Raw genomic sequence first — 72,089 nt, forward strand, 5'->3', positions numbered from 1 at the left:
ATCTGTTTTTCCACCCCTTTACCTTAAGTTTGTGTGAGTCCTTATGTGTTAAGTGAATCGAAGGCAGCAGATAGTTGGTAGGTGAATTCTTACCCATTTTGCAGTTCTGTATTTTAGAAGTGGAGAATTTAGGCCATTTACATTCAATGTTAGTATTGAGATGTGAGGTAACCTTCCATGTTGCCTGTGCAACTTGATTTTTTGTCTTTTGGTTTTATTTTTTAAATCATATTTTTTTATAGGTTCTGTGAGATCTATGCTTTAAAGAGATTCTGTTTTGATGTGTTTCAGGATTTGTTTCAAGACCTCCTTTTAGCAGTTCTTTTAGTGGTGGCTTGGTAATGGCGAATTGTCTCAGCGTTTGTTTGTCTGAAAAAGACTGTATCATCTCTTCATATATGAAGCCTAGTTTCACAGGATACAAAATTCCTGGCTGATAATTGTTTTGTTTGAGGAGGCTGAAGATAGGGCCATAATCCCTTCTAGCTTGTAGGGTCTCTGCTGAGAAATCTCTGTTAATCTGATAGGTTTCCCTTTATAGGTTACCTGGTCCTCTTGCCTCACAGCTCTTAAGATTTTTTCCTTCTTCTTAACTTTAGATAACCTGATGACAATGTGCCTAGGTGATGATCTTTTTGTTATGAATTTCCCAGGAGTTCTTTGTGCTTCTTATATTTGGAAGTCTAAGTCTTTAGCAAGGCCAGGGTAGTTTTCCTTGATTACTCCCCTAAATATGTTTTCCAAACGTTTAGATTTTTCTTCATCCTCAGGAATGCCTATTATTCTTAGGTTTGGTTGTTTAACATAATCCCAGACTTCTTGGATACTTTTTTTGGTATTTTCTTACACTTTTTTCTTTGTCTTTATTGGATTTGGTTAATTCAAAGACCTTGTCTTTGAGCTCTGAATTTCTTTCTTCTACTTGTTCAAATCTATTGCTGAGACTTACCAGAACATTTTGCATTTCTTTAAGTGTTTTCATTGTTTTCTGAAGTTTTGATTGTTTTTTGTTTGTGCTAACTACTTCATTGAATATTTCTCCCTTACTTTTTGTATCATTTTCTTGATTTCCTTACTTTATGCTTCACCTTTCTCTGGTGCCTCTCTGATTAGCTTAATAACTAACTTTCTGAATTCTTTTTCAGGAAAATCAGAGATTTTGTATTGGTTTGGATCCATTGCTGGTGAGCTGGTGTGATTTTTGGGAGGTGTTAAAAAGCCTTGTTTTGTCATACTATCAGAGTTGGTTTTCTGCTTCCTTCTCATTTGGGTAGGCTCTGTCAGAGAGAAGGTCTAGGGCTGAAGACTGTTGTTCAGATTTCTTTTGTCCTATGGGGTGTTTCCTTGATGTGGTCCTCCCACACTTTTTCTATAGATGTGGCTTCTTAAGAACTGAGCTGTAGTGATTATTATCTCTCTTCTGGATCTAGCCACCCAACAAGTCTACCAGGCTCTGGGCTGCTACTGGTGGTTGTCTGCACAGAATCTTGTGATGGCAACCATCTCTGATTCTCTCAGCCATGGATACCAGCACCTGTTCCAGTGGAGGTGGCAGGGGGGTGAAATGGACTCTGTGAGAGTCTTAACCTTGGTGGTTTAATGCAGTATTTTTGTGCTGGTTGGCCTCCTGCCAGCAGCTGGTGCTTTCCAGAGAACATCAGCTGTGGTAGTATGGAGAGGAACAGGCTGTAGGTGGGGTCCTAGAACTCCCAAGAGTATATGCCCTTTGTCTTCAGTTGCCAGGGTGGGTAGTGAAGGACCACTGGGTGGGGGCAGGGCTATGTATATCTGAGCTCCGACTCTCCTTGGGTGGGTCTTGCTGCAGCTGCTGTGTGGAATGAGGATGAGGTTCCCAGATCAATGGAATTATGATCCTAGGAGGATTGTGGCTGTCTCTACTGTCTCATGCAGGTTGTCAGGGAAGTGTGGAAAAGCCAGCAGTCACAGGCCTCACCCTGCTCCCACATAGTCCAAAGGGTCCGACTCACTCCCACTGTGCCTCCTTCCAACAGCACTGAGTCTGTTTCCTGCCAATGGGCATGCATGGCTGAGAACTTACCCCAGGCTACCCACCTCCCAGCTGTGAAAGCAAATACAGCTTTCCTTCTTCCCCCAGTCTGCACACCGGATTCACACCCTCCCCCGAGTTCTGGCCAGGAGGCTTCTTGATCAGTTCAAATTGTTACAAACTTCCGCTGGAGATTTCCTTCTCCCTGTGGCCTTTTTCCCAGTGCCTCTGGCCACCCCTCCTGAAGGATCCCTGTGAGGCCAGGCAGGAATGGCCTGCTTGGGGATCCAGCGAGCTCACAGAGCCTTTCCCACTGCTTCCTCTACCTTTGTTTTTCGTTTGGCTCTCCAAATTGACTCAGCTCCAGGTAAGGTCAGAATCTTCTCCCATAATCTAGACCTTTAGTTTCCCCAGTAGGGGTGTGTGTTCAGGGGTGGACAGTCCCCCTTTCCCATTTTGACAGTTTGGGCACTCACAGTATTTGGGGTGTCTCCTGGGTTCTATAGGAGCTATCTCCTTCCTTCAGAGGGTCCGTGGGTCTTCTCCTAAGCTAGCCTCTTTCTTTCCCACCATCTGCTCTTCAACAAACCATATATCTTAGTTGAACTTTTTCTGACTTAGTTACATAAACTGCTTTCTCAAGGTGAGTGGCTAAGACTGTCTCTCTGGGGAAACTTGTTTTTATAATATAATATTTTTATTGATATAAATCTGTGTCAGAAACTTTAAAAAAATTTTATGAAATTGATAAATGCCAAATTTGAAATATTGACTACTTCTGGAAGGTGGAGAGTGAGTTATACAATTAAGGAGAACTACATATGTGACCTCAAATGTATCTCATATGATTTTTTTATTTTGAAAAATTCAGAAAAAGAATGTGCAAATGATATCAAATGGTAACATTTGACAAAAAAGGCTGCTCATTATACTCTATTATCTTTTTGTATATGTCTGAAATATTTTATTAAAAATGAATTATCAATTTATTGAGATAGCAGTAGTTAGCAGTTGAGACAGGTCTGATTCAGTTTCAACTCCCCAACATGCTAGCTATGACACATGTTACTTGATCAAGTCATTTTACAAGTATGTCCCTCAGTTTCCTTTGAATGGGTCAGTGAAAACACCTGCCTCATTGAGTTGTGGTGAGGACAAAAAAGAATGAATTAGCATATTTAAAACACTTAAAAACTTTTATTGGCAATTGCAATAATTTATTTTGTGTCAACTTGACTAGGCTATGGTGCCCAGTTGTTTGGCAAAACAGTAATCTAGATGTTGCTGTGAAGATATGTGGGGAAGCAATTAACCTCTACAATCAGTAGACTTTAGGTAAAGCAGATTATCTTTCATGATGGGATGGGTCTCATTTAATCGAAGACCTTAGGAGCAAAGAATGAGGTTTTCCAAAGAAGGAATTCTGACTTAAGTTTGTGTCATAGAAATCTCGCCTAAGTTCCTGGCCATCTGGCCTGCCTTGTAGATTTCAGATTCATGAGTCTCCACAATTGTGTGAGCCAATTTCTTAAAATAAATCTCTCTCTCTCTTTATATGTCATCAATATATTTATATTTATGTATGTATTCTACTGGTTCTGTTTTTCTGTAAAGCCTTGACTAATAGAGCAGCTTAGTAAGCCAGACGTTCTCTGTCCTCTTTTAGGTCCTCTTTTAGGTCTATATTAGCACAGTATATGAGACTACATAATGTTTGGGGCATAATTCAACCTGCATGTATTCTTTTTTGAGTTTTTTGGATAAGACCCTTACATACTAGTTTTACAAAATTGTCTGTGGTTTGAAATTAAATATTCTCTAAAAAACATACAGGTTATGTTTTTCTGTATACTAGGAGGTTGAAATGTACTTTTGAACTACTGTGGCTCAGATAAAGTAAAAAGTAATAAAGTATTTAAGAAGTAATGGTAGTTTAATTAATATGCCCGACATAAAACGCATCCTGGACAAAACTGCTAAAATTTATGGAAAGATATAAAGATATACCATGTGGCCACTAGAGGGCACACCACATCTGCCACATTTTTCTTTAAGACCAAGGACTTTTGCCTATAGACCAAAGTAGTTATGGTTCAGTCTAAGAAGAAAGAAAATGAAGCTCCATTTATATTTCAATCATTATAATAGAAATATGTAAAATTACATGTTAATACATCATTAATTCTTTACATCAATTGAAATATACATAAAAACAACTTAAAATCGGTTCATTCACTTAAAAGTCATTTTTTAAACCCATTTTCAATATTTAGGTATTATATGCCAAGACCAAAATTTTGGTTTTTATTTTTTTAGTTGCACACAATACCAAAATTTAAAATGTGGGAATGCATTTGACTGAGTCAATGAATAATAAATAAAATTAGGTTTTAAGTTTATTAAAGATAAGAATCATACTTTATTTTTGAATCCCACTATATTTGCTGTCACATTTTAAGAGTGTGGATGTATTTTGTTACAAAATTCAAACATTTATACTGAACTAACATTAGGTACTTTGCAAAGGTTTATAATGCAATTCCATAGGCATCACTTTACTAGACATACAATGGGGTGATAATATCAGTCAAATCATATTCTCTAGGAATTCAGGGCCAGGTGATACACTTGCGTGTCACAATAAGACACTCAAGGAAATGATTTTATCTTTTTGTTAGTTGTCGGGGAACTCACTTGGGATCTTCTATTGATGAACCCTCAGATTCACCTCTTCTTTCAAGCAGTGGGCATGTTGGCTCCATGTTCTTTCTTTCTCAAACCCCTAGGAATTCAATTTAGTTCCCTTTTTACATGGTAATTACTATACCACCATCTTAATTGGCATCTCTTACTCTGTTTCTGTTTTTGAATCCCCTTCTATAAAGCTACCAGATCAATTATTTACTGACACATAATATTTATACATATTTATGGGGTTCCTGTGATATTTTGTTACGTGCATAAATAGTGTAATAATTAAGTCAGGGTATTTAGGATATACATCGTCTCAAGTATGTATCATTTCTATGTGCTGGGAACGTTTTCAGTCCTCTGCTCTGGCTATTTTGAAATATAAAACATATTGTTGTTAAACATGGTCACTCTATTATCAAACATTAAAACTTATTCCTTCTATCTAACTGGATATTTGTATGCACTAACCAGTCTCTCTTCATACCTCACCTGCCACCCATACACCCTTCCCACCCTTCCCAACTTCTAGTATCTATCATTCCACTCTCTACCTCCATGAGATAAACTTTTTTAACTCCCCCATATGAGTGAGAACATGCAATATTTGACTTTCTGTGCCTGGCTTATTCCAGTTAACATATGACTTCTAGTTCCACCCATGTTTCTGCAAATGACATGACTTCAACCTTTTTTTGTGGCCAAATACTATAGTATTCCATTATATGTATATATCACATTTAATTTATTCATCCATTGATGAAAGTTTAGGTTGATTCCATGCTTCTGAAATTGTCATCAGTGCTACAATAAACATAAGGATGTAGATATCCCTTCGATATACTGATTTCCTTTCTTTAGGATAAATATGTAGTAGTGGGATTGCTGGATCATATAGTAGTTATGGGTTTTTTTTTTGAGGAATATTCATACTGTTTTTCATAGTGACTGTACTAATTTATATTCCCACCAACAGCATGTAAGAGTTCTCTTTTCTCTTCATTTTCACCAGCATCTCTCTTTGATTGTTTTTAACAATAGCCATTCTAACTGGGATAAAAAAAAATCTTATCGTGATTTGATTTACATTCTTCTGATGATTAGCGATGTTGACCATTTTTTCACATACTTTTTGGCCATTTGTATGCCTACTTTTGAGAAGTGTCTATTCATATTCTTTACCCAGTTTTTAATGGGATTATTTGTGGTTTTTTTTTCCTGTTGAGTCACTCGAGTTCCTTGTGTATTCTGGTTATTAGTCCACTGTCAGATGAATACTTTGCAAATATTTTCTCCCATTCAGCAGGTTGTCTCCTCACTCTGTTGATCGTTTCCTTTGCTGTACAGAAGTCTTTTAGTTTCATATAGTCCCATTTGCCTATTTTTGTTCTTGTTGGCTATACTTTATAGGTCTTAGCTGTAAAATCCTTGCCTAGAACAGTATCCTGAAGTGTTTCCCCTATTTTTCTTTAGCAGTTTCATAGCTTCAGGTTGTATGTTTACATTTTTAATCCATTTTGTATTGATTTTTCTTACATGTGGTGAGAGGTATGAGCCGTTTTAGTCTCCTGCATATGAATATCAAATTTTCCAATTACCATTTGTTGAAAAGGGTGTCCTTTTCTCAATGTATGTTAATGGCACCTTTGTCAAAAATCAGTTGATTATGAATACATAGATTTATTTCTGAGTTCTCTATTCTGTTTCATTGGTCTATGTGCCTGTTTTTACACAAGTATTATGCTATTTTGGTTACTAAAGCCTTGTAATATAAAGTCAGGTAGTGTGATGCCTCCAGGTTTATTTTTTTGCTTAGGATTGCTTTGGCTATTTGGGCTCTCTTTTGGTTTCATAAAAGTTTTAGAATTGTTTATTCTATTTTTGTGAAAAATGGCATTGGTATTTTGATAGGGATTGCATTGAATCTTTAGATTGCTTTAGCATTTTAACAATATTAATTATTCTAATCTATAAACATAGAATTTTTTTTCCATTTCTTTGTGTCCCCTTTAATTTCTTTCATAAATATTTTCTAGTTTTCCTTGTAGAGATCTTTCACTTCCTGGATTCCTAGGTACTTCCTGGTAATTCCTACGTATTTTTGGTTTTTAGGTAAATGGGATTTAGGTATTTTAGGTAAATGGGATTACCTTCCTGATTTTTTTCTCAGTTAGTGCATTATTGTTGTATGGGAATCCTATCGATTTTTCATACATCAATTTTGTACCATGCAACTTTAATACATTTATTTATCAGCTCTCAGAGTTGGAGTCTTTAGGTTTTTTAATTACAAGATTACGCCATCATCAAAGAGGGTGATATGGGTTGGCTGTGTACCTACCCACATCTCAATTTGAATTTTAGCTCTGATAATTCCCTCATGTTGAAGGAGGAACCCAATGGGAGATAATTGAATCATGTGGTAGTTTCCCCATACTATTCTCATTATTGTGAATAAGTCTCACAAGATCTGATGGTTTTATAAGGGATTTCCCCTTTTGCTTGACTCTCCTCTCTTGCCTGCCACCATGTAAGATGTGCCTTTGCCTTCCACCATGATTATGAGGCCTCCCCAGCTATGTGGAACTGTGAGTCTATTAAACCTCATTTCTTTATAAATTACCCAGTCTCACGTATGTGTTTATCAGCAGCATGAAAACAGATGAATACAGTAAATTGTACATTGAACTTGAGGGAGATGATTTAGGGTATCTGGCGGAAGAAATTTCTAAGCAGCAAAGCATTCAAGAGGTGACTTTGGATGCTGTTAAAAGCATTCAGTTTTAAAAGGGAAACAGCATAAAAGTTTGGAAAATTTGCAGCCTGATGATGTGATAGAAAAGAAAAACCTGTTTTCTGAGGAGAAATTCAAGTGGACTGTAGAAATTTGCATAAGTAATGAGGAACCAAATGTTAGTCAGCAAGACAATGAGGAAAATGTCACCAGGGCATGTCAGAGACCTTTGCAGCAATCCCTCCCATCACAGGCCTAGATACCTAGCAGGAAAAAATGGCTTTGTGGCTCAGGCCCAGCATCCCTGTACTTTGTCCAGCCTAGGGACTTGGTGCTCTGCGTCCTAACCACTCAAGCTGTGGTTAAAATGGGCCAAGGTACACAGCTCAGGCCATGGCTACAGAGGGTGCAAGTCCCAAGTCTTGGCAGCTTCAACATGGTGTTGAACCTGTGAGTGCACAGAAGTTAAGAACTGAGGTTTAGGAACCTCTGCCTATATTTCAGAGGAGGTATGGAAATGCCTGGGTGTCCAGGCAGAAGTTTGCTGCAGTGGTGAAGCCCTCATAGAGAAGGTCTGCTAGAGCAGTGCAGAAGGGAAATGTGTTGTGGAAGCCCCCACACAGAGTCCCCACTGGGGCACTGCACAGTGGAGCTGTGAGAAGAGGGCCATCATCCTCCAGACCTTAGAAAGGTAGATCCACTGACAGTTTACACCATGAACCAGGAAAAGCCAGACACTCAATGCCAACTGTGAAACAGCCAGGAAGGGGCTGCATCCTGCAAAGCCATAGGGGTGGAGCTGCCCAAGATCATGGGAACCCACTTCTTGCATCAGTGTGACCTGGATGTCATCAGTGAAAGGAGGTAATTTTGGAGCTTTAATATTTGACTGCTCCACTGGATTTCGGACTTGCATGGGGCCTGTAGCCCCTCTGTTTTGGCCAATTTCTCACATTTGTAATGGGTGTATTTATCCAATGCTTGTACACCCTTGTATCTAGGAAGTAATTCACTTGCTTTTTATTTTACAGGCTCATGGGCAAAAGGGACTTGCCTTTTCTTAGAAGAGACTTTGGACTGTGGACTTTTGGGTTAATGATGAAGTGAGTTAAGACTTCGGGGGACTGTTGGGAGGGCATAATGGGGTTTGAAATGTGAGGACAAGATTTGGGAGGAGCCAGAAGTGGAATGATATGGTTTTGCTCTGCCCCACCCAAATCTCATCTTGAATTTTAGTTTCCATAATTCCCACATGTTGTGGAAGGGAGATGGTGGGAGATAATTGAATCATGGGGGCAGTTTCCCCTATACTGTTCTTGTGATAGTGAATAAATCTTACAAGATCTGATGATTTTATAAGGAGATTCCCCTTTCAGTTGGCTCTCATTCTTTCTTGTCTGCTGGCATGTAAGACATGCCTTTCACCTTCTGCCATGATTGTGAGGCCTCCTAAGCCACATGGAACTGTGAGTCCATTAATCTTCTTTTCTTTATAAATTACACAGTCTCAGGTATCTCAGGTATCTTTTTATCAGCTGCATGAAAACACACTAATAGAGAGGGACAGTTTGACTTTTTTGTTTCCAATTTGGATGGCTTTTTGTCTTTCTTTTGGCTAACTCCTCTGGCTAGGACTTCCAGAACTATGTTGAATAGAAGCAGTAAAAGTGGGCATTCTTGTCTTGTTCCAGTTCTTACAGGAAAGGCCTTCAGTTTTTCTCCATTCAGTATGATTTAAGGTGTGGGTTTGTCATATATGGTCTTTGTTCTATTGAGGCCATATATAAACATTATTACGTCCATTTGAGACATAACAGATATTGAAAATTTTTATCCCTCCAGGATAAAAATGCTTAACCAACTAGGCATGGAAGGACATAATAAAGGGGGCCTTTTTATGTTGAGCATTTTTATCCTGAAGAGATGTTAAATTTTATCAAAGCCTTTTCAGTGTCTATTGAGATGATCATACTCTTTACTCTTCATTCTGTTAATGATATATATATATATATATTTTTTTTATATATTTATATCACTCTGTTATATATATATATAACATATATATATATGAGATTGATTTAATTGATTTGCCTGTGTTGAACCACCCTGGCATCCCTGGGATAAATCTTACCTGATCATGGTATGTTATCTTTTTGATTCACTATTGGATTCAGTTTGCTGCTATTTTGTTGATGGTTTTCACATCAAATTTCATCAGAAATATTGGCCTGTAGTTTTTTTGTTGTTATTGTCGTTACATTCTTGTCTCTTTTGGTGTAAGGGTAACAATGGCATTGTAGAATAAGTTAGAGAGAATTTCTTCCTTTTCAATTGTTTTGGATAGTTTGAAAAGAACATATAAATGGCCAACAGGCATACGAAAAATGGTCAACATCACTAATCATCAGGAAAATGCAAATCAAATCACAATGAGATATCTTATCCCAGTTAGAAGTAGAGGTGGATCACGAGCTCATGAGTTTGAGACCAGCCTGGGCAACATAGCAAGACTCAGATTCTACAAAAAAATTAAAAAATAAGCCAGATGTGGTCATGCACACCAGTAGTCCCAGCTGCTTGGGTGGCTGAGGAAAGAGAATTGTTATAGATGCCTTTATAGTGAGATGAGTTTCTTGAATGCAGCATATAGTTGGGTGCTTTTAAAAAATTTATTCAACCAGTCTATATCACTTAAGTATAAAGCTTAATTGTTAACTGTTAAGCAAAGTGGAAGTAGGACTTGGTGATTTTAGAAATTTCAGTCTCTTCAGGTTACAAAGGATGCTACAATTAGGAGATTTGCTGTCAGAAAAGATACTTTCAAGAGACAGCCAAAGATACACTGTATTAGGTAAGGATTCACGTTAGGGATTCAAAAGAAAAGAGTTCTGATGTGTTGATTGGGATCATATTCTATGGGAGTTTACGTATCAGACAGAAGACTTTCACGTTAATGTGTTATCTAAAATTACTAGGGATGTATTGGCTTGAGAGTAGCATAATGAAATCATTACTTATGCAAAATGGATTTGGAATGGGCTGCAAGTCATTCTTTGTTGTCATAATAAAAAGATAACTTCCACATCAATAGTAACTTTAAACTTTCTAGTTTTATATATATTTTAATTTTTAGGTTCTCTAGAGCAGGCACACTCTTATCTTTCATTTTCAGTGTTTCCCATAAAGCCAACTGTGATAAAGCACAGTTATTGTTGGTTGAATGTATAAATCTACAAAATGGCATCCAGGTTAAACCTCTTTTAATTTTTTACTGTTCTGTCATATTTAGGTCAATGTAGTAGAGTGGGAAGCATACACAATTTACTCAGATCAGACAGGAGTCATAGGTCTGAGTTTCATCTACTAGCTGTGGAACATTGGGAAATTTTTTAACCTTTTCTGAATCTGAAAAAAAGATAGTACAATTGCAATGATAATATTGCAAAGAACTTGGAAAAGAAAAATAATAAGAAAAATTGTACCCCCAAACCTGTATTATATTCCTGTTGTTACTGTAACAAATTTCGATGAACTAAGTGGTTTAAAACAACACAAATTAGTTATCTTATGGTTCTGCGGGTCATAAATCTAAAATGGATTTCACTGGATCAAAACCAAAGTGTTGGCAGGACTGCATTGCTTTCTGGAGACTAAAAAGATGAGTTTTCTTGCCCTTTGCATTTTATAGAGGCTATCCATATTCCTTGACTAGTGATCCCCTTCTATTTTCAAAGCCAGCATTAACCAGTTAGGTCTTTCTCACATTGCATTACTCTAACACTAACTTTTCTACCTCCCTTTTTAGCATATAAATTATACTTGTAATTGCATTACTAGATTATTTTAGACAATCTAGGACAATCTCATTATTTGTAAGGTTAGCTGATTAGCAACCTTAATTTTATCTGTCACTTTAATTCTTTCTTGCTATGTAACAATCTATTCACAGTTTCTGGAGATTAAGACATGAACATTTTTTGGGTAATGGCATTATTCTGCCTATAACAGTCTACTTTTTGGCTTCAAATATTCACATCTGTCTAACATTCCAGGTACATTCATCCCATTTTAACATTCCAAAAGTCTTAATTAATTATAGCATCAAAACAAAGTTTAATAGCTCATCAAAATATCATCAACTCCAAAGTCCCAAATCTCCTTATCTAAATCAGGTGTGGGTAAGGCTTTTGATATAATCCATCCAGAGTCACAATTCATCTCTAGCTGTGATCCACTGAAATTCAAGACATTAGTTATGTTCACCCAAAATGAAATGGTAGACAGGCTAATGATAATAGTATACATACACTTTCATTTAAAATGGGAAGAAAAGAAAAAAAAAAAGAAAAAGAAAGGCATTGCTAATCCAAGTCATTCTGATATCATCTGGATAAGCTTCATTTGGTTTCAAGTCCTGGAAATGATCCTCTGAGATTGTGACTTTACCTTCTGTGTACCTGACTATGCCCTAGGAGTTATTCTTTCTCGTGAAAGAGAGCACATGTTTGCAGATTATTTGTTTTATCAATCTGTTTAAGGATGTTGTAGCCAGTACTCTCTTTGTCTTTTTTGATCCAAGATCCAAGCTGGCAGTATTTCTGCCGGTATAACACTGTCAAGAACATTGTGGGTCTCCCATGCCTAATCTCTTCAAAGAACTCCATGTATAAGTGTGTCTTTTGATCATTCTGAGTCACTAGATAAAAATTGTTTAGCCATACCTTTGGTTGCCTCTTGAAAGTATGCTTTTCTGACAACAAATCTCCTAATTATAGCATCTTTTGTAATCTGGAGAGACTGAAGCTTCCAAAATCATCAAGTCCTAGTTCTACTTTGTTTAACAGTTTAAAGTTAAACTATCTCTTTCCTCTTGCTTTTTGCTATAAGCCACAAGAAGAAACCAGCTGCTCCTGAACCCTGCTTGGAAATGTCCTGTTACTTAAGTCTATCATTTACAAGTTCTGCTTTTCACACAACTGAAGGACACAATTCAGCTAAGCTTTCTGACACTATATAGCAAGGATATCTTTTCATTCAATTTTCAATAGCATGTTCCTTATTTTTGAGCCCTCACTGGCAGTACTTTTAAGATTTATACTTCTCTAAATAATCTGTTCATAATTATGTATTCTCTAAGATGATATCATTGCTCTGGCATCACATTTAATATAAATATTCTATAAGCAACCCCTTTATGACAATTTAGGCAGTCTAAGAAAATACATGTTTTCTTTACCATGCCCTTCCCTTTATTCTAAATTCTCACTAGCAAAGTTGTTAACATCCATATTTCTTCTAACGGTCTATTAAAGGAAATCTAGACTTTTCCAATCATACGTCTCAAAATTTTTCCAGCTTCTACCCATTACCCAATTCCAAAGTCATTTCCATATTTTTAGGTATTTGTTACAGCAGTACCCTACTTGCAGTTATCAAAATCTGTGTTTGTCGAGTTCAACTGGAGAAGCAGATCCATAAAGAGATTGCTATTATGAAATTTATTACAAGGAACTGGCTTACATGATTCTTTGGGCTATCTAGGTAAGCCTGAAATCCATGAATGAATTTCTTACTCACTAAGAAGATTGAGCTTTATTTTCAAGACTTTTCAACAGATTGAATCAAGCCCACTCAGATCATGAATAATCTTTTACTTAAAGTTGATTTATTAAAGATTTTATTAACATCTACAAAATACCTTTACAGAAATACCTACATTTGTTTTTGAATAATTTGGGACTGTGGCCTAGCCAAGTTGACATATCAAATACATCAAGGAATTATCAGACTCTGTTACCCTAACACAACCATTAATATACTTTTCTTTGTCCTTATGGACATTAGAGATAATTATTTTCATAATATACATTGATATTTATTTGTTTTGTGGATTTTCATCATAGGTCTTTTAGATGCTATTGAAAACTTTCCATAGTTAAATAGATCATAATTATATAATGTTTAGTCTAATTTTTACCACAGTTAACATTTCCTTTCATTTTTTACATTAGAAATTACACCATAATTAATAACTACATGTTAACACTTTTTTATACCCCTCTATTTTTCCTTTATTTTAAAAGGAATACAACTCAAAATATAATCAAACAGCTCCAGAGATGACAGGAGTTTCTCATAAAAGCTTCTGGATGCAACTGTAAAAATGGCACACCACTCAGTCTCCACTCTCCACTGCAGAAAGTTTCGTCTTTCACGTCTTAAAGTTTTACTCTAACCTCATCCTTTGTGTCCGTGCTCCTGAATTCTCTTGGTCATGAGATGACGAGCTCAGATAACACCTTAGACAACAAGGCCAGTGACTCTGACCTGTTTCGTAGGCTTGCAATAGATGCCAGGAAGACTGAATCTCTAATTGGAACTATAAGAATTGACTAATCTATCTAATTGCTCTCCATCTCATATATGGCACGATAATATTATATTCCTGCACACTAGAACTAATTTCCTCTCTATAAAATGCATGTCTTTATTCACTTTCTAATTCAAATGTCATTGCATTTCTAAAAGCACTTATTTCTTCTACCCAAGCAGAGTTAATTACTTGTGTATAGGCATTCCTAAACCATTTTTTCATGTCTCTGTTTTATAGTAATACCAGTCATATTGGATGATAGGCATTATAGTTATTGGTTGAAGTATGTCTCTCTCACTAGTCTGTGAGCTGCTTGAGTTTGGGGTTATTTTAATATATATTTTTTTAATTTGATCACTCTACAGAAATTTTTTCATAGAAGTCAGAGAAAGCAATACTATAGGCCTCTTTTACACTACTTTTTCTTTATTTCTCTATGGGATTTTGGTGCTGTTAGTAATATTGTCTTCTTAAGATTTTCCTCTTCTCTTTCTTATATGATGCCACTCTTTCTTCTGGGTTTCCAGCTCTTTCTTCTTCATCCTTAAGAATCCTTTTTCCTAATTTGACCTTATAATGACAGTGCCATCAAGGCTGCACCATCAGACCTTTCCTTTTCAGAGTGATGTCACTAGTTTTAAATCAGAAAATAACTGTAATTTATTTTACTGAATTTAGAGTTCACCAATTCATGAATACATAGATTAACCTCGTAAGGATTTAAGCAGAGATAAAATGATAATTATGCAAAGACATAATTGAAGAGTTTAATGTTTTCAGGGAAAGACTGAACTGATAATCACTTTAATATAATTGCAGAATTCAGAACCCATACACTTGTAGCAAAGCTCATTCACACAACTATTTTTTTAATTCAGATTTTTGGGGTGCTGCATTAATTTAATTTTTGAAATTAACAATAATTTAATTTTCAAAATTTAATTTTTTAATAGAGAGGTTTTTTTTTTTTTTAAAGAAAGCTCGGCCCTAATTCTTTTGAATATCTCTCCTTAACATTAACAAAATATATAAATACTTGACCAATAAAGGTTAACGTTAATTTAGAAGATATATAATTTACTCCCATTTCCAAAGTAGTAGAATCTGCTTTCACAATGTATCACTGAATTGAAATACATCTAAAAAATACTGTCTTGAATATATCCTAGATGTTACATGCTGTTTGATAGAAATAACTAAATATCAGCCTCTACTTAATCTTAATCACTCACTGAGCTATAATGAAAGATCAGACTGTCAAATTAGACTCACAAGAATCAGATGAGTTACTCAGTGCCAAGCGTCACTATAATTCCAAGGACATGGATACTCAAGAGGCACAAGTGAAACAAAGAGAGGTCTGGGACCTCCCAATGTTCTTTCTTTCAGCCATGCCCTCTGGCCTTAAATAATAGATAAGATCTCCAGGTGAGATGAGTGAGATTTTCTTCACTCATCAGGAAACATTTAAATTATAGAACATTTCCGGTTCATATTCCAGAGAATTATATAATTTACAAAGCATTCTACAGAGATTCATGTCTCATAAATCCATACATTTCAGGTTCATTTACCCTGAGTTATTTTTAGCCAGGAACATTCGGCTAAGAGTATTCTGTACAGAAGGTGGATATATATGTGTATATATATAGTCTTTTAACCAAGAGGTCCAGGAGAAAAGGTGATGGAGCAAAGTCATTTGATTTCTTCACCATCTCCCCAATCCTCCCACCCAGAGCATCCCTCTGGAAAAAGGAATAAATGGATCATAGGCAGGTTGTCTAACTTTTTTCTTACTCACAATATACTGGAGAATAGAGAAGGTTGTGAAACTTGTATGCACACCTACAATAGAAATAAAACAAGACCTTCTCTATTCTCCAGTATGTGTGAGTGAGAAACAAATTAGGCTAGGCACCTGCCTGTGATCCTTTTGCTCCTCTTTCCAGGGATGCTCTGGGCGGGAGGGTTGGGGTGATAGTGGAGAAAGCAGACGACGGCTCAATCACCTTTTCTCCTGGACCTTTAGGTAAAAAGACTGATGATATATTTTAAAGAAATCTTCTTTATAGAATACTCTTAACAATTGCTACTGTATGTGCACAGACAAGTTTTCCCAAAACTTATGGAAAGAATAATAAGAATGTATAAATTTGTGTGGCAAATAGATGTTTCCTTGAAAGGTAAGATAGTATCATTTATTACAGAATATTGTAACAGACTTTTAATGAGACAAAAGAACAAACATAGGTAATTGGGAATAGGACCAGTCAAGACACAAATGAAATTAAAAGCGCTGGACTTTGACTTCCTTTTATGAAAGGACTCATTATCACGGCACAGGCAGAAGAATGCTGTTGTGAAATGATAATCATCTACTAACTTGCCTTTTCTCTTTCCACTAGTTGCTGATCTCCTTAATGGCTCGCCTGTTTACTATTTTATAGCCAGTGCTGATAAAATAGTACACAAAAAATATTTGTAATGAATGAATGTATTTTTCAAAAATTATATATTTCTGTATTTAGCAATGTGTTTTTTTCTAGCACAATTAAAAACCTAATTTATGATTTCTGCATCACTGTTACCACTTCATATCAGAATCTAACTTCTGGTGTATGAAGAAGCACTTTTCCCGTAAAATGTGTTCAGTTGTTTAGGAAAATATCTACTCTGAAGACTAAAAGATATTAATTATCATAAATAGATATTTCTGTAAATATTGAGGTAGGAGATCAGTAGGACTTATTTTCTGAGCACCAAATCATGACCCTGCTGATCAAAGCAGGATGCAGTAAAGAAATCAGCAGAAACCAGCAGTCGGGGAGGGGGAGGAGAGCAACCTCTAGTTGCCCTCACTGCTCATTAGCATAAAGACACTGCCAGCAGCACCATGACAGTTTACAAATGCCATGGTAATGACTCAAAACTTACATTATATGGTTCCAGGAACTCCTCTGCTGCTTTTCTAGAAAATTCGGAATAACCTACTCCTTAATTAGCATTTAAGAGTGAGTATAAATGTAGTTAGCCAGCAGTCTAAGGGGTTGCTTCTGTTGCTGTACACTGCTGCTGCTGCGGCTGTGGCTGCTGCTCCTCCTAGGGACTGCTGCACGGGCAGCTGCTGGGACTTCTCTGCACACCGCCCTGCTTGGGGAGCAGCCACTTTTCTGTACCCTGATGCTCTGGGCTACTCGGCCTGTGGGATAGCCCTGCTCTGTCTATGGAGCAGCCACTTTGCTGTACCCTGCTGCTCTAATAAACTTGCTTTTTTTTCACCCTGGGCTCACTCTTGAATTCTTTCCTGAGCAAAGCTGAAAACCCTCCCTGGCCCGCTCCCCAATATTTGGGAGTTCACCTGCATTAATATGACACAGGAACACAATGTGTTCCAAATTCTGCTCAATATTTTATTTCGAGTAAAATTCCATACAGAAGTATACTACTAAGTCTACTTTAAAATATCTGAACATTCTGATTGGGCCCACATAGTATATCAATTTTCCCAGAAAACTCAGTAAAGCAATTTCACATTCTGAATGACACCTTTCGCATAGCCTTAATCAGTGAGGAAACCCTAAGCTGAGACAGATGGTAACGTAACCATGAACATCTCCTGCTTCTACATCTTTAATGCTTTTTGCCATTTGGAAAATAAACCTTACTTTATTTCATAATGTAACCACCTCTTTAAACTTAAGTTTACTTTTCTGGTACATAGAAAAAAAACACTCTAACGTGTCAAGGGAGACTCTTTATTAACTAAGAGATCCCAAACTGTCAAAACTAAAGGGGGAGGAAACCACTGGTGTGCTTATAGTACTCTTCAGTTGATTGACTGGGGTTTCAATGACAGCCTGCTCTCCTGAAGAATCTGCTATTGGCTTTTATTTCTCTCTTTATGACAATTATTACAATGGTTTTTAATAGTTCTTTAGGATGTCACAGGGAATATTACAAGTAGGGAATTCTAGAAAAGCCCTTGTCTGAAGAATTGACATATACAAGCTGACCTGATGCTTGGTACTCATTTCCACCTTAAGTATCTATTGTTTCTCTAAGTAGATACAGGACAAAACTTTACAATGAAGATGCTTCATTAAAATCACTGTCCAACACTTACTTTATCTCATATTAAGTTTTCCTGTAATCTCTTATAAAATAATTCATTACAAAATTTTGTAGCCTTTTTCTAGTTTAATAGGTTTCCACTCCTAAGATGTTTATAGATAGATATAGAAAATATTGAAACTAAAGGACTAGAAAGTATGTCCTATCCTTCTTTTTGCCCCTGATTTAAGACACGAGAAAAGTAAGGGCTTGCTATTGATAGTCTATACAAAGGCAATAATTTTATCAGTTCATCAATTCCTGTGTCATATGAAAATCTCTTAGGTTTCTTTTCCTCAGATCATTCCCTTTCTTCCTTTGTACACTCTCCCTGAATGAATGTTCTCTGCTATCTCCAAGTTTCCATTTATGTGTTAGCAGTATCTCTAACCTGCATCTCTTCTAAAGTCAGCATCTGTATTTCAGCTTCATAATAAATATTTTGAATCTAAATGAATTTGAACTAAAAAGATCCAACAATAATTTACGATATTTATTTTGGGAAATAATTTCCCCGGCATATTTTACCAGGACAACTTTATATGTAGCCAGAGTAAGCATGTGTCTTATCTGTATATTTTCCTTAATATTATCATTTCACTAATTGTGGAGGAGACAGATGTACACAAAACAAGAGAGGAGTTTTAAAAAATTTATAATGCCTGCATGTTGGAACATTACTTGATTAGCAGATTTCTGATATAATATTTGAGTCCACAATGTGACATATGCATCATAAAATAAATTCACAACCAAAGAACTAAACAAGCAGACAAACCCACTTCATAAGTTTTTTCACTTTGTTTTCACAGATAATTCTTGCGGTCGCAATGGTGGTCTGAAATCATCAACTGTTACAAACACAGTGACTGGAATTTTTAACTTTTCCTTACATTCATCAAACCTATTAGGGGAGGAGACAAATTTTCTGTTTACATTTTCAATAGACTTCCTTCATTTTCTCTTAAAATCTTTCTGCTGTTCTTGATCCAGATTAATGAAATTATAAGCATCAATTTCACAAGGAAAAATACTTTTTTAAATCATTGACTTTTGTCTTTAATCTTCAAGCAGTTGGGGGATAAGTGTTATTTATCTGGCCTCATAAATGATTGAGGGACTTCTCTCTGTATCTTGCCAATTCCTTAGTGCACAAATGTACCATCCTTTTCCTAGACTAAGGTTTCTCAATATCATCACTGTTACTTTTTGAGCCTGTATGATTCTTCACTGAGGTAGGAAGAGGTTCTGTGCATTGTAGGATGTTTAGCAGCATCACTGTTATTTACTCACTAGATGCTACAGGCACTCTGTTTCCCACCATTACCAAGTAGTGACAAATATGTCTCCAGATACTGACAAATGCACCCTAGAGGACAAAACCACCTTTAATTGAGAACCACTGACCTAGAATATAAACACGTCTCTGGTCTTTCATAACAAAGCCTACAAACAAGATCTGAAATAACCAAATTATTTTATTTCTAAGTAACTTCACTCTCTCTCTCACTCTCTCTCTCTCTCTCTATATATATATGATATGTATGTGTATATATATACAAGTATTTATGTAGGTATATATAAGCACATATGTATGTATATGTGTGTGTGTATATATGTATATTTCTAGTATATGTATATACTTTGTGTATATTCCAGAAAGAATTACAAGAAATTCATGGAAATATAACAGAACCCAAGAAAGTAAAAATATCAATATCTGCCATTCAGTAACAAGTTACTAGATATTCAAGGAAGCTGAAAAATAGAGTCCATAATGACATGAAAATTTGATTAATCAAGACAAGACTACCTAGAAATGATACAGGTAATAGAATTCATAGACAATGATTTTAAAACAGTTATTGTAATTGTATTACATATTTTCAAGAAGTTACAGGACATATGGAATATGATAAGTAGAGACATGTTAGATATAAAAATAACCCAAATCAAACTTTTAGAGATAAACATTAAAATGTCTGAGATGAAAAATACACTAAACACATTTAATGTTGGATGAGACATTTCAGGGGAAAAATTGTTGAACTTAAAGATATCGCAACAGAAACCAACCAAAATAAAACACAGAAAGAAACAAAGGTTGAATAAATGGACGGAGGCTTGGGCAACTAAATGCAATCAAATGTATGTGCAATTAAAGTTCCTGAAGGAGAAGAATGAAGAGAGAACAAATCAAAATATTTGAAGAAGCAATGTCCAGACATTTCCCAAATATGATGGAAATACCCAAAACACCAGAAACAGAAAGAAAACTGCACCAAGGAACACCATAATCGAATTAATTAAAAAGACCGATGAAGAGAAAATGTTAAAAGCAACTGGAAGAAAAAAACATGTTACACACACAATAACAATGATAAAGATGACAGTGGATTACTTAATGGAAACAAAGCAAGTGAGAATATTGTAAAGTAACATTTTTACAGTATTGTCAACTGGAATTCTCTAACCAGTCAAAATATCTTTGGAAACAAAAGAGAAATAGGCTTCCTAGATGTATAAAAGATGAAAGATTTTATCACCAGCTGACTTGAAATCCAAGAAAACCCTTCAGGCAGAAGAAAAATTACACCAGATGAAAATCTGGAACTACTCAAAGAAATGAAGAGCAACAGAAATGGTAACTACATCTGCAGTCAAAACTTTTTTTCTTACTACATTTAAATCTTTCAAATTATTACCAACAGTCCAAAGAAAAAATAATAAAAATGAATTGTTATGTTTATAACATGCATAAAAGTAAAATGTATGACAACAACAGCACTGAGTTTGAGGACCTAGAAATAAGAATAAACGGTTTTTAATACTCTATGTGAAGTGGTATAATATTAAATGAAGGTAGAATGTAAAAGTTAAGCAGATGTACCTCAAACTCTACAGCAAATACTAAAATAATAACAAGAAAGTTATACTTAAGCCAGCAAAGGAGTAAAATAAAGCAATGAAAATTTCTAATTAATGAAAATGAAACATAAAGCAAAGCACCGATATGATATACAGAAAACCAGAAGCAGATGGAAGATTTTATTCCAAACATAACATTAATAACATTAATTATAAATGGTCTAAACATCCCACTTAAAAGTCAGAGGTTGTCAAGTTTGATTAAAAAAGAAAGACCCAATTATATATGGCATATAAAAAGCCCCTTTAAAAATAAAGACACAAGTAGATCACAAGCATGGAAAATGATGTATCATGCTACCTATAATCAAAATAAAGTTATAGTGCCTAAACTAATATCAGAAAATGCAGATTTCAGAGTTAAGAATAGTACCAGTATTATTAGAAATAAACTAAGTCATTTCATAATGATAGTTCAGTTATTCAAAATAATATAATAATCCTGTGTTTATATACTGATAACAGTTTCTAAGTATATGAGAAAAAAGCTGATTTGGATTGTCAGGAATAAAAGACAATTAAGCAATTATAATCACACTTCTTTTGCCATGATAGAATATGTCTACCAAAAGTTACTAAGTTTACAAAGTGTCAAGTGCACATGAAATATTTAACAATATAGTCCATATTCTGGACTATAAAACAAGTCTCAATAAGTACAAAATGATTAATGTCATACAAATTATTATCTTTTCAGAATGCAAACTAGCATGAGTAACAGAAATATATAAAAAAATTCCCTAGTTTTGGAAAGCAAATAACAATTTGTCCATTCAGTCCAATGCAATGAGGCAAGAAAAGAAGAACACTCAGATTGGAAAGAAAGTACTAACACTGTTTCTCCTTCAGATAGAATGATTGTGTCCAGCATCCTAAGAAATCTCCACAACAGTTTCTAAAATTAATATCTGAGTTTATCAGGGATGCAGGAGACAGAAATAACTTGTATTTCATTATAAAAGCAAAGAACAAATGACAATTGCAATCTTTAAAACTCTGTTAAAATAGCACCAAAACCATGAAGAGCTAAATCTAACAAAAAGAGGCAAGACCTGTATACTAAAATTTACAAAACTTTGTTGAGAAAATTTAAAGATCTTAATAAATGGAGAGATATACTATTCTTTTGAGTCAGATGATTCAATATTTTAAAGATAACAGTTCACCTAATACTGATTTATAAACCAATTCAATTCCATTCAAAATCTTGGCAGGCTTTTTATCAAAATTGACAAGCTGGTTCCAAAATTGATATGGAAATGCAAAGGTCATAGAAGAGACAAATAACCTTGCAGGAGAAGAATAAGATTGGAGAAGTTTCACTATCTCTTAGGTTGGTGCAAATGTAATTGTGGTTAATAATTCAAGGCTTATAATGCCATATGATCAAGATAATGTGTTATTGGCATAAAATAAACAACACAATGGAAGGTCCAGAAATAAGCCCATTTAGATATAATCAATTTATTTTTTCACAAAATTCCCCAGGCATTCTGTGAAAAAAAGTGTACTCTTTTCAACATTTTTTTTCTGGAACAATTGGTATCTACATACAAAATGAACTTCAATCCATACCTTGCACCATATAGAAACATTAATTCAAAATGTATCAGCGATTTAAATGTAAACCCTAAAACTATAAAACAGCCTAGGAGAAGATCTTTTAAACTTTGAATTAGTCACAGATTTTCTAGATATTACACAAAGTGTACAGTTCATAAAGGAAAAAGGTAGAAAATTAGACTTCACCAAAAATAAAAACTTCTTCTCTTCCAATGGCACAATTAAGAGAATGAAAATACAAGAACCAGACTGGGAGAAAATATTTGCAAAACACATATCTGATAAAGATCTGGTATTTCAAATACATAAAGAACTCTCAAATGCAATGATAAGAAAATAACCCAATTTTTAAAATGCACAAATGATTTAAACAGACATTTCACCACAGAAGACATAGGGATGCAATGAAAAGTTGAAAAGATGCTCAATACTCTTTATTGATTGTGCACATGAAAAGATACTCATTAGTCATTACTGAAACACAAATAAAACCTTTAATGTGATACCACACATTACCACCCTATTGAAAGCAGGTTTTCTCAATCTAGGCGGCACTGACGTTTTTGTCACTGTAATTATTTGTTGTTGGGTGCTGTGTTATAAAACGTAGGGTGTTCAGCAGTGTGCTTAGCTTCTTAATACCAATAGCAAACACTGCCTCCTGCCTTCTCCAGGCCTTGGCAGGTGTTCTCTGGGCACCAAATCACTCCAGGTTCAGAACCACTTGCCTGTACTATGGCAGTCACCTCCAGCAGCGATTGGTCTTGTCCCACTCTCCTTTGCTCCACACTACTGCCCAAGTTATCTTCCACACACCAAATCTGACTTTATCCTTCTATTCCTTTAAAGACTTATCCTGGTTCTCAGGTGATTTATATGTTCAAAAAAAAAAAAAAAAAAAAAACCTACATTCCTCACAATTCCATGATTTTGTTTACACACCTACCTTGCACATCTTCTTTTTCCGTGACTTTGCACATATAGACCCATATGTTGCAGCCAGTCAGAGCTCCTTGCTGAATATACTGCTTCATTTTTGCTTCTGCAGTTCAAAGCATTTGCACAAAACACTGCTTTCACGGTGTATTCACTTTGCTCCTACTTTTTCCACTATTATGAAGCCCAAATATCTTCACCTGAAATTCTGAAATATTGAGATAAAGTACATCATCTCTGTGAAAGCCTTGCTGGCTTCACAAAGAAGTATTATCTTGAGGTTTTTAGAGTGCAGCCACCAGAAAACAGGTGAGAAAAAAAGACAGCTTTTTTTCTTGTTAGAATGAAGGTCTATCCCAAGGTGTGATTATGTAATTATTTCTTCTGTCAGGTAGCAGATGCTTTATGTGTTAAGTGGGTGCTAAGATTAGTTAATTGTTCTCAGTTCTCACAAATAACTGTCCTCTAAGGGTAAGCAAGTTCAGGAACGATGCAATTGATGATCTTGGATATTTCAAAAACCTAGCAATTTAGGCCACAGATTTACAATTCTTTATTGAATAAGAGAGAAATTTGTTAATCATTTCAGTTATTAGCTTCATATGATGGATTTCCACAGCACATATTTTTGTACCTTCATTATACACTTAATATTTTTATATCTTATTTTTTATACATTATCATCACCACAATTCATTTGTGAATTCATTGAAAGCCAAGTTAGTGTCTAACTTATCTGTTTTATCCTCAGGATAGCACTAACCAAGTATGGTTGTATTGTATTGTCACTGCCCAAGACACTTAGGCAAGATGGTGATCAGGAGCTAAAAGTCAATGTGCCCTAGAGAAGTCCTGTGCCCACTACAGGAAAAAGAGGGCTTTCTCTAGATTGCAAAAAGGCAGTAATAAGGCAGTAATAAGCTAGCTGTGATACTATTTTAATGCCTAGTATACTACTTTAATGCCTAGATACGACTTTAATGCTTAGCTCATAGTAGTACTCAAATAAAGCTTATTTAAATTCATATTCCTTTCAGGCAACTTGAATGTTCAGGGCTCTGTTCAGGACAACAGTCTCAGAAAACATCATGCTCTACAGGGACAGGTAAAATTTTTTTCTTTTTTGAGACGATGTCTTGCTGTTGCCCAGGCTGGAGTTCAGTGGAGCGATCTCGGTTCACTGCAACCTCTGCCTCTCAGGTTCAAGTGATTCTCCTGCCTCAGCCTCCCTAGCAGCTGGGATTACAGGCATGCGCCACCATGCCTGGCTAATTTTTGTATAATTTGTCATGTGGGAGAGCCATTGCACTCCAGCCTGGGCAACAGAGAAAGACTCAGTCTCACACACAAAAATATATAAAGGTACATCAAAAAGGTGGTATGAAAGATAATATGGTACACCTCTATAGGGCACTTACCGTGAATGAAGCTTGCAGGGCTGGAAGTTGCTCTGGGTGAAGCAGTGAGTGAGTGGTGAGTGAATGTGGAGGCCTAGGATATTTATTATTATATACTTAACTACTCTAAATTTAATTTTAAAAAATTCTTTATCCAATAATAAATTAACCTTAGCTTACTGTAACTTCTTTTACTTTATAAACCTTTTACTTTTTTTAACTTTATGACTTCTTTATAACACAGCTTAAAACATAAACACATTGCATAGTGAAAGGGTGGCCTGCCCCTCCACACCTGTGGGTGTTTCTCGTTAGGTGGAATGAGAGACTTGAGAAAAGAAATGAGACACAGAGACAAAGTATAGAGAAAGAAAAGCGGGGGCCCACCTGCGCTCAGCTTACAGAGGACCCACGCCGGCACCGGTCTCTGAGTTCCCTTAGTATTTATTGATAATTATCTTTACCATCTTAAAGATAAGGGAGTGGCAGGACAATAGGATCATCGTAGGGAGGAAATCGGCAGTAAGACATATGAACAAAAACCTCTGTGACGTGAATAAGTTTAAAGGAAAATGCTGTGCCTTGAGATGCATATGCAAACATCTCCATAAACCTTTTAGCATTACTTCAGCCTATCACATGGGGAGAAACCTTGGACAATACCTAGCTTTCCTAGGCAGAAGTCCCTGTGACCTTTGGCCGTGTACATGTCCCTGGGTAGTTGAAATTAAGAGAATGGTGATGACTTTTAACCAGCAAGCTGCCTTCAGGCACTTATTTAACAAAGACACATCCTGCACAGCCCAAAATCCATTAAACCTTGAGTCACCGCAGCACATGTCTCTTGCAAGGACAAGGTTGGGGGTAGCGTCACAGATTAACAGCATCTCAAATACAGAACAAAATGGAGTCTCTTATGTCTACTTCTTTCTATATAGACACAGTAACAGGCTGATCTCTCTTTCTTTTCCCCACATTTCCCCCTTTTCTTTTCAACAAAACCACCATTGTCATCATGACACCGAGATTACATACTTCACAAAGTAATAGAATATCACAAAGCAAGTGGAGGCAGGATGAGATCACAGCATGGTGTTAAAATTAAAATTTTGGGGCATGCATAGTCATTGATAACATCTTATCAGAAAACAGGGTTTGAGAGTAGACAACCTGTCTGACCAAAATTTATTAGGTAGGAATTTCCTCCTCCTAATAAGCCTGGGAGCGCTACAGGAGGCCGGGGCTTATTTCATCTCTTCGGCTTCAACTGTAAAAGGTGGCACGCCTCCAAGGGGGTCGTTTATAGGCCTACCCTCAGAGCGCATTCTCTTTCTCAGGGATGTTCCTTGCTGAGAAAAAGAATTCAGCGATATTTCTCCTATTTGCATAAGAAAAGAGAAGAAATATGGCTCTGTTCCGTCCGGCTCACCGGTGGCCAGTTCAAGGTTGCCTCCCTTGTTCCCTGAACATTGCTGTTATCTTATTCTTTCTTCAAGATGCCCAGATTTCATATTGTTCAAACACACATGCTCCACAAACAATTTGTGCAGTTAAGGCAATCATCACAGGGTCCTGAGGTGACATATATCCTCCTCAGTTTACAAAGAAGATGATGGAATTAAGAGATTAAAGTAAAGACAGACATAAGAAATTATAAAAGTATTAACTTGGGAGAACTAATAAATGTCCATGAAATCTTCATATTTTATGTTTTTCTGCCGTGGCTTCAGCCAGTCCCTGCATTCAAGGTCCCTGACTTCTCGCAACATTCTTCCTCCCTTTTCCTCTATATAAATGTGCCATGGCGATGAAGGCTTGTTCGTTCTCTTGATTTTGATGCAGGATTCTTCGACTGGTCCGGCACACTAAAAACAAGCCGATTAAACAGAGACACATAATTCCAAAATTTACTGCAGTAGAGTTCCCAATAGACTTATTCCAAGTCGTGGGGTTTAATCCATAAAGAGGTTTTGCCCCTTGATCTAACGCCTCAGCTCCAGGCACAATATTTACGTGATTTTGAGAGGCTTCAAAAATTTGTTCTTTTAATTTAGAAATGTCTAAAGTGAGATTATCTTCTCTTCCCTGTAGATGATGTCTTCCATGTCCCAGTGTAATACAAAATCTTGGAGTGTAGTACAAAAATCTGACGTATTCCAGTCACACTGTAACTGGAAACGATGTTCCAAGCTCATGAGTCTATCTCCCATCCAAATGACAGTTTGTCTAAGATCATTAATTTGATTTGCCAATTTTTGATCGATACCAGATTGTGAATTCCACAACCTTGTGGAATTCTTTTGCCAATTGTCAACAAAGCTTACTGTCTGAACACAAGAGTGCAATGCAACTCCTGCCACAGTGGCTGTAGCTGTGACTGCAATTTATCTCATAATCACTGCAATTAAAGTAAAAATGAATCTTTTGGATCTATTTAAAACGCCTTTTAATACTTCAGTCAAAATATGGATGGATGGTGAGGCCTCCTATGGTCAGTCCATGGACACAGGGATCCACACGCCTTCTCTTGCTCTCACCAGCAGAATACGGTGCTGCCAATCAAAAGTCGAATCAATGCAAGTAAACAATCCGCAATTTTCACAAGTTATAGTTTGGGAGTCTGGTTTAATAACTATATTTCCTATGACTAACATATAAGGGGGCTTTACACAACTTTGTAAAGGAACTGTTAGACTGGAATTTAGGTTGATAGAGTAAAATGGCTTATAATCTCTTGTTTCTATAGTTTGATTTCCAGACCAAATTCTAAGGCGGTATGAAGCCACAGTAAGCCTCCATAATTCTGGATGTTCAGGACCAAAAACAGGACTTATCATTTTTGGTCTTGGAGTAGAGATTCCCTTTTCTCCCCATATCCAAGGGTAGGAAGACTGTAATTTTTTGTGCTTCTGTTTGTCTAAATTTTCCGTTAAGTCACTATCAACAGTTGGACTCACTAGTGCACTGGGACAGAATTGAGTTTGTCCTGTGCAATTGTGGTAGAATTGACCTCTAGGTGCCCAATCTATAACAGTTCCGAATGTATTGTTTTGTAATATCACTGCACTATCGGCCACACATTCTTCCCAAACTAAATCTTTTGATTCTCTGGAAATCTCCTTGGGGCAAGGTTTCCCTTTTGGCCTAAATTTTAATGATCTTTGATAAGAAAAGTCTTGTAAATAGTTTACCTGTGGTTTGAGTGACATTCCGCTTACCATGTGATAAGTAAATCTACTGGTGGGACTGACAGTAGGTACTTCTACCAACCAATTTTGGATTGCAGGCATTAAACATCCTGGTGCTCTCCCTAGGCAAATAGGAGGATAACGATACCCAATGGAAATATTTATCATCATTCCTTCTTCCTCCGGTTTGGCAGGGCAACGATCATCTGTGGTACCAGGTACCCACACACTATTATTAACATATACTTCAATAGGATTATCCATCCATATAACTGCCTGAATTAAGGGTGGGAAAGGCACATAGGCCCAGTAGGTATAATTAGCTGCAGCTGCTCCTGCAGGCATGGGGAGACTTACCACCATTGATACCATCATTAAAGCTGCAAGCAGCATTTTTTCTGGGGTTTGTGTCACCTTTGTGCTAGCTAGGCTTTTTCCAGCTAACAGTGTCAGTTTCTTTAACTGTGCCCAGGTCGGCAGCTCCGCCTTCTTGGTGCGTGGTGACTTCATCTGTTCTGATATCACCTCTTGGTTCATCATGCGAGTCAATGGTGCTCGATTGCGGTGTTTCCGTCTCCGTGGAGGCGCTTTTCTTTGCATCTCCGATGGGTTCACTGTAGAACTTCAAATGTCTAGTGGGTATCCAAACAGGAAGCTGATTTTCTCCTGGTGAAACACAAGCAAAACCTCTACCCCAGGTTATCACCTTCCCTATTTCCCATGTCTTATTTTTGTTGTCTTTCCACCAAATCAGTTTTCCTTCATGTGGACTGTTCTTTTTACCAGTAAGATGTTGTTCTGCAGAAGTAGTAGTCTGATTTCTATAAATGTTTAAAAAATTTAAAGTATAGAGTGCTAGATTAAGCTGCATCTGAGGAGTGGTACACTCCTTACTGTCTCCCCCTTTTGTTTGTTTAACTAACTGAGTTTTGAGTGTTCTATTAGTTCTTTCAACTATGGCCTGTCCTTGGGAATTATAAGGAATTCCTGTTGTATGTGTAATATTCCACTGATTTAAGAATTTTTGGAAAGCTTTACTATAATAACCTGGTCCATTGCCAGTTTTAATTTTTTCTGGAACTCCCATTACAGCAAAACAAGATAAGAAATGTTTTTTTAACATGGGAAGTACTTTTTCCTGTCTGATCAGTGCTTCCGAACCCTCCTGTTCTTTTTATCTCACTATTTCCAACTTTAATATAAGGTAGGAGTAATAATTGAGCAATCCTGTCTCCTGGACTGGCACTCCAAGGAATTGAGGAACTAATAACCAATTGAATTTCACCTTTATAGTCTGAATCAACCACACCAGTATGAATTTGAACCCCTTTTAGATGTAAACTTGATCTTCCTAAAATTAGTCCTACAGTCCCCTCAGGCAATGGGCCATATACCCCTGTGGGGATTTTTCGTGGAGGCTCCCCTGGAAGCAGAGAGACTGTTTGTATAGTGCATAAATCTATTGCTGCACTGCCGCTTGTGGTAGGGGATAACTGCTGTATTGTGATAACTGGCTTATTCCTTGAGACACTTGTGACAGTAGGGGTTGTTGTTCCTGAAAACCCTGAGGAACAAAGGGCTGAATTTGGAACGCGCCAGTTTGTTGCGGGGCCTGAGGCTGGCCCCTCCTCTCGTTTCCCGACAGTGGTTGCCCATTTTTATCAAATTTAGAACGACATTGATTACCCCAATGTTTTCCCTTTTTACATCTTGGACATAGGCCAGATGGCTCTTTATCTGTTGCTGTAGTAGTTTGAGCAGTTACATTTTGTTTATTTGAGACTAGGCAATTCTTTTTTAGATGACCAATTTGACCACAATTATAACATCTTCCCCCAAATGTTCTAACCTGTCCTCCTAAAGCAACTCCTGTGATTGCTTGAGCCATAAGTATAGCTTTATGCATAGCTCCTCCAATTCCATCGCAGGCTTTAATGTACTCTGAGATTACATCTGATCCTGCGGGAACCCTTCCTTTTAATGGCTTAATGGCTGATTGACAATCAGGATTGGCGTTTTCATATGCCATCAACTCCACTACGACCCTACGGGCATTTTCATCGGTAATTGATTTTGAGCAGCATCTTGAAGTCTTGCTACAAAATCAGGGTAAGGCTCTTTAGAGCCTTGTCTTATTGTATTAAAGGAGGGGCAGGTGGTTCCTGGGTCTTGGATTTTCTCCCAGGCCCTAAGGCAGATAGCCCTGATTTGCTCAATGGCCTCATTTGGCATTATTACTTGTTGGTCAACAGTGCTCCAATTTTGACCTATTCCTAATAGTTGATCTGCATCTATGTTAATTGGAGGATTGCCAGTCCTATTTTTTCGGACCTGTACTTGTGCCCCATCAATCCATCAAGTCTTAAATTGTAAAAATTGGGAGGGTGAGAGTGAGGATTTTGCCAGAATCTCCCAATCATAAGGAATGAGTCTATGTCCATGAGCAATGGAATCTAATAATGTTCTCATGTAAGGAGAGTTGGGTCCATACTGTTTTACTCCTTCTTTCATTTCTTTTAGCATTTTTATAGAAAAGGACTTATATCTGGCTTCAGCTACGGGAAGCTCTCCCTCTTGGGCCCCTTCTCCAGGTAGTCTTGATTCTAATATTACTGGGAATTGCCATGCCTCAATATCTCCTTGTTTTCTTGCCTCATCAATAATTTTATGTAACACACTACCCTGTGTACTAGGCGGTGCTGTAGGATTAAGTCTCATGGTGGGCGGCTGAGGATATGGTGCCCTGCCCTGTGGCGCTGGAAATGTTCCTGGCTGTCCATACAGATTTTCTGGGGGCTGCCAATACTGCAGTTCGGCTGGCGGCCAGTATTGATAGGCTACTGGCGGCTGGGTCTTATCTTCTACCGGTTGATATTGTGGACACTGCATTTGGATTGGCATTGCCATGACAGAGACTCTATCTTTTCCTATTTGATCTTCTTTTGGAGTTAGTACTTGTTTAACCTGCATTTGAGGTTGTAAAGTTACAGGCATCTGAGCTGCTGGAAGAGCAGTTGGCCATCGTGGTTTAGACTCTGATGGCTCTACTAATTCTGGATCTTTTTCCTCTAATTTTAACGTTTCAGGATATATTACCTCCTGTAATTGATTATCGTCAACATTTTGCATTGACCGAGCCATTACTGGCTCTGATACACATTTACAGTGTGAACTTTCCTTTCCTTTCCTTTCTGGGATTCTATCCCTGCCTCTTTTTCACAATCTACTGCACAGCTTTTAGGGACATCAGAAATTGAAACGCTATCTTCTTCTGTTTGAAATGGTTCTAAAGCTACTTTAATAATGACCCAATCATTCCATACTGTAAGTGGGATGATTTTACCTTCCCTACTTGCTTGTTTTAATTCTTTGCCAATTTTTTCCCAGTCTTTTAGATCTAAAGTTCCCTGTTCTGGAAACCATGGACAAAAGTGTCCTATTGTTTGAAATAGCGTAATTAGATTTTTGGTAGAGACTTTAACTCCCCCTCTCTTTAAGAGAATTTTAATAAAGCTGCGATAAGAGGCATATTTACTTTTAGTTTGCCCCATCGTTACCCTAGGTTCTTCCGAGTGCACAAGCTTATCGCAAGGCTGACTGTAGACGTACTCGGGAGTCTCTCGTCGACTTGTCCTCAATGACCACGCTCCAGCGTACCTTCACCTTAGAGAAAAGCTTCCACGTTGGGCACCAGATGAAGGGGTGGCCTGCCCCTCCACACCTGCGGGTGTTTCTCGTTAGGTGGAATGAGAGACTTGAGAAAAGAAATGAGACACAGAGACAAAGTATAGAGAAAGAAAAGCAGGGGCCCAGGGGACCGGTGCTCAGCTTACAGAGGACCCACGCCGGCACCGGTCTCTGAGTTCCCTTAGTATTTATTGATAATTATCTTTACCATCTTAAAGATAAGGGAGTGGCAGGACAATAGGATCATCGTAGGGAGGAAATCGGCAGTAAGACATATGAACAAAAACCTCTGTGACGTGAATAAGTTTAAAGGAAATTACTGTGCCTTGAGATGTATATGCAAACATCTCCATAAACCTTTTAGCATTACTTCAGCCTATCACATGGGGAGAAACCTTGGACAATACCTAGCTTTCCTAGGCAGAGGTCCCTGTGACCTTTGGCCGTGTACGTGTCCCTGGGTAGTTGAAATTAAGAGAATGGTGATGACTTTTAACCAGCAAGCTGCCTTCAGGCACTTATTTAACAAAGACACATCCTGCACAGCCCAAAATCCATTAAACCTTGAGTCACCGCAGCACATGTCTCTTGCAAGGACAAGGTTGGGGGTAGCGTCACAGATTAACAGCATCTCAAATACAGAACAAAATGGAGTCTCTTATGTCTACTTCTTTCTATATAGACACAGTAACAGGCTGATCTCTCTTTCTTTTCCCCACACATAGCTGTACAAAAATATTTTTTCTTTATATCTTTATTCTATAAGCTTTTTAATTTTTTTTACTATTTTTACTTATTCATTTAATTTTTACTTTTATATTTTTTCTTCAAAACTAAGACAAAAGCACACACATAAGTCTAGGCCTACACAGGTCGGGATCATCAATATCACTCTCTTCTCTCTCAACCTCTCATCCTAAGCGAAGGTCCTCAGAGGCAGTACATCCATGGAGCTGTCATCTCCTACGATAACAATGCCTTCTTCTGGAATACCTCCTGAACAACCTCCCTGAGGCTGTTTTACAGTTAACTTTTTTTTAATAAGTAGATGGAATACTCTCAAAAATAACAATAAAATGTATTGTGTAGTAAATAATAAACCAGTAATATAGTCATTTATGATCATTATCAAGTATTATGTATTATATATAATTGTATGTGCTGCGCATTTATACAACTGGCATCACGGTAGGTTTGTTTACACCAGTATCACCACAAACCGTGAATAATGTTTTGTGCTATGATGTTACAATGGCTACATCATTGGGCAACAAGACTTTTCCAGTTCCATTATAATCTTATGGTATCATCATCGTATATGAGGTCCATCACTAACTGAAACATTGTTATGTGGCACAAACTATATAAACAACTTTTAAGTCATAGGAATACAGTGACATCAATCAATGGAAAGCAATCTGCAGAAAAAATATTTTTATTAATTTATTGAGACAGAATCTCACTCTGTTGCCCAGACAGGAGTCCAGTGGCACAGTCATAGCTCACTGCAGCCTTGAACTCCTGGGCTAAAGTGATCCTCCTTCCTCAGCCTCCCAAGCATCTGAAACTACAGGTGAGAGTCATCACACCAAGCTTATTTTTAGATTTTTTATTTTGGTAGATACTGAGTGTCATATATTTCCCAGGCTGGTCTCCAACTCTTGACTTAAGTGATCTCCCACCTTAGCCTCCTTTGAGATTATAGGCATGAACCACCACACCCAGCATAAATTAAAAAAAGAAGCATTTATTTTTCATTTAAAGATATGAATAATATGAAGATAAAAGATATGTGAAAATTACATTTAACTCTAGCTGTGAAAAAGGAAATAATACAAGTTTAGAGAAAATGTATGATTTTACAAAGTTCAAATTTTAGTGAAATCTGATAATGGCCAAGTATTTTATGACTTTGCAAAGTTTAACTGGATGAGAATAAAAATAAACTTTCATTTGAGAATTCAAAATTTTACATAATGGAACTTACTTTTGCTAAACTTCATTTATGACATTGAATACAGGTTTTGTAAACATGAAGAGTCTAATAGTATTTTGACAGTCTCTGGAAACTGAGGAGATAATAGGTCATTTGAATCACAGAAAGGATTATTCTTGATTTTTACTTATTTTCCCCAATATTATATGGGTTTTTTTAAGGGGGTCGGGGGTGGGACTTCGTTATATTGCGCAGGCTGGTCTTGAACCCCTGGGCTAACGTGATCCAACCTCTAAGCCTCCAGAGTAGCTAGGATTACAGCTACATGCTGCCGCACCCGGCTCTGTATGAGGTTTCCTAAAGAATAATTTTTGCATAAAGAATCTTAGGTTATATGCCATATAGGCTAAACTTTGAGTAGACATACTAAATATTTCTATATTTGGTGATAAGAATGATTTTTCAGCCACCAGATACTTGGATACTTGTCACTTGGATATCAACAAGGACCTTTGTAAGAAATAAATATCACACATATATCAGAGAAGATTTTGTCAAAGTGACTGTTTTTAAGGTATACATGGCCTTTATGGAAAACATAAGGACTAATGTAGTTGGTACTTCAGAGGCTAAATGAACTGGGAGCCGTTATTATCTCACTTAAAGACTAGGATAGGGATGATTATGTGCACTGGGAGAGAGAGAGCTGTCTGACTTTGCTATGACCTTCAGCTGAGGACCATACCATTCTGCAGTGATTCTTCAGGGAGACAGAGGGGATAAAGAGCTTAACTTTACTCACATTCCTTCCTCTAATGTTTCATGGTTTCCCCGTTGATTGACCCAAACTAGGAGTCAGAGTCTGTTAGTTCATTCCCTATAGATTGTTTCCCAGGAAACACAGCAGATAAAGCAAAGAAGAGCATGGATCTTGAGGAGCAAATGAAAAATAGCATACTGGCTTGGGGTTTAAAAAAAAAAGGTATCTATTAGGCAACCTAATTATGCTTTTGTTGGGCTTAACATGTTAGATTTTACACTGCTGTTTCAAAGACTAAATTTACTTTTTCTTTATCTCATAGTTAGCTAACAGTTTCTTATAAGATTTGATATTTTTTCAATCTAAAACTAAAGTTTAAAAAATAAACAATTATTTATATTTTTTTTCTTCACTAGCTGAGCAGCATTAAGGGAAAGAAAACAATAAGGAAAATGACACTAATGTATACAAATGTAATGATTTTACATTGGCTCAGGTTTTAAGACCCTTTTACAGAGATTTTATAGAGGGTGAAAATCTTAACAGTTTTAAAATTATTCTGTGAAAACTGTGAAAGTTAGTACAGCAGAACACACACACTGAGGGTCTCATGGGCCGCTTGAATTATGAATCTTGTTCTCACAGATCTCCTAACATTTGGCTTACATAGTCATCATCTGTCACGCTAATTAAAGTTTTTACTATAATATATAAATTCAGAGTGAACAAACCAAGTTTGAAATGAGTATAGAAATGGAAATATTTCTAAACCCTAGTACATATTTAGGATTTATTTTATTTCTTCTATAACTTTTTTTGGTCCTCTTTCAAAATGAGAATCTCTCTCTGATATAGTACTAGCTTCAGGACTTTGTATTTCAGTTTGTACTCATCAGCAGCAATTTCAATACATTATCTCAGGTTCCTATGAATCTTAGTGGTGTGGAATTGCCTTAGCAATTAGGTGCATGTATACTCTACTTTTCAGACCCTATTGCTAGTGGTCTTAGGGCCAGGAGAAATGATCTTACATGTAGAGTCTTATTGCAGACATAAAGAATGTTTTCTTCTTCTGAGTTATCAGAGAAAGAAGAGAGTAATGATGCAAGGTACCCATTAACAATAGCTACTTAAATCTAGTTCAACCTTGTGTATGTAATATAAGGTAAATCCATTAATCTCCTTGTAGAGTCTTTATCTGTGACTTTTTCCTAATTGGCCTGAGAGTTTATAACTCTGAAGTGATATCTCCTACATTGTTTTCATATTATCACCAGTCAGTCTTGATAGCTTAATCGTGTTGACTTTATTTCCAAATGATTCCATCTAAAACTTTTTAGTCTTATCTAGAAAAGGCAAATGTCACCTGCTGTGTTATTTACTACACAATAATATATGAAATATATGCTCTAAATAGTTTTGTAGGCCATAAATGAAAATAAGATGCCCAGGTCAGGTCTAGTAGCTCATGCCTGTAATCCTGGAACTTTGGGAGGCCAAATAGGGTGGATCTCTTGAGGTTAAGAGTTTGAGACCAGCTTGGCCAACATGGTAAAACCCTGTCTCTACCAAAGATACAAAAATCAGCCAGGCAGGTGGCACGCCCCTGTAGTCCCAGCTACTTGGGAGGGTGAGGCAAGAGAATAGCTTGAACCTGGGAAGCGAGGTTGTAGTGAGCCGAGATTGTACCACTGCACTCCAGCCTGGGTGACAGAATGAGATGCTGTCTTAAAATAAAATAAAATAAAATAAAATAAAATAAAATAAAATGCCCATCAAGATTGAATGAAGTAATACATATGCAGCACTATATGGGAAATTGCACTCAATGAACTTTTGGACCATGTGTTCTACACTATCTGTCAAGAAACATTCTCTCCCATAAGGCCAGGAAGTAGAAATTATAAGAGGATATTTTCACTGACATTGCTCAGGGTTGGAAAGCGTATACTCTTGCTTCACATAGTCTCTGACTAGATGTCATATTATCATTGCAGTCTCGAGGAGTTACCCAGTGCTGAATCTCAACATGGCTTATTCACAAGTATTCAAAGATGAGATAATAAAAAATACCACCCATTCCTCTTAATACATAGTCTTAATATGTAGTCATATTAAACTACATTAAACTATTAAAATTTCATGTATTAATAATATTTAAAGATTAAGTCCAGATATATTGTTTCCTAAAATGAAGTAATAGATTAAAATAGAACATAACTAAATATCTCCCCTCTCTTTATTGATTCTTGTCTAACAAACAACTGTAAGAGGGGACTCCACGTAAATATCTACTAATGTTATAGTTTTACTTGTTTTGTCTTACAGTGAGAATTTCCGGTACTAGTTGTCATTCATTTACTATTGGTCTGAAAACCTACAGGGAGTGATTTTATTGTTTATGTGACACTACTTAATAGAAAGCACAGCCCTAAAAGCATGAAATTAACTATAAGGAAGAAGTCTTACGATTTCAAGTAAGCAGACGGTATTCTTTGTCTTCCTTTGCTTGCACAACAAAAAGAAAACAAGACCATAAGCAGCTCACCTCTCCACCCTTGCTGAGACTAACAGCCAGATGTATTTCAGAAGAGACTTAATCAAGCCAGAATTCTCTTACCAACTCAAGCCATAAAAATATAAAATTGGAATCAACGCAAATGTCCATCAGTGACAGACTGGATTAAGAAAATGTGGCACATATACACCATGGAATACTATGCAGCCATAAAGAAGGATGAGTTTGTGTCCTTTGTAGGGACATGGATGCAGCTGGAAACCATCATTCTTAGCAAACTATCACAAGAACAGAAAACCAAACACCGCATGTTCTCACTCATAGGTGGGAACTAAACAATGAGATCACTTGGACTCGGGAAGGGGAACATCACACACTGGGGCCTATCATGGGGAGGGGGGAGGGGGGAGGGATTGCATTGGGAGTTATACCTGATGTAAATGAGGAGTTGATGGGTGCTGACGAGTTGATGGCTGCAGCACACCAACATGGCACAAGTATACATATGTAACAAACCTGCACGTTATGCACATGTACCCTAGAATTCAAAGTATAATAATAAAAAGAAACTAAAAAATAAAAAAATAAAATTATGAGAATAAAAATGTTCAGTATTATTCTGAAGTATTCATAAGTTAATAAAGAGTGACCATTTGAGATTTCTTAGAGTATCTGTTTAGAGTTTTTCTTATTCTGTAAATGAATAAATGACTATTTGCCAATTCAGTTCATAAAAGCTTCAAACTATGTCACTGCTAATGTTGATAAGAAAACATTTTAGATTCTTCTTTTCAAGGTGTCGGCTAAGAAAACTAGAGAATATGAGATGCCGCCATTATACAAGAATATTAAAGAAATGTATAAATATAAAACAGCTAATTTTCTGAGAAACATAAAAAAGGGTTGGCTTTTCAGATTGATATCTGTCATTCACCATAATATTTACCAGGAAACACTACATTCATGAATATTCCACTAATGTGCCTATATAGGAATTCAATTTTTTTCTTTACTGTCTTTACTTTCATCTTTTTATACATTATCATTTAATTTAATTTAATTTTTATTGGTGAGAGCAAGATATTTTTGTATACTGAAACAATTGTTCTGAATTTATAAAGCTACTTTTTTATTTTATATGTTGCTTTTCATAATTTTACTTCTTAAGCTGTCAGTACTAAAATTGAATTGATGAAATCAACATGAAAGACTCCATGTACTGTTTCTTTATTTTGATAACTAGGATTGTCAGACACTCAGATGTACACCATTTTTTTGGCCTTAAATTTAAATTCTGCTTCTTCACCCAGTGAAGTCATACCATTATCTGAAAGGGGTAACAAATGGTATATCCACTTTCAGTTATATCCATCCTGGGATTGTTCTAATTCAGGAGCAAAAGTAAAAGACTGTGTAAGTGAAGGATGGCCCTTGTTATTTTCCTGCTTTCCTTTTAATGTAGTGCCCTTTTTTAAAAATGAGTAGGTTAATAATGTTCACTTTAGCTAATCCTAATTTGTCTATTCTAAAAGTAATGGTAATTTCCTACAAGCAATTTTTCCCTAATTCCTACAGCCAACTCAGAGAATACATCAGCAACAACATAAAAAAAAAAGAGGAAGCAGCAGCAAAGACAAAAATAAAAAGAATAAAAAGATAATGTAATGAGAGTATCTGGGTCAATGACTAGAACCCTAAATTACGGGGACACACTGTGATTGAGCAAAATAGTCAACTTCATGACTAAAATGAAAATCATTAGAGTGCCTTTTAATGTAATGAAATGTGGTTTATTTTTCCTGAGTATTACTATCATAGGCAGACAATTCTTTTCAGGATTTGCTGTCATAATATTTGGTATTCTTCTTTTTATTTGGCAGCCTTAGTGTTTTTCCTAAACTGCATGTGGTTTTCACTATCTTGGGTGGATTGTTTTTAAAGCCTTACTAAAAATCTTGTCATCTGCTTGCCAATGAAAAAAATTAATTAAGAAAGCTACTAAATTACTTGAAATGCTTTATAAGCTCAGTATGCTGAATACAAAGGCTATTTGTAATGATCAAATTACTTAAAAATTAGATTAAGAATCATATAATATAGAGATATGATTACATAGTCATACAGAAATACACATATGAATAAGATCTAAAACATATAGGTGAATATCTTAAGGAGCATATATTGTTTACTTGACAAGTTAACCCATATGGTAATATCAGAAAAACATTGAACTTGCACTGGTAACGTGCTGAGTTTATTAGGCCAGGAAGAAAAGCATCGATAACATTAATGAACGCTATTATAGTATTAATACAAGTCACTAGTATTTTAAGGTTTCTCCTTCCTGAGATCATAAAAAGTTGTTTTTTTCTAGGTTTACTTTCTAATAGTGAATGCACTTTGAAAAACAAATAACTAAAGCCCCTTTACTCTGTTTAAATTGTGGGAGTTTGTTATTCAAAAGTAAAAATATTTATTTTTCAGTCTCTGACTGTCAATCATCAAAATTTATGCAGTTTTCAAAACATTGAAAAACAAACACAGGTTCTTAGTTGTATTAAGTTTGGCATATACTGTATAAATACTCTGTGACCAACTAAAGTGTTTACAGAGTAGTGGAAAGCTTAAAGGGCATAATAGTATTAGCTTTGAATTCAAAACAAAAATTCATAACAGGCCCAGTGAGTTCATGAAATGGGCTATGTTTCCCAGGAATATATTTTCAAGATAATTAGATGTCAATTAGCAATTACTTCACTAAGTAGAAATGCATTTTTCTATCAGTGTTAGTGGAAGAGATTTAAACATTCAAACTTTGGTGGGAGTAGCTAGAAGGTCCCTCTCTGTGTATTTCCTCGTCAGTGTGCAAGTATCGTAAGTATCTAGTAAATTATACAATTTAAAGCCCTTCACCTACCTTTTGTAACTGCTTTAAAAAGTGAACAGATGTCATATTACTTCAAATATATATATTTTATGAAGACTGCCATTTTCCTACAGTTGGCACATTGGTGTTCCTGGTTCTGCTCATATAATGATAATTAAGTTCGAAGATGCTCCCTGCCATGGCATGGCCCACCATTTCGATGAGTAAATGGCCCACCATTTCTGTCATGTAAAGGACTGAGCAAATAGAATCAGATGGACTTGGTGTGTATTTTTACTGGGCGCACAATCCAGAATTTAGTCTGCATGAAACTCCAGTTAAGTCATTTGTAAATGGGATATAATTGGTTATTGAGAACATAAAGTGATTTATCAAAGTACTTTTATCATTATGGAAACCTAGAAAGTCCTCAATGAAGTCATCTCTTTTGCTTCTTGAAATCGTTTTTCTGCCATCCGCCTATGCTCTATTAGCGATTATTAACCACATCCTCATCAATGCTGCCCCTATTGCGGTATTTTGTTATACTTGAGGACATATCTCAGTCTTCGGAGCTTCTACATCTATGACAGAAAGTATAAAGTGGTTGAATTTTACACAAACTTTAAAAGATGAGGATAAGTTAAAAATGTTAAAATTATAAGGTAACATCAAAGATTAAAGTTAGAAGAAATTCTAAAATTAGATCTTAAAATTTTTAAACGAAAAGACTAAAAAATGTTAAAGTCAATGTGAAAATGCATAATTACAGCAAGGTTAAGGTATAATGATAAAATCAACAAGGCAAAAATTTGTTAAGCTTGTGACTGTGAAGACAACTAAAAGAGGTAAGATAAGAAATAAAATTGTAGTTTTAAAAAGTAGTAACTTCTGAAGAGCTTTAGAAATAAAATAGACAATAGATAAATCTAAAGAATGAATATTAAAACAAGGAAATAAACAATTATAAATATAAAAAGGAAGTCAATTTTTGAAACACTAAAAATCAATAAAAATAAGAGAAATAGGTCAAGTAGCTAAAGAAATAATAATACAAAGCAATTAGAAAGTTAAAGAGGTATATGATAAAAATACAATATTTAATTCAAGTCAAAGAGCTAAAAAAGAGAATATGAATATGTAATTTTAAGATGATGTGATTTAAAAGTTAAAACCAGAAAGCCTAAATTATGAGAAAGATAAAATATTCAAAGGAAAAAACAACTGTGTGTGTGTGCATATACATAAGCATATGTATATTTGCATACATTATCTTTTGGACTATATAGCTGACCAACACACCAAACAATTGGGAGTGGGATGAAGTAAAAAGTCCGAGGTAATTTTGCTCTGTGCTTCAAGCTATGATCTCAAGTTACAATGGCTGTCAAGGGGAAGGACAACTTTAAGCAACTACCCTACTTTGCCTCATGCTTTCTCTATCTTTGACAAGGAAAAATACTCAGAAAAACAAGGAAAGGACATTGGCTATTCTGAATGTAGACCCATGTATGGAGATTGTGTTTGTGGGTAGACACTGTAAGGGTAGAGAAAATGTGGGGTGGTAAATGGGGGTGGAAGGTGTTCTTTGTACATGTGAGGAATGAAAAGATCTGAAGAATATGAATGTGAGAAGAAATCAAGGAAGAGAGAGAAGTGCGAATGAAAAATGACACCATGCTCTGTGGACTGTATTTCATATAATATCTTTCTTAAATGAAAATCAATGTTGGAATTTTTTAAGTTTTATGATATATATGTAAAATTTGTTTTGGTTGGGGGTGAAAACTCCGTTGGACAGTAGTTCCTAAAATGTGATGCCAATCTGCAAACTTTTGGTTATAGTTTCAATGGCGTTTCATTTTGCCACACAGATAAAATGCTTGAATAACGTTCCTGAAGCTACTACAGAAGGGCCTGGTGGGTTAGGGTATGTGTTGTCCATCTACACTCCCTTATACTTAACACAATGTCTTTGTTGTGGTAAGGACTCAATAAAATTATCTGAAACTGGTACTGGAAAAAATGTTTTCTGGATCCTAAGACTTCTTTACACAACCATTTCAAAAAGTAATCCATCCATTGATTATGATTATCAAGTAATATTTCAGATTTTTCACTTTCTAGGAATAGTCATTAGTTTTAAAGTTGCTGATAGATACATGATAAAAAACAATATAGGAAATTTAGTATTGCATAATTATTTAAATTATGTGCAAACATTTCTGAATCAATATTTGTTCCTTTGAATAAAAACGATAGTCTTTTTGAGCTTATTTTGCACAACAGTGAAATGAAAAAAGTGTAAATATTAAAATATAAATATAAGACGACTTAGAAGAAAAAACGTGTGTTACTATATTCAAGGACACACCAGAAATGAGAACTATTTTCTTATATTTTCCAACTTGTAATGTGTTTTACTGTGAAAAAAAGTAAAACATGCAAAGTTTGACATTTCTTCCAAGATAATTTGTCTTTTATCTAATCTGTGCTTTTTTATGTAGCTGAATTAGTAACAGGAATCCAATACTTTGGGTCTATTCTTTTGTTTGTGTGTAATTCTTTTGATCTTATTCAAATGAGTACTGAGACTTGGTCATTATACAGCCCCTTTTGGCCACGGGCTTCTTTATCCCCTTCTATTTAGGTTTTTATATTTTTATCACCTTCCCTACTCCTTTCTTTAAAAAAAAATGAGACTATTTTTTTAAAGCAGTTTTAGTTTACAGCAAAATTAAGAGGAAGATACAGAAGTTTCTCATAAACCTCCTGCCCTTGCATATACACAGCTCCCCCGTTATCAACATCTTCCACCAGAGAGGCACGTTTCTCACAATTGGTGGACCTACAATGACACATCCTAATCACCCAAAGTCCATAGCGTACATTAGGGTTCACTCTTGGCGTCGTACATCCAACACCATGTAAAATTACAATTCAACATTAGTTTGAGGTGGGACGAAAGAGCCAAACTACATCAATCCATTATAGTATCATGAAGTATAGTCTCACTGCTCTAAAAATGTTCTGTGCTTTGCCTATTCATCCTTCCAACACCTGGACTCTTGGCAAGAGTCTTACTTTACTGACTTCATAGTTTTATCTATTTCAGAATGTCATCGTGGAATCATACAGTATGTAGTCTTTTCAAACTGGCTACTTTCACTTAATAATATGCACGTAAGCTTCTTCCATGTCTTTTCAAGAGTTATTAGATCACTTATTTTTAATGCTCATTTATATTTCATTGGATGTACCAGTTTATTCATCCATTCACATACTGAAGAACATCTTGACGGGTTTCAAGTTTTCACAATTATAAATAAAACTACTATAAACATCCAGGTGCAACCTTTTGTGTGAACATAAGTTTTCATCTCTTTTGGGTAAATATCAAATGTTCAATATCAGGATTGAATGGTAAGAATTTTTAATTTTGTGAGAATTGCAAAACTGTTTGTTGAAGTGATTGTATGATTGTACATTTTCAGCAGCAATGACTGCAAGTTTTTGTTGCTCCATATCCTGGTCAACATTTGGCATTTGGCATCAGCATTCCAGATTTGGGTCATTCGAATAGGTGTATAATGGGATTATGTTGTTTGAATTTGCATTTCTCTGATGACATATGATGTGGACATCTTATAATATGTTTATTTGCCATCTGTATATCTTCTTTAATATAAGGTCTATTTTGTTTGCCATTTGTATATCTTCTTACGATGTTAGGTGTCTGTTAAGGTATTTTACCCATTTTTAAATCAGGTTGCTTGTTTTCTTATTCTTGAACTTAATAGTATTTATATAATTTGGATAATAGTCTTGTATCAGATAAATCTGTTCCAAATATTTTCTCCAAAACTGCTGCTTGTCTTTTCATTCTCTTGACATTGTCTTAGAGAAGAAATTTTTAATTTTTTTTTGTTTTAATTGAGACAGAGTCTCTCTGTTGCCCAGGCTGGAGTGCAGTGGAGCAATCTCGGCTCGCTACAACCTCCACCTCCTGGGTTCAAGCAATTCTCTTGCCTCAGCCTCCCAAGTAGCTGGAATTACAGGTATGTGTCACGATGGTCAGCTAATTTATGTATTTTTAGTAAAGATGAGGTTTTGCTGTGTTGGCCAGGCTGGTCTCGAACTCCTGACCTCAAGTGATCCACCTGCCTCAGCCTCCCAAAGTGCTGGGATTACAGGAATGAGCCATCACACCCTGCCTGAAATGTTTAACAATTATTTCTGTCATAGATCATGGCTTTGATGTTCTGATATCTAAAAAGTTATCATTATACTGAAGGTAATTAAGGTTTTCTCCTCTGTTATCTTCTAGTTGTTTTATAGCTAAGAACATCTTATAAAGGATGAGTAACATTTTTAATTTCATGCTATTTTGTGATACTCTTTGTGACTCCCAACTTAAAAATCTTCATGATAGTATTGGTTATTAAAAATAAAAAATGAAATTTATGACACATTTGGGGTGAGGTGGGACAGAAAGTCATAGGGCATGAAATATAAAATCAACACTAATCATTCAGAAGAGGCAGAACGTAAGTATCAGATCATGAAAACACTTATCAGTTCCATGAGAATCTTGGGACATAACCACAAACAGAAAAAGGGAACTAGATTTCTCAGTTTGTGGGATGGAACTTATAGTCAGTTATTTTAAAAGCTGAATGGTGATGGCCAATTCAGAAGATTTAGAAATATATGAGCTTCTGACCCTTGGATTATATTATAAACTATTATACCTACTTTTAAGTATCTCTTAAAATATATATTTTACTCCATTTCTCTTCCTACCACCAATAACTGAATGGTCTCCTAATTTTTCTTGCCCTTCATACTTTTTCTCTCTTCCAATCCATTTTCAAATCCCATAACACATTTTACTACTATAACACTAACCAGTGTGAACTCTTTGAAAATAATATTATCTGGAGATTTTCAGTCTTTAAATAAGAAAGAATGACATCCATGTGGGTTATGATATATTTAGATTTACCTCCACCATATTATTAAGGTTTTATATTTATTATGCTTACTATTTGTTTTCTTTTTCTTTACTAACAACTGCTAGATTCGTAAAATTATCTTAACTGTCTTTCTTCAACTTTCTACATCTATTATTTTAGGGGTAGCCCTTACATTTCTAGCATGCATGCCCAATTTTTGGGCCATCCTAATCAAGTCTAGAGTTAACCCGTTTCTCTATCTATTTCATCAGAACTGTCAAAGAGTAAGTTTCTGTTGTTGGAAACCACACAGTTTGTGGCACTTTACTACCACGTTTCTAGGAAACTGATATTCATCATTTTCCTAATTGCCTCAGGGAATTCTTGTTTGGTAGTTTCTCCTTATTCTCAGGGGATATGTTCCAAGACTCCCAGCAGATGCCTGAAACCACAGATGATACCAAAATACATATACAGCATGTTTTTTCAATCTGAAAACTAGGAGGGGTAGTAAGTGACTAGCGGGTGGGTAATGTATACAGCATGGAGACCACTGGATAAAGAGATGTTTCACATCCTGGATGGGACAGAAAACATGGGCACAAGATTTCATCATGCTGCTTAGCACATCTAGCAATTTAAAACTTATGAATTGCTTATTTCTGGAATTTTCCATTTAGTATTTTCACATTGTGGTTGATTGCAGGTAACTGAAACTGTGGAAAGCAAAACAAGGATAAAGGGGGACTAGTGCTGTTTTCTCTGTTTGAAAAGTGTGCACTAGAATTTTTCACTTAGTTAACTCCGTCTTTGAAGTTTTATTTCAACTAAATGTTACTTTATCTCTGCCCTCCTTCACTAAATAGAGTTCTGTTATATACTTTCATTGAGCCTTGCAGTTTTCTTTATAAAGCATTTCCCACAGATGTAACTAAGCATTAATATCATTATTGTTTATTATATATGCTGTCCAATAGAATGTAAGCTCCCTAAGGACACAGATACATGTTCACCTCTATCCCCTTACCACCTATGCTCATATCTAGTCCATGGAAAATTTTAAGTCAATATATTTTGAATGATTTAATTAATATACATCATAACAAGAATGAATTTCAGAGTACTGACATTCCTAATTTAAAGAATATATCTACTTAGGAATAACAAGTAGAGATCTTTTTCATTTTAAAAAATCCTCAAATGCTGAACATATGTGTTTACTCATTAGCGCATCAAATTAATGAATCAAAGATTTTTTTTTACAATTTTTAAAAGAAGTTTAGTTAAGCATTTCCATCAATGTGAGCCATGTACCACAATCAGTAGTCCTAATTTAAACAATATTTGGCATTTCTACTCAAATCTGTTTTTCTTCATTGACAGAAATATCATTTTCTTTTAACTTTTACTTACTGAATATTTCTTCTTAAACATTTGCCCAAGCCATTCTTTGTAGATATAAACATAGAATGAAGAAGTTATTCAGTGGTAGTGAGAGAAGGCAGTGTGAAGATGTGAAGAAAATAATCATGCATAGTTATCAAAGTGTCCCTCAATTCCAGGGAAATGGCCTAAAGATGATCGCTCACAGCCAGGAAAAGCAGAGAACATTGTAAACAGAAAGCATGTGATTATGAATGAGCTTAGCAATGATTACATGGAATGGGGTTGGGGAGATAATCACAGCAATCAATGTGAAGCAGAGTATTCACAAATATATCGAACTTGATCAGATGGAAAAAAATTATCTGCAGGTTAACAAACAGAACTTTTTGAAAAAAGTTGTTCTGACACTGTTGCAAACTTGCTTTCATACTGAGGAGCATTTATTAATTTTTGGTGATTCTTTTTTTTATGAAGCAGACCGATTTCAGTAATGCTATCCAAGCATGGTCTTTTCTTGGTACTAAGAATATAGTATTGAGCCTCAAACTCCAATTCTTCCCTGTGAGAATACATAGATAATTAGGCTTTGTAAACTAGATGTTGTTAGGTAGGAATAAAAAGTATATCTTTGAAATGTAAAATCAGTAAGCCACAATTACTTTTTCGTAACTATAAACATGAGGAATTTCTCCTTAAATTTGAAACACTTTTGTTTGATAGTCAACAGCAAAATCCGTCCACTAAAAAAATGTGTATCTACATTAAAGCATGTCTTTGAGATCCCCATCAGCTCAATTAAGCATACCTTCCTTCCAGTGCCACGCTAGATCTTGTAAGCACTGATATAAAATGTTACATGTGGAACTCTTTTTCAAATGAGGTGTTCTATATAAACATATATCACTATTATTTACAATCTTAATCAAGATTTTATAGGATTTTAACTAAATCAACTTTCCTCACATGTTTTAATTATTTTATATTGGACTGTTAATCTATAACTGGAGAAAAAAATTAATGCTTCTAGGGCTTTTAATTTCATGCACTGAAAAATTTATATCTTTATTTTATGATTGCCTTTTTAGAATTATGGTGATTAGGGTAATTGAGTTTCTGAAAAGGGCATTAAGAATACCTACTCTGGGCCAGGCATGATTGGTCATGCCTGTAATCTTAGCACTTCGGGAGGCCGAGGCGGGCGGATCACCTCAGGTCAGGAGTTCCAGACCAGCCTGGCCAACATGACAAAACCCCGTCTCTACTAAAAATACAAAAATTAGCCAGATGCAGTGGTGTGCGCCTGTAATCCCAGCTACTTGGGAGGCTGAGGTGGGAGAATCACTTGAAACCGGGAGGTGGAGGCTGCAGTGAGCCAAGATTGGACCACTACACTCCAGCCTAGGTAAAAGAGCCAGACTCTGTTTAAAAAAAAAAAAAAAAAAAAAAAAAAAGGACCCACTCTGAGTTAAAGGCATGCACTTTAGTTAATGTGAACTTAATACATACTGTATCAATAAGATATTAAGATATTCTCTGTAACAAAATATCACAAACTCACAGAAAGAAAGTATTTTTTTAAAATAAATCTTAGCTACTCTATCTCTGACTGAAAATTAGCTGGACCACTTTCCTGATGTTAGCTAAGCTTGCTCACGAGTCTCTTTCAGTTGAGGATCGGCTCCTGAGGCTGAAATAATACTCAAGCTGCAGGTTTTCACATCAGCCATGTAGTCCTACTCCAGGCATATCTCATCTCCTTAGACAAGAGGGCTAGCTGCATGCTCTTTCGATGATGGCAAAAGTACCAGGGAACAAGTTCATTCATGCCATGCTTTTGTTGCCTTTAGTCATGTCGCATGCCCTCACATTCATTGGCTAAAGTAAATCAAAAGACCAATTCTAAAGGGAGAGAAAAGTGTATCTCAGTTATCGTTGAGGAACTTGCAAAATGATGTAATAAAGGGAATGAATACAGAGTGTGATGAAGAACTAAAGCAATAATTTAATCTGCCACAGGCATCTTTTTAATTTTATTGATAATTTGACTCTAAATTACCCTTCAGGTTACTGAAATGGTTGAGTGCTATGTATGTTGGGTTATATCAAACCGGGATATATATTCTTAATTCTTACTATTTTTCTGAATGATATCATTATTGGAGATATGGGTCCTGGACATGCAAAATGAGATAATCTAATATTAGAAAAAGTAATAATTATTAAAATATTAGGTATGTAAGAGTAATTTCTAGTGTTCCTGAATATATGGGTGTATTGAAAACTAAGGTTTGGCTTTATACAGAAAAGCAAATTAACATATCCTCACTGCCCTAGGAAAACTACACTTCTTATAACTCAAAGGTTGAAAGATTTATTTCCCTGCAGACCAAGGTTTCAGCAGATCAATTAAGGAAGCATGTTCTTTTCTTCTGCTGCCATGTGCAGGAAGAAAAATGTGTTGATTATGCCATTTCAGGGTACTGTATACACAAAGTCAACTTTATGGGTCGGTCTAACCGACAGTGCAGGACTCAGAAATTGGAAGCCAGAAAATAATCAGTCTCTGTCCACTTGGCAGCATGAACTATCATGAAGGCCAGTGGTTGGCAGACAGGATCTGGAGCTTGGAGTGACTCACTTCACAGCTTCTGATCACAGGAATAGGAATGAAGCTCCCTCTGTAAAGTTTGAGAGAATAAGATTGCTACATAACATGTGCCCTAAAATTTAAAAAAGGCTTACGGCAATGTAATCTTTCTCCTCCAGGTGAAGAAATGAGTGCCATTAAAATATTTAGGTTTTACAGTACTGTAGAGGAAGGAAAATGCCATTAATATCATCAAGTCAGCCATAATGGGTTCCCTTTCATCACAGGACTAATTTTCCTTCTGGCTTCTTCCCCTACACAATGATTTTTCTGTGTGGAGCCTCTGTTAGGTTAATGGCAAACATCTTGCATAGTAAAGCAATAAATCAGCCCCTTATTAAGCTGGGCTCCTTTAATTTTGAGATTTTAGAATAGTCTGAAAAAGTGTATCATTCTCTAAATAGTGTCTCTGTAACCAAAGGGCTTATTATTTCTAAAATACATGGTTAAATAAAAATAATAGCCCCTTTCCAGTGTGATGTGATAATCGCGCAGAGTATATCATTGTGCCTTAGAGCTGAAAGTGACCTTGGAAACCTCACCTACAACTTTACATTAGGGCATGGGTCTCATCTAAAATATCCCTGAAAGAATGTGGTCTACTTTCTGATGAAGCACTTTCTGTGGAAAAGACTCTTTCCAAGAGAAAAATGCAGCAGGAAGCCTAATGACGACTTTCAAATTCCCCACTGCTTATTTCTTCAGGTTTATAATATAAACTGTTTTTTTAAAAAAGAAAGAAAAACTAGAAATTGATACAAAATTTAAATCTTTCGATAAGAGATTAAAATATTTTAATTTTAATTTAATTTCACTGTGTATTTTTATCTTCTCTTCTGGAGTGTGATTTTGAAGAAAGGAGGGAAGATGTGAGAAGTGATTAGTCAGCCACATTCATGGTGTTGAAAAAAGAATTTGCTTTTCTGGAACACAGCCTGTGATAGCAGAACAACGCCTGGCAAGAAACAGGTTATGTTTGGCTGGAGAGTCATTGGCACTATCAAGAAATATTAAACTGTAGATTTGAGAGAGGAGGAGAAAGACCCAAGCAAAATTGAAAACCAGGTAGGACCCAGACAGCAGCAAAGCAATGGAAGCATGGTATTTTGGTCAATATAGAGTTAATACACAATTTTGCCCCTCTTCTTCTGGTCATGGAACTCATATTACCAGTCTTCACATTTCATTTAAATTCAGGAATCAGGAAGAATTTTCAGAGTTTGCAGATGGATATATTTCCAAATTTAATATGTCACAAACGTAAAAAAGAAAGTGATTTCCTGGACTTTTCTTCATTAGAAGTTAATAGATTGTCAATTGGCACAGGGAAAAGATAATCAACAGATGCCAACCCCAAGTTAACAGAAATGCTAAAATCATAAGACAAAGACTTCAAAACAGCTATTTTTATTGTGCCTCATGAGGTAAATGCAAACGTGCTCATTATGAATGAAAACATAGACAATCTCAGCAAAGACATGTAAACTATAAAAATAAGCAAATATACATTTTAGAATTAAAACACAATATCTAAAAGTAAATTCACCTGATATTGTCAATAGAAAAAAGGTAATGCAGAGAAAAATGTATGAAAACACAGCAATTTGAAGAACAGACAAGAGATCAATAAAATAAATAAGTATATCCTTGGAGACCTGTGGATGTGTTTTGAAAAGTGAATTATGTAAGTAATCGAAGTCCCAGAAAAAAAGAAAAAAGAGGATGAGTGGCAAAAAATTTTTTGAAAAAATGTCTGAAAACTCAAGAACTATAATGAAAAACACACATTTACAAACTCAAGAAGTTTAGTAAACCAAAACCAATAAAATCAAAGGGAACTGTGCCAAATGACATCATTTTCAACCTGCTGAAGATCGAGAGAGAGCAGTCAGAGAAAAAAGACACACAATACACAGAGAGGAACAACACATTACACACTAGCACACTTCTCATCAGAGATCGCTAAGCCCAGAAGACAGTGGAATAGGATCTTTAAAGTGCTGAAATAAAATAAATGTTGATTCAAAAATTCTATAGCTAATGAAAGTGTTCTTCTTTAAAAATTGATTGAAGGCCTGCGTTTTGACCCATTTCTGAGCTCTGTGTTTGGTTCCGATGATCTGTTGATGTATCCTTGTACCACTATCATAGAGCTGATCGCAGCAGCTTTATAGTAAGTCATGGAATTAGGCAATATAAGTTCCCTGGATTTGTTCTTTTGTTTCCTTGAGTCATAAAACTGCCATTTTTTTTGGTGATTTTCCTTCATGTGCTGCAACGTGGAAAGTTCTTCTAGTCAGAAGTTTGGGGGAAATTATAGGGCTTGCTTTGGTTGCTTCCTTCTATCAGAGATGTTCTTGTGCTGGTTTGTTGTTTGTTTAGGTTTGTTTGTTTGCTTTTTGGTACTTTGTCTAAGAACAGTTTTGTTCTGTATTTTTTCAAGTTTGTACATATTTATAGCTAATTCCAGCATCAATTGCCTCATCGTAGCCAGAAATGGAGTTTGCATGCTCTCACATTGCAGTATTTACCATATTTAACATATTCACTATCATCTTATGACCTATACAATTTTGGTGCTCACTTTTCATTTATGTTTGTAATATACATGCAGAGTAATCATCTCCCCAAATTTTTCATATTTAGTTACCTTAGATTGTTCTGAAGTCAAAATAGTAGTAATTATTCCCAAACTGCGTTTCCATCTGCTATGTTTGTTTGGCCCTGCCAAGTATCATGCTGAAGTTTGATCCTCAATGTTGGATGTAGGATCTGTTGGAAAGAGTCTGGGTCATGGGGGCAGATCTCTCATGAATAGCTGAATGCTGTCCACATGATAATAAGTAAGTTCTCACTCTATTAGTCCCCAAAGAGCTACTTGTTAAAGAGCCTGGCACCTCTCTCTCTCTCTCTCTTTCTCTCTCTCTCTCTGACCGCACCCCCCACCCCCACCCCCCCCCCCCCCCGGCCAACACTTTCTGCTTTCACCATGTGATGGCTCCCATTTACCTTCTGCCATGAGTGGAAGCAGCTTGAGGTCTTCACCAGATGGAGATTCTGGTGCCATGCTTTTTATACAGCCTGCACAATCATGAGCCAAATAAACCTCTTTTTATAAACTGCTCAGCCTCAGGTCTTCCTTTGCAGCAACACAAATGGACTAAGACAGCACCTTTGCAAGCTTTCTTTACAATCATAAAGAAAGAACACTTTTTCAGGTATAATTCATAATTGATTATAATTTTAATGAACAAACTAATTTCTTAATATGTTTTTAACCTTATGAGAATGTCACCATTTTGCATTATGTATGACTAGGCTAATGACAAGAAAGATGAGCATATTGAGATGACCACAATATATAAGTGAGAATTTTTGCTGAATTAAATAAAAATAATTTTATGTATTATGTAAGTAGAGATTTTATGGTTCAGATAGATAGCAATGGTGAGAGAATTGAGTCCTTCATGGTACACGTACAGTATACTCATGGAGAAAATAAAAGAACCTATATTTCATTATATTTCAATTCTTGACAGATACTTGGTTTCATTAAATAACATTATTATTATTATTATTATTATTTTTGAGATGGAGTCTCACTCTGTCACCCAGGCTGGAGTGCAGTGGTGCGATCTCAGGTCACTGCAAGCTCTGCCTCCCGGGTTCCTGCCATTCTCCTGCCTCAGCTTCCCGAGTAGCTGGGACTACAGGCGCCCGCCACCACGTCCAGCTAATTTTTTGTAGAGATGGGGTTTCACCGTGCTAGCCAGGATGGTCTCGATCTCCTGACCAAGAACATATTATGTTTTACATAAAAATATAATTATTTTGAATGTTATAAATTCTGTAGTTATAGATTTTAATTGTACGATTGTGCAAAACTTATTAATCAACTAATGCATAGCTAGTTTTAATGTTATTTACATCATATTACAAGCAAAATTATTCTGACCAACACTAGGAGTGCAAAGATGTTTTACTTTAAAGGTATTTTGTTGTTGTTGCTGATGTCAAAAGACACTACTTTTTAACAACGACAATAGAAAAGTAAAATAATTTTTAAAAATTATCCTCAACTTTTATTCAAAAGAGGAATGTTCTTGGGCACAAACCTCACTTGTGAGAAGTTTAAGAATTTGAACTCGGAGCTTTTATAATTCTGTGCAGAGGGGATATTGAATTTGACCTAGTGACAGAACCAAGGATAAGAGACATTGAGAATTATGACTGTGTACGAGTCCACACACCATTTCTCTATGCTCTTCTTATGGCTGTAAGTTAGATCAAGTTAGATATATTTCATGTACAGTCCAAAAAGTTTTGACTCTATAAGCTAGTGGCATAAAGTTTTATTTCTATTTCAAAACACAGACCAATTTCTAATTTGTAGCATTTATAATTTATAATTTAAGCATTATACACCCTTTCATTAACTCATTTTTTTTACCTTTCGACAGAAATGTGTAAAGTATAACTATTATTTTAAAATGCTTTCTGATTGAAAGTATAGCCAACTAGTTAACGTTTAAATTCATTAGAGAAACCCAATATAGCTGCGATTAATTGTATTTTCTATGAATTATTATGAAGACACTAGCTGTGATGAGTAAAAATTCATGTTTTTTTCCTTTCCTATTTGAAATTCTATCTAATTCAGGGTTTTGAACAGCCAGTCTAGTTATATTAAACAAATATAGTAAAAAAGAGGCTTTTTTAAAAAAACAAAAAGAAGCGTGAGAAATATACATAGTAATTGTTCTCTATAGTCAATTTTTGGCTTTCTAGAACACAGTCCACATACTATGCTAAGGTATGGTAGGTACACAGCTGTAATACAGCCCCTATACTAAAGGTAGGATATACTATAACCTGCCCACTTTTTTTCTGTTTACACAATTCCAAAAAGATCTCTGCATTAACAAAATCTATTAGCAGTGCTTTATCTAAATAATGGTGGGGTTTTTTTCTACAATAAAGAGTCCAAAGTTAGACAACTTAGTGTTAATAGAGTATCTTCATGGTGTCATAAATGTCATAGGTTCTTATGTATTTCCCTTTACCACCTTTAACAAACAAATATGTTTGTATGGAATTTCTTTAATGGGTAAATTGGCTTTTACATCTCTATCCTTACAAACACAATGCTATTAAGAAGAAGCAGAAAAGTAAAAAGTAGGAGAGTAAAGTCAATATCAGAAATGCAAGCTTTTCATAGAAATAGCTATCAAATTTCAGCTTACATTTCATTGTCTTGAATTGTAACACATGGGTCATAAAACCTACAAAGAAACCTGAAAAAGTATTTTTCTACCTAGACAGATTGCTGCCTTATACAAAATCCAGACTTTATTTATGAAGAAAAAGTCTAGCAACTGAAATTTGCATCTAGCTGTTTCTTTTAGCCCCAAGCTCAGTATTTCTTAATGATTTTTATTTCTTTCAGCTACTACACATGGTTGTAATTCTACACACCGGTTTTATAAAAAGGTTATGGTAATCACTCTTAACACACTGAATACCTGAAATGAAATGATGTTGAATATTAAATTAAAGGAAAAATTACCCTTATTTTAGAAAAAATGAAAAGGCGAGCAATATGCAGTGTCAACATTTCTTAACACGTAACACATCCCACTGGACAGCCTAATAAGGATTCATTTATTGGAATTGACTGACCTCTCCGGCAACAATTCTGCTTGTTGCAGGTCCTGCGCATTATAAAAGCTCATCTTCACATAAGGTCCTTGCAACTATGACTTGTACAAAATGAGCAGCCCAAATCTTGTTTTCATGGAAAGCCTGGAAATTGCTTCAGTACTTGAAGAAATATGGCTTTCTTCCTCTACCCCTTTTGAAATCAGGAACAATGATAGCCAGCACAAGCCCTTTAAAATCATAGTTGACACTCTCAATTTTGTTTGGGGGAATCAATTAGTAACCAACACCAGGAATGTGGCAGACAATTATTTTAAAATCTAGGCCCAATATTCACTTTCCCTCTTAGCAACAGGACTGCCTCTCCCTCTAGGGTTTTGCTTCATGGCATTTACTTTGGCCTCTGTATCTAAATTATAAACAAAAGACTGAAATGGGAAGGCCAGGCTAATCTTCTCTGGAATGTATTCCCTGATACCAGGCAACATTTCCATTATACAGTTGTATTGAAATTCCTTTGTCAGGCAAGAGGGGCACAGCATGGGTGCTTGGGAATAGTCTAGGATGTCAGATGTTTCTGGTGCTTTAGGCTAATCTGAGGCTTCACCATCATCCCCTGTCCTTTCTCTTTTATTTTTCATTTCTCATTTCCTTCCTTCCTTCCAACTTCCTTCCTTCCAACTTCCTTTCCCTCCTTCCCTTGTTCCCTTCTTCCCTCCTTACCCCCTTCCCCCTTCCCTCCCTCCCTCCCTCCCTCCCTCCCTCCTTCCTTCCTTCCCTCTCTCCCTCCCTCCTTCCTTCCTTCTCTCCCTCCTTCCCTCCTTCCCTGCTTCCTTCCTTCCTTCCTTCCTTCCTTCCTTCCTTCCTTCCTTCCTTCCTTCCTTCCTTCCTTCCTTCCTTCCTTCCTTCCTCCCTTCTTTCTCAGATTCTCTTGCCTTCGTTTTTTCTATTTTTTTCTCCTCATGACAAAATATACACTTAAGTGATGTCCAGAATTTAATTCAAAATCACAATACGTATCAATCTCCAGGAGCATTTTTTCCTCCAGTGCCAGGAATTTAAATCAGAAACTCCAGAACCTCTCAGACAAATTTTGTTTTGAATGTGACAAAGTTTTTCACATTTCCAAAGTGTATACTAGACTGTTTAAAGTATGCTCTAAGAGTTTCCTGGATCAGCCTGCTGAGTTTACTTCGTCAGAGACACAGTTTCACAAGCAAAGTTTGGCTAATCTTCTCTAACAGTGCTTTTGACTGTTTTTACTATTACATTTCTATTCCACTCATCTGCATTTCTGATGTTTTCCATTCTTTATTTCTCTGTTGAGAAAGTTCTTTAAAATGTCATTGTCCATCAAGAAGTGCTTTAAAAATATTCTCCCTTATTTTACACAGCCTTTTGAAGCATTGAATTAATCAGTAAGATGTAACGGTTTCACACACAAAATTCACCAGACATATTTAAACTACATACATTTAAATCATAGTTGACACTCTCTCAATTTTGTCTGGGGGAATCAGTTAGTAACCAGCACCCGGAATGTGGCAGACCATTATGTCAATACCTGTCCTGGCTGCATCATATGGGTAATATATCCTTATGTTGTATTTGAATACCTGTCCCAGGCTGCATGGCATGGGAGACATGTCATTTAAAATTCACTAGACCCAAACAGATGCTCTGATTGAGAACAGGCTCTTCAATTTCTATCCTAAATAAACTTTTAGAGTTCATAAGAAGCCTTCTAACTTGCCTGGAAATAGAGAAATGGATTTTTTTTTTCTTAAATATTTTCTTATCCAAAGTTAATTTTCTGCCAAAGAAGCAAATTTTAATGTTTGATAACTTACGAAAGTTTTCTCACCTCATAAGTCAGCTTGCTTTCCTAGAGCAGATTTGATTCTATTCTTGATACCACGTTGATAAATAGAACATGTAAAAGAACAATGCAAAGATTATGAGAAAGCATCATTTTATGATTATTCCCTCTACTAATACTTTACTCTCAAAATTTTAAGTAATACCACTTATGACTCTTTAGTATGCAAGGATGGTTTATCTTAAGCTTTCAAGTTTTCTTGCTCCCTCCTTCTACCTTTTGCCTCAGGAAATCCACAAAAGGAAAATTATGAAAATATGACTCTGCTATTTAAATAGTACTATATGTCTCCTAATATCATCCCAATAGAGTTGTATCATAATTTTGGTTAAATTAATATCTAGTGCTCACATTATTATGGCCAGAAAATGTACTTCATAGCTAAGCTATAAATGATGATTATTTGTCCTTTTCTCACTTATTTTTTTTCTAATTTTTTTTTTTTGTCTTAGTACGCTACTAAAAACTGGTTACTCCTTATCTCTCACTTTGATTGTATTCCTATTTCTAGATCTCATGTCTTCCTCTTTTTTGGTATACTCCCTCATTTCAGTGGAATTTTCTTTCTAAAAAAAATATGAGGTAAATGTGTATGCTAGTTCCTGCCTAAAAATGTATTTACTATATTCTTACACTAGATTAATAGTTTTGCTCAGTATACAAATCTGGCTTGAACATCACTTATATTTATGAAGGAAAATTGTTTTCTAGTTTTCAGTGTTGCTGGTGAGAAACCGAATACCATTCTAATACTTGATCCTTTGTATAAAAGGTTTTTTCTCTCTTCTAAAAAATACAGGATTTTTTCATTGTGTGCAACATACTGGGTTTTCACATTAATGTGTCCCGATTGTAGGTTCTTATCTATTTTTCTTGGTAGATAGTAAACCCTTACTGTCTGGAAATTTGTTTCAGTAAGAAAATATTTCTTAAATGTTTTGATAATTTCTTACCTCAGTTTTCCGTATTTATTTCTGTATCTGACTTCAGTTACTTAGATGTTAAACCTTCTAGATTATTTAATGTCCTTATATTTTCTATTTTTATCCATTTTTCAATTTATTTGATTTTATATGAAAGTTTCTCAACACTGCTTTTTATCTCTTGTTTACTTTTATGTTAAGAGCCATGTTTCCCTATAAGGTTCTTTTTTAAAATTTAAATAACATTTTTGACCTTTGTTATAGATGCATTACATTTTTTTCCCTCTGATATCTCTGAGTATGTTGTCAGATACTTTTTTTTAAAGTTAGTTTTTGATGCTTGTTTTGAGGCATGTTTTCTGTTTCTTTCTAGTTTGTTGTTGTTATTATTTTCATCTCTTATAAGGTATTTTTCTTAAGTGTTTGCTGGTTTTTGATTATGTGCCCCTATCTGGCAGCTTCTTTGAGTCTGTTAAGTAGTTGCCAATTGGGCGTTTTCAAGCTTCTGTATTTCTCTAACATTTATTCTTTTAAGTTAATGCCTTTAAAAATACTTTTATTATAATTGTAGTGACATTTTGAAAGAGAACAGAACAGAATGCATGTGGTCAATTTATCAGCCTTGAGCAGCAGTATATTCACTTGTTTCTAAGCAAGAAAGACTTAAATTTATCAATGTGCATTTCTATAACCCCAATAATTAGAATGAATAATTACACTAATCAGTGATACTAATTATTACTAGTCTCTTAAACTTCCTTTTTAGGGTCCATAATAATAGTTTAGACATACATTAAAGTATCATTCTAAGCCAGGCATGGTGGTCATACCTGTAATCTCAGTAATTTGGGAGGCTGAGGAGATAGGATCACTTGAAGCCGCGAGTTCAATACCAACCGGTGCAACACAGTAAGACTTCTTCTCTCCAAAAACAAAAACAAAAAAAATTAGCCAGGCATAGTGGAGCACACCTGTAGTCCCAACTACTTGAGAGGCCAAAGCAAGAGGATGGTTTGAGCCCGACAGTTTGAAATTACAGTGAGCTATGAACGTGCCACTACACTCCAGCCCAGATGACAGAGTGAGACCCTGCATCACTCAGATGATGTGGATATAGATAGATATAGACATAGATATACCTTTACACTAATGTAACAGGCTCTGTTGGATAGGCCTGAGCTAGAATTATGCTGCAGGTGAAAAAAGGGAGGCAAGCCCATGCCTTCATGTATTATTTTGTAACTGATTTACATGTGGTGTGGAATATTTTCTGGTCAGAAAGTAACTGGACATTTCCATTACTGATATTCAGGAATATACGAGGAAGGCTAATGAAACGTTAGATTTAAAGGAGAAACAACAAACTTGGTATCTATTCAAACTAGACTTAATGCATAACCTGTTCGCTCTTCCTCAGGAGTGACCATGTTGATATTCAGCATTTAAGAGGTTCAGAAATTACATATGGTAATTTTAATTTGTACCATTGATGCCAAAGCATAGTCATATTACTGCATAGAAAGAAAAATAAGCCTATTTCTCTAATTCTTGCTTAGAATAGCTTCCACAGGAAATGTGCACAGAGAAGCAATCAAATAGAGTGTATTGGTATAAAACAGCCCTGGGTTTGAGACAATTCTCCTAATTGATAACTGTGTGTGACTTTAGATAAGTTATATATATTTGCCAAGATATTTCTTATTGGTCCAGTGAGGATCATATACCTCCATCATAAATGTGCTGTTAAGATAATTTCTGCCATGTAGTATACGCTCGGTAAATTTTAGTTACTATTTTTGTTTTGCTGTTTTTATCATTCAAGTGTATTTGGTAAGGCAACGATATACAACTCCATTGAATCAGGAGCCCGTGCTGTGCAGGATTTCCTGGATATATCTTTCAAATATTTGTCAGAGCACAACACTAACCAGCACATTAAATCTGTGTACAAAAGCCAGCACTATCCCTTCTATTGTGGCAAACCTGCAATAGTCTAGAAATACTCAGGTGAATGTGGTGAAAAAGGACAGCCTGCCCCGGTCCCTCCGTATGTGCCTGGCACCCAGATCTGGATTAAACTTTCCTAGTGCTGACGGCACGTAGGAATCTCAAGCTAACTGTGAGAAAATTCCCTGTCTACAGTGAGTCAGTGGATTTTTTTTTTTTTAATTGTAGTGCCTCTATAATCCTAAAACATTTAAGACAGAACTGGAATTTAAACAAGCAATGCCATGCTTGTCAAAACAGTTTGAGAGAGTCTATAAAATAAGTTTATGGGAAGAGATGGCACTTTGTGAGAAGAGAGCTAAAGCAAAATAGAAAGTTCCAGAAAAACTTAGAGATCAGAAGTAGCAACTGTTTTCCTGGGCAGATGCCTGTAATTTGGACAAAGACTTGAAAACTAGAATGTAAGTCGTCAGCTTTTCTTGGGCTGTATCAGGGATGGACATTTTCTGTGAAGAAACAGCTATTAAGTATTTTAGGCTATGCAGGCCAAGGGGCAAAATAAAGACTATAATATAGGTAATCTTTAACAAAAGTGAAAAAAAGTTCCCCAAACTTTGTATTGACAAAACTCAGAATATAAAAATAATATTTGAATAAAATTTGAAAAAATACAAGTCTGCCAATCAAAAGAATATAATTCTTTCTTGGGGGCAAATAAGATTTTGCTTAATTATGGTTCAAAGTCAGTGTTCCCTATCATCCACTTTATTGTCAGTGTTTATATTACGGACTGAATTGTGTCTCACCAAAATGCCTATATTTAAGCTCTACTGTATTTGGAGATAGGACTTATAAGGAGATAATAAAAGTTAGATGAGTTCCTAAGGATGACACCCTAATTTCAAAGGCTTGCTGTCCTTATAAGAAAGGAATGAGACCCCAGAGATCTCTCTCCCTCTATCTGTGTGAGAGAAATGTCCAGTTAGAACACAGCAAGAAGTAGATAATCAAGAAGCCAGGAAGACAGACCTCCTCATCAGAAATTAACCCTGAAGCACCTTAATCTCAGACTTCCAGACTCCAGAACTGTGAGCAAATAAATTTCTGTTGTTTAAGCATCCAATCCATGATATTTTGTTATGGTAGTCATAGAAAACTAACATAATCTATAAAAATCATTCTTAACTTACTGGCCATACAAAAACAGGTGGCTAGCAGGAGTTTGCCAACCCTAAGCTGAATGATCAAGAAATAAACTACTTCTGGAAAATTCCCTTGAATGCAATCAGGGAAGTAAAATAGCCCATATGGAGCTTATTTGCTCTGGAATCAAAAGTATTGAGGGCTCTAATATTTCTTCAATGAAGTTTTTTTCTGGTCAGCCCATGTATAGAGACTATATTCTCTCCTCTGAACTCAGAGCTCATACTGTCTATCCTCCCCACTAAGAATTTACACATAGTCTCCTTTTTACACTTGCATTTCTCTTCATATTGTCATTGGACATTCACAGTATCCTAAACCATCATAATCTTAGCAGTGCCTTAAAAGTATTTGTAAATAAGTTGATTATTAAATCACTAGCTTTAGAGAGTTCAAGACATGGATCTGTTCCTGGGAGGTTCACATTCCTGGTGTTTTAGAGGTAGTTGAGGGCTTTTAAAAATAACATGGACGTGCTGTGAATATGTCTCAAGTTACTTTAGTTTTAATTGTATTTAAGAAATATTTAGGTTGAATAAATACATTTAATATTTAATTTTGTCTTTTTTTTTTTTTTTTTCCTGTCATCACCACTTCACCCAGAAAGAAAGGAAGCTTAGGGAGGACAGTTGATAAGAGGTGGGGAGGGAGTCCCTGGATGGAGGCATGACCCTGGTGTTGGATCTATTTTGACACTATTCAAAATAACAGTGGAAAGGTGCTATGGTTTGAATGTTTGTCCCCTCCACAACTCATGTTAAAATTTAATTGACATGATAAATAGTATTAAGAGGTGAAACTTTTGAGAGGTTATGGGGCCATGAAGGCTCCAACCTCATGAGTAAAATTAATACTGTTATAAAAAAGCGAGCTTGGTCCCCTTCTCCCTTTGCCCACACAGCAAGAAGGCCCTTGCCAGATACTGGTGCCTTGATCTGGCATGTCCCAGTCTTTAAAACTGTCAGAAAATAAATGCCTGCTTATTATACATTACTCAGTCTCTCAAGTATTCAATTATAGCAGAATAGAATGAACTGAGGTAGGATTCAGTACCAGAGAAGTGGGTGCTGCTATTATAAGAATCTAAAAATGTGGAAGTGGCTTTGGAACTGGATAATAAGTAGAGGATGAAAAAATTTGGAGAAGCAGGATAGAAAAGCCTGGATTGCTATAAATGGAGCATTAAGGCTGATTCCAGTGAAGGCTTAGAAGAGAAAGACTGCCAAATGTTGGTAGAAAAATGGGTGGGAAAGGCAAGTCTAATGAAGTCTCAGACAGAAATAAGAAACAGGTGTTGAAAACTAGAGAAAAGCCCACCTTTGTTACAAAGTGACAAAGAACTTTGCTGAATTGTGTCCATACCCTAAGTCTTTTTAGAAGGAAGAATTTAAGAGCAATGAGCTAGGATGTTTGTCAGCATCAAAGCATTCTGGCTGCTGTGTGGCTTTTCTAAACTGCATATAATAAAACGTGAGAAGAGAAAAATGATTTAGGCATTTACAATTAAAAGAGAAGCAGGATGTACAGAGTTGGAAATTTCTCTCTCTGGGAATGTAAAGAATAAAGGTATTTGTTTAGAAAAGAAAGCCAAGGGTGTGACCATGCAACCAACTGATAAGAGGTTAGATGGATAGAAGAAAGAGAAGTGCTATTTATCAAGAAAATGAAAGAATGACCTCCAGTGGCATTCCAGAGATGTTTGAGGCTACCTCTTCAATTATAGGCAAAGAATACAAGAGTCTTGAGGGCAGAGAAGTTTCCAGAGAGGGACCCAGGTTGCTTATTGAACCTAAGCATTTGCATTCCTGAGTCATCTCAAATGTCTGCTCTGTACTTTCTGGTACAGCACTTCTCCACTGCCATAGCTGTGGCTCAAGCAGATCCAGATGTGGCTCCAGCCACATCTCCAGTAGGTACAAACCTTAGTGTCATCCACGTGGTACTAATTCTGCAAGCACATAGAGTGGAGACATGACCATTTCCACCTAGGTTTGGAAGCACCAGCTGTGGAGACATGACTACTTCCACTTAGGTTTAGGTGGAAGTGCTGCAGAGAACTGCTGCGGGGGCAAAAAACCTCTACTAGGCTTGATGGAGCTGTGAAGGCTGCTCCCAGCCTCCAGAACTGTAGAACCACCTGCACGCCATCCTACCACAGGAGAGCTGCAGGCCCAAGATTCTGACCCATGAGTGCTGTTGTGTGGGCTGAGTTCAGCAAAGCCACAGGGGCATAGATGCCTGAGGCCTTGACGGCTCAACACCCACCTTAGCATGCTCAGGAGGTGAGATATGGAGCCAGAGGAGATTATTCTCAGCCTAAGGTTTTAGTGTTGGTTGCTCTTTTGGGTTTGACTTACTTGGAACCTGTTATTCCTTTCTTATTTGCTGTTGCTCCCTTTTGGAATGAGAATGTCTATTCTATTTCTGTCCCGCCATTGTATTTTTGAAGAGATAACTTATTTGAATACACAGGGTCACAGCTGTGGGTCTGGGTTTTGCTTCAGGATGAATTGTACCTTGAGTTTTATCCATATTTGATTTAGATAAAATTCTAACATAAGCCTTTTTTTTTTTTTTTTTGAGACGAGTCTTGCTCTGTCTCCAGGCTGGAGTGCAGTGGCACAATCTCGGCTCACTGCAACCTGTGCCTCCCGGGTTCAAGCAATTCTTCTGCCTCAGCCTTCCACGTAGCTGGGACTACAGGCACGTGCCACCACGCCGGGCTAATTTTTGTATTTTTAGTAGAGACAGGGTTTCACCATGTTGGCCAGGATGGTCTCAAACTCCTGACCTCAGGTGATCCATCCACCTCGGCCTACGAAAGTGATGGATTACAGGCATGAGCCACCGCATCTGGCCTAACATTGGACTTTCTAGTTGAATCCTCTAACTGAGAGTATGATATTATATATTATTATATAATAGACCTAACTATCCTTCACCTTACCATAGTAAAAACATTTATTCTAAATACAAATCCATCTTATGTCATTATAACAAAATATGATATTAAAACAAAATTTCTTTTAAGTCATCAGTCTGATTATCTAAAGGATTTCTCATTACAAGGTGCAAAAGTCTGAGAAGTACTTAATCAGCAGGATTTTTTGGAACATCCTCTGGTTGCATTCTACCTTAGAAAACAATATTTTGAGATTGTGTATGTAACCAAGGGTACTATTCCTCCCACAAATATGTTTTCCCATTTTGCAAATTAACAAAATTATTATCTAGGCACCAAATTATTTAGAATAAAGTCGTTATTTTTCAACCTCACTCACAATTTTTAATAGTCATTGAATTTAGTGGACAATCGGTTATCAGCAACAGTAATATGTAAAAAAAAAAAATCAGTATCTTCATGAGGGACAAGAATAGTAACCTATATAGCCAGAGGATCTTGTGAAAATAGAATTTTAAGGCTTTGGATAGATCTGGATATTAGCATTAAATCTGATTTACAATACTAGGAAGATAAAATAGGGCAACCACTAACAGCTCAAAACTCTTTTTTTTTATTTGGTCCTGTGCACTTCATTAACAACTGATAAATAAGTTGTCTGAAATTCTTTCCATTGCAAAGAAGCCTCTTCCCAGCCCCTGCACGAATTTACCTAAAAGCAGATTAAAGAAAGATGTTCCTGTTCACAGTACTGCATGTCAGATGATGACTAAATGGTCTATACAGGAAGTGAAATATGTGTCTTGATGAAAAACAGGATGTGAAAAATGTCTTTAAGTCAACTGGCAAGTTGCAGGGTAGGGTTTGCAGAAGAAAGCACAAAGAATCAAACCTCAGAGTCCAAGAAGTTATCATCAATGGGAAAGAAGGCTAAAGCACATGAATATGGGTTACACTCAACAAGCTCTTTTTATCATTGGTATGGTTTGGAGCTGTGTCCCCACCCAAACTTGTGTCTAATTGTAGTCCCCAGTGTTGGAGAGAGGGTCTGGTAAGAAATGACTGGATCATGGGGTAGCTTTCTCAAGAATGGTTTAGCAACATCCCTTTGGTGCTATTCTGATGACAGTGAGTGAGTCCTCATGAGATCTGGTCATTAAAAGTGTATGGCATTGGTGAGCATCTGGCAAAATGGCCGAATAGGAATAGCTTCAGTCTGCAGTTCCTAGGGAGGCCAACACAGAAGATATCCCGGGTGATATCTGCATTTTCAGCTGAGGTACTCAGTTCATCTCAGTGGGACTGGTTAGACAGTGGGTGCAGCCCGACTACAGTGCAATCAAATTAGAACTCAGGATTAAGAAACTCACTCAAAACTGCACAACTACATGGAAATTGAACAACCTGCCCCTGAATGACTACTGGGTAAGTAATGAAATTAAGGCAGAAATAAATAAGTTCTTTGAAACCAATAAGAACAAAAACATAGCTTACTAGAATCTCTGGGACACAGTTAAAGCAGTATTAAGAGGGGGAATTTATAGCACTAAATGGCCACACCCAAGAGTGGGAAAATCTAAAGTCGACACCCTAACATCACAATTAAAATAACCAGAGAAGCAAGAGCAAACAAATTCAAAAGCTAGCAGAAGACAAGAAATAACTAAGATCAGAGCAGAATTGAAGGAGATAGAGACATAAAAACCCTTCAAAAAGTGAATACATCCAGGAGCTGGTTTATGAAAAGATTAACAAAATAGATAGACTGCTAGCCAGATTAATAAAGATAAAAAGAGAGAAGAATCAAATAGACACAATAAAAGATGATAAAGGGGAGATCACCACTGATCCCACAGAAATACTAACTACCATCAGAGAATACTATAAACATCTCGACGCAAATCAACTAGAAAATCTAGAAGAAATGGATGAATTCCTGTACACATATACCCTTCCAAGACTAAACCAGGAAGAAGTTGAATCCCTGAATAGACCAATAACAGGCTCTGAAATTGAGGCAGTAATTAGTAGCCTACACAACCAAAAAAAGTCCAGGACCAGATGGATTCACAGCCGAATTCTACTAGAGGTACAAAGGGGAGCTGGTACCTTTCGTTCGGAAACTATTCCAAACAATAGAAAAAGAAAGACTTATCCCTAACTCATTTTACAAGGCCAGCATCATCCTGATACAAAAACCTGGCAGAGACACATCAAAAAGAGAAAATTTCAGCCCAATATCCCTGATGAACACTAATGTAAAAATCCTCAATAAAATACTGGCAAACCAAATCCAGCAGCACATCAAAAAGCTTATCCACCAAGATCAAGCTGGCTTCATCTCTGGGATGCAAAACTGGTTCAACACATGCAAATCAATAAATGTAATTCGTCACATAAACAGAACCAATGACAGAAGCCACATGATTATCTCAATAGATGCAGAAAAGGCCTTTGGTAAAATTCAACACCCCTACATGCTAAAAACTCTCAATAAACTAGGTATTGATGGAATGTATCTCAAAATAATAAGAGTTGTTTATGACAAACCCATAGCCAATACCATACTGAATAGGCAAAAGCTGGAAGCATTCCCTTTGAATACTGGCACAAGAGAAGTGTGCCCTCTCTCACCACTCCTATTCAACATAGTACTGAAATTTCTGGCCTGGGAAATTAGGCAAGAGAAAGAAATAAAGGGTATTCAAATAGGAAATGAGAAAGTCTAATTATCTCTGTTTGCAGATGACATGATTGTATATTTAGAAAACTCAATCATATCAGACTCAAAATTCCTTAAGCTGATAAGCAACTTCAGCAAAGTCTCAGTACATAAAATCAATGTGCAAAAATCAGAAGCATTCCTATATACCAATAATAGACAAACAGAGAGCCAAATCATAAGTAGACTCCCATTCACAATTACTTCAAAGAAAATAAAATACCTAGGAATACAACTTACAAAGGATGTGAAGGACCTCTTCAAGGAGAAGTACAAACCACTGTTCAAGGAAATAAGAGAGGACGCAAAGAAATGGAAAAAAATTCCATGCTCGTGGATAGAAAGAATCAATATCGTGAAAATGGCCATACTGCCCAAAGTAATTCATAGATTCAATGCTATTCCCGTCAAGTTACCATTGACTTTCTTCAAAGCAACTAGAAAAAACTACTTTAAATTTCATACAGAACTAAAAAGAGCCCATATAGCCAAGACAATCCTAAGCAAAAGGAACAAAGCTGGAGGCATCACACTACCTGACTTCAAACTATACCACATGGCTACAGTAATGAAAATAGCATGGTACTGGTGCCAAAACAGGTATATAGACCAATGGAACAGAACAGAGGCCTCAGAAATAATACCACATATCTACAACCATCTGATCTTCCACAAACCTGACAAAAACAACAAAGGGGAATCAATTCCATATTTAATAAATGGTGTTGAGAAAACTGGCTAGCCATATGCAGAAAACTGAAACTGGATCCCTTCCTTACACCTTATACAAAAATTAACTCAAGATGGATTAAGGACTTAAACATAAAACCTAAAACCATAGAAACCCTAGAAGAAAACCTAGGTAATACCATTCAGGACATAGGCATGGTCAAAGGCTTCATGACTAAAACACCAAAAACAATTGCAACAAAAGCCAAAATAGACAAATGGGATCTAATTAAACTGAAGAATTTCTGCTCAGCAAAAGAGAAGAAATTATCATCAGAGCAAATAGGGCACCTACTGAGTGGGAGAAAATGTTTGCAATCTATCCATATGACAAAGGTCTAACATCCAGAATCTACAAAGGACTTAAACAAATTTACAAAAAAACCAACAAGCAACCCCATCAAAAAGTGGGTGAAGCTTAGGAACAGACACTTCTCAAAAGAAGACATTTATGCGGCCAACAAATATATGGAAACATGCTCATCATTACTGGTCATTAGAGAAATGCAAATCAAAACCACAATGAGGTACTATCTCACACCAGTTAGAATGGTGATCACTAAAAACTCAGGAAACAAGAGATGATGGAGAGGGTGTGGAGAAATAGGAAGACCTTTACATTGTTGGTGGGAATGCAAATTAGTTCAACCATTGTGGAAGACAGTGTGGCGATTCCTCAAGGATCTAGAACCAGAAATACCATTTGACCCAGCAATCCCATTACTGGGTATATACTCAAAGGATTATTAATCATTCTATCATAAAGACACATATGTTTATTGCGACATTATTCACAATAGCAAAGACTTGGAACCAACCCAAATACCCATCAATGATAGACTGGATAAAGAAAATGTGGCACATATACACCATGGAATACTATGCAGCCATAAAAAAGAATGAGTTCATGTCCTTTGCAGGGGGACACAGATGAGGCTGGAAACCATCATTCTCAGCAAACTAACACAGGAACAATGAAACCAAACACTGCACGTTCTCACTCAGAAAGTGGGAGTTGAACAATGAGAACATATGGACACAGGGAGGGGAACATCACACACTGGGGCCTGTCGTGGAGTAGGGGGCAAGGGGAGGGATAGCATTGGGAGAAATACCTAATGCATGTGGGGCTTAAAACCTAGGTGATGGGTTGATGGGTACAGTGAACCACCATAGCACATGTATACCTGTATAACAAACCTGCACATTCTGGACATGTGTCCCAGAACTTGATGTATAATAGTAATTTTTAAAAAGTGTATGGCATCCCCCCCACTCTCTCTCTTGCTCATACTCCCACAATGTGATATGTCTTGCTCCTCCTTTGCCTTCTGCCATGATTGGAAACTTCCTGAGGCCTCTTCAGAAGCAGAAGCCACTATGATTCCTGTACAACCTACACAACCATGAGCCAATTAAATGCTTTTCTTTATAAATTACCTTGTGTCAGGCATTTCTTTATAGTTATGCAAGAGTATACTAATCAAATAATCACTGTGCCAAAAGACTATTCATTAGAGCATCATTAACAGAGTTTAATGTATTTGATTTAGAGTCTGGTATGATCAGTTAAGATCTGGAATCTGAATTCTAAGAATCAGCTGAAGCTACAATCTCTACAAATGTCATCAATTATTTCTGTGTAGAGGAATAATTGCAGGTGGGAAGTAAGTATTGGTTCAACAACTGTGAGGATCCCAGAGGAAAAAAAGTAGTGGCAAATACAGTTTTGTAATTGTTTTATTCTTGGTAATCCTCATTCATTAGATCTAATAATTCAGCATAGTAAATCATTTTGATGGTTAAAAATTATCTCAAATAATAACTCAATTTCAAATAAACTAGAATTGTTAAATCTAAGAATATTATCATTTGTTTTAAAGTCTAACTTCATAATGTTCTATTTTAATTAGAAATCTGCATGACACACTTAAGAAAAAAATATAATGCATTCATGAAAACTATGTAAACATATAAGTAATGGTGAAAGTTACAACAGAATTATAGCAAGAAAGTTTTCATAAAAGCCACCTGGAAATGTATTCATTTATGCATTTATTTATTCGGTTAGAGCTTCCGTTTTACTATTCAATAGTGAGTTTTCACAGATTTTGGCTCATAAAATAGTGAACGTCTCTTAACATAAATAAGCTACTGAAACACAACAAGCCACAACAAGTTTTTAAAAATCAAAATTATATCAAGAATCCTCTCAGACCACAATGCAATAAAAGTAGAAATTAATGACAATGGGAACTTTGGAAATTCCACATTGTAAAATATGGAAATTACAAAATATGGGTCAAGAAAAAAATTAAAAAGGAAATCATAAAATTTCTTGAAACAAATGAAAATCAAAACACAACATACTAAAGTAATTAAGATATAGTGAAAGCAGTGTTAAGATTGAAGTTTATAGCAATAAATGCCTACATCAGAAGAGTGGAAAGGCCTTAAATAAACACTCCAATGATGCACCTCAAGGGACTAGAAAAGCAAGAAAAAAACAAACAGAAAATTAGTAGAAAAGAAGAAAAGATTGGAGCAGAAAAAGCAAAATAGAGACAAAAAATACAAAGCATTAACAAAATAAAAAGTTTTTTGAAACGATAAATTGATAAACCACTAGCTAGACTAACGAAGAATAAAACAGAGAAGACCCAAATAAACAAGATTAGAAACAAAAAAGCATATATTACAAATGATATCAAAGATAAACAAAAGATCACTAGAGGATATTAAGAATAAATATATACTAATACACTAGAAAGCAAGAAAAAAATGAATAAATTTCTGGACACACAAAATCTACCAAACTTGAATCAGGGAGAAATCAAAATCCTGACTGTACCAATAACAAACAATGCAATTGAATCAGTAATAAAAAGTCTGCCAACAAAAGTGCCCAGGACCAGATGACATCACTGCTGAATTTTACCAAATGTACAAAGAACTAGTATCATTTTTCCTCAAACTATTGCAAAAATTGAAAAGGAGGGAATTCTCCCAAATACTATGAGGCCAGCATTGCCCTGATACCAAAACCAGACAAAGTTGCAACAAAAAAAGAAAGCTACAGATTAATATCTCTGACAAACATTGACACAAAAATCTTCAGCAAAATACTAGCAAATATGATCCAGGAGCCTATCAAAAAGATGATACACCATAATCAAGTGTGATTTATCCCAAATACGGAAGGATGGTTCAACACACACAAATTAACAAACATGATACATCACGTCAACAGAATGAAGAACAAAAAACATGATCATCTCAATAGACATAGAAAAAGCATTTGATATATTTCAACACCCTTTCTTGATAAAAACTCTCAACAAACTAGGCATAGAAGGAATATTCTTCAACATAATAATGTCCATCTGTGAAAACCCCACCATTAACATACTGAGTGAGAAAAACCTGAAAGCCTTTTCTCAAAGAACTGGAATAAAATGAGGATGCCAACTTTCACCTCCTGTTCAACATATTACTGAGAGTCCTGGTCAGAACAGTCAGGCAAGAGAAATAAATAAAAGGCATCTAAATTGGAAAAAAAAGCAGTGAATATTTTTGCTTCAGATGATATGATCTTGTAGCTAGAAAAACTTAAAGACTTCACCAAAATCTTTTAGGTTTGACAAGTAAGTTTAATAAAGTCCCAGGATACAAAATCAACACCATAAATCAGTAGCATTTCTATACACCAATAATAAGCTAGCTGAGAAGAAATCAAGAAGGCAATCTCATTTACAATAGCTACAAAAGCAATTAAAAAGTCTAGGAATACATATAACGAAAGATGTGGAAGACCTCTACAAAGAACATTATAAAACACTGAAGAAGGAAATTGAAGAGGGCGTAGAAAAATGGAAAGACATCCCATGTTCATGAATCAGAAGAATTAATATTGTTAAAATGACCATACCATGCAAAACAATCTAATGATTCAATGCAAACTCTATCAAAATACCAATGTTATATTTTATTGAAATAGAAAAAAAAATCATTCTAAAATATGTGTGAAAATGGTAAAAGAGCCTGAATAGCCAAAGCAGTCCTGAGTAAAAATAGCAAACTTGAAGGCATCATACAACCGAATTCCATAATATATTACAAAACTGTAGTACCCAAACGGCGTGGTATTGGCACAAAAAAAAAAAAGAAAAAAAAAGGACACGTAGACTAATGGAAAGAAATAGACAACATAGAAATAAATCCACATATTTACAGGCAACTGAGTTTTGACAAATGTGTCAAAAACATACATTGGGAGAAATAACATATGTTTGGAGAAATAATCCTTCTTCAATAAATGGTGCTGGGAAAATTGAATATTCATATGTAGATGAATCAAACTGGACCCCTATCTGCCACAATATACAAATTTCAACTCAAGATGGGTTAAAGACTCAAATGTAAGTTTACTTATACTCAAATGTATAACACTGATAGAAGAAAACATAGAAGACACACTTCAGTTCATTGGTCTGGGCAAAGATTTTAGAGCTAAGACCTCAAAAACACAGATAACAAAAACAAAAGTATAAAAATAGGACTATATTAAACTAAAAATTACCTGCACAGCGAAGGAAATAATCCACAAAATAAAGAGACATCTATTGAAAGGGAGAAAATATTTGCAAACTATTTGTCCAATAATGAACTAATATCCAGAGTATACAAGGAACTAAATTGACTCAAAAATAAAATACAAAAAATCCCATTAAAAAGCGAGTAAATAACCCCAATAGATATTTATCCAAAGACATTCAAATGGCCAACAGATACATGGAAAAAATGCTCAATACCACTAATCATTAGGGAAATGCAAATCAGAACCACAATGAGTTATCATCTCACTCTATTATTTTATTTTGTTAGAATGAGTATTATGAAAAAGAAAAACTAGTAGATACTGGTGAGGATATAGATAAAAAAGAACTCATATACTCTTGATAGAAATTTAAGTTAGTACAGCTATTATGAAAAACAGTATAAAGATTTCTTTTAAAAAACAAAAAATAAAACTACTATAAAATCCATCAGTCCCGCTACTGGGTATTTATCCAAATAAAAGAAAAACAGTACATCAAAGGAATATCTGCACCCTTGTGTATATTGCAGCATTCTTCACAATAGCCAAGATATGGAATCAACCTAAGTGTCCATCAGTGGATAAATAGATAACGAAAGTGTGATATATATATGCACACAATAAAATACTATTCAGCCATTTAAAAAGAATAAAACCATGCTATTTTCAGGAATATTTTAAATGAAATAAGCCAGGAATAGATAGAAAAATATTGCATGCTTTCATTCATCTGTGAAAGCTAAATATTTGTGCTTATGGAGGTAGACAGTGGAATAAGAGATGCCAGAATCTGGGGAAAGTGCATGTGTGGTGCAAGAGAAAATGAGCAGAGATTGTTTAATGGGT

General features: G+C 35.8%; 1 long non-coding RNA gene across 1 annotated transcript; it reads left to right on the forward strand.

The window, feature by feature from the left end:
* The first annotated feature begins 1,570 nt into the window (after window positions 1-1,570).
* Window positions 1,571-37,184, forward strand: LOC105483566 (uncharacterized). The gene is made up of 4 exons (XR_988409.3): window positions 1,571-1,692; window positions 1,912-2,375; window positions 24,381-24,448; window positions 36,640-37,184. It is a non-coding gene; the product is annotated as an uncharacterized lncRNA (long non-coding RNA).
* Window positions 37,185-72,089: the final 34,905 nt, after the last annotated feature.

The sequence above is a fragment of the Macaca nemestrina genome, chromosome 8 (assembly GCF_043159975.1).
Source record: "Macaca nemestrina isolate mMacNem1 chromosome 8, mMacNem.hap1, whole genome shotgun sequence".
Taxonomy (NCBI): Eukaryota; Metazoa; Chordata; class Mammalia; order Primates; family Cercopithecidae; genus Macaca; species Macaca nemestrina.